At 48.7% G+C, this 68,802-nt stretch overlaps 2 protein-coding genes across 2 annotated transcripts; one reads left to right on the plus strand and one right to left on the minus strand.

Annotated features, from left to right (window-relative positions):
- Window positions 1-1,299: 1,299 nt before the first annotated feature.
- LOC136542138 (probable protein S-acyltransferase 7) lies at window positions 1,300-17,247 on the minus strand. The gene is made up of 5 exons (XM_066534440.1): window positions 16,759-17,247; window positions 14,437-14,619; window positions 2,746-3,045; window positions 2,260-2,493; window positions 1,300-2,136 (listed from the first exon to the last, which is right to left on the minus strand). The coding sequence occupies exons 1-5, from the start codon at window positions 16,843-16,845 to the stop codon at window positions 1,609-1,611; spliced, it is 1,332 nt and encodes a 443-aa protein (XP_066390537.1). The 5' UTR covers window positions 16,846-17,247; the 3' UTR covers window positions 1,300-1,608.
- Window positions 17,248-28,155: 10,908 nt separating this feature from the next.
- LOC136544248 (uncharacterized) lies at window positions 28,156-29,401 on the plus strand. The gene is made up of 2 exons (XM_066536473.1): window positions 28,156-28,516; window positions 29,277-29,401. Exons 1-2 carry the CDS (start codon window positions 28,156-28,158, stop codon window positions 29,399-29,401), a joined length of 486 nt encoding a protein of 161 aa, XP_066392570.1.
- The last annotated feature ends 39,401 nt before the right edge of the window (window positions 29,402-68,802 follow it).

Consider the following 68,802-nt stretch of genomic DNA (forward strand, 5'->3'; position numbering starts at 1 on the left):
TTTTCACTTCATTCACGCATGTGTGAATTGTTATCCACCGCACATGCACGTGTGCCGATGTGTATGCATGCATGGTTTGGTCGAACATTTCATACGCACTTCGCAGTGCGAAGCGATATGCATTTTTCTTTGCCAAAGTTACGGCCAGCCTCTGTCGATCGACCGGTTAGTTTTACGTCAGCATCGTGGATTCCTAGGCCTGCCTCGGACCCCTACAGCTGCATCCCATATTGGCATCGCTCGCAGAGTCGCAGCCGGTAAGAATGCACGCGGCACGCGGGATCAGCGAGGGCATTGAGCGCAGCTCGGCGACGGAAACGGAGGAGGATGCTTTCCTGCGCGGAGGTGACAAAGCGGAAATGCCTTCCCTGCGGGCCTGCTAGTGCCCGGTTAACTGGCGCCTACTGTACCCTACTGAGCTCCGGGCGTCCAGCTGCTAGCTGCCGCTGGTGAACAATAATGCAGCGCTGCCGAACCGCGCCTCTCGCCGAGAACGGAAAATAAAGTCGGCGAGGATAGGATGCGCGAGGACGAACAAGTGCCTTGCCGCTCGTGCTACGCGGGGCCGAACGACTGGGAGGGAATCTTTGCCGGCCGGCCAGCACCGAGCATGCATTTCCTCGAAGGCTCGAACGGGAGAGAAGGCAAAGTGTCCATAGAGTGTGCAAGGATCAGAACAGCTAGTTGTTGCAGGATCGATCTGGGCTTGCTTGGTGCATGCTCTGTTGCGTGCTTCTCCTCGTACCGTCTGACTCAGACTCGACCGACCATCTGTATCTCAGTATCTGTATCTTCTTTCGTTGCTCACTGCACTTCGTACTCGGGACGTTTGGAATCGCTTGGTATTATTGCTTGCGCGTGTGCTATGTAGGGAGTCTAGGACGTGCTCACATGAAAGTATCCACCATGTATATGTGTAGCATCTGTCTACTAGTAGCGTACCTCAAGTGCTGTGTGCTGCTTGAGCGGTGGAGCCTACCTCAGTGCTGCTCGAGCTGGAGGCCATTAGCCAGGGCACTACGTACGTACGCTCCTGTGGCCTACTTGTGTCCCGACAGGAGAACAGAGATTCCATCGTTTCTGAACATTCGCACTGACCATTTGGGTGTTAACGCACCCAAGGGATGACTGACCATTTAGGTGTAAGCAAAGGGATGATTGCATTTGCGCTCAACTTCCCGCTAATAAACTCGGCCTGTCACCAGCTGACATGCTCACAAAGTCACAAAAGTGAATAGAAAGCTCATGCGATTCCATTCCAACAGGGTGCAAATTTAAAGGGCGTGAAGAAACTAAGGATGCGCGAAAGCCAAACTCTACAGGCAATTCCAATTTGCAATAACATACATATCTATATACAGTGGATAATCCAAACAACTAAGGAGTTAAGGAGCTCTTCTGTTTTTTTTTTCTTAGAACACCAAACGGGAAGCACATCAGAAGAACTGATGCGCTCCCAGGACGCTGAGTAAGAAAGCACTGCAGACGTATATCCTAGATGGAGTGAAGGCACAGGCGCACAGAGAACAGATAACACACAAAGGTTGCTTCTTCGTTGTTGGTATCAGGCAGGTTTCACAAAAAGAACCGTCAAGACGTGGTGGCTTGCTAGTGAGCTCCACTGGTTGTGCCATGGACACTGCTAATGGAGCCCCAGTGAGAATCTCCGGTTCCCATCTGCACAGCAACGCTGTCCATGGACTCCGAGGTCCCGCTTCTGTGACCCCAACTTGATCGCCTCGAATGCACACCAGCCCTCCCTTCCACAAGCTCAGGAAGGGTTTCTCTGCTCAGATCCGGGGATGCATGGGATACTCTGCCTTCCTTCTCGTCCAATAGACCGCCTAGACCAACCTCCAAGTCTCTGATATCAGCTGCTGACCGAGGTTCATCCCATGATATTGGCTTCCTACCCAATTCAAGTTCCCCAACAGGTTTACCCATGTTTGGGCTCATGAAACCCCTTGCTGGCGCACGTGATTGCTGTAAACCTTGCTCTACTGGGACCCTAGCTCGGAAATTGTTCTTGGAAGGAGGGACTGCGGTGCAGAATATCTCCATTAAGTTGTTCACGATCCCTCTGTTGTACGGATTGGCACGCCGATCATAGCGATATCTGAAGTTCTCATATGTTGTCTGCAAATGATAGGAAAGGTGATTAGAAATTCCTAGCAATATGCTTACGAGTAAAACAACCAATTCCTAGCAATATGCTTACAGGTAAAACCAACTATATTAAAACGTTGACAGGGTACCAACCTGGTTAGTGCTCATGAGATAGAAATGGAAGACAGACAGCCCACCCACAAACCACACACAGATGAAGCAGTATATGATCAGAACAATTGATGCTGGTGTCTTCAACATTGCTTTCCAGATCGACGACTGTTCTGCGTCTCTAATCTTCACAATGTACACCCAGCAAAAGCCAAATACATAGAGGCACAGTAATGTTGCAGAGAATACAAACATATAGAAGAACCGATAATTGCGCTGCAGCAGATAAACATGCAGTTAGCACCAAATAACAAAAGCTGCTGTTAATTACAAAGAAATCCAGTGAGCAATGTGCAGATAACAAAACTGGATGCAATATCAAAATGCTGAGATATATCTTCAGATAACAATACTGGATGAATATTGAACTGCTGAGCAGTCTTCTGATAACACTACTGGATACAAGATTAAACTGCAACGCATATTGCAACAATGATGTTAAGCTATTCAAGGCATTCCCAAACTTACCAATCCTATGCATTGCCCAACCCAAGGGCAGTGGTGATCAAAGCGCTCCACGCAGTTATTACAGATAGAACAGTGTGAGCATCGAGGTGGTCTGTACAGCATGCAGGTGTCACAGTACTTGACCTTCACAATGACCCCATTTACGATAACATCCTTTGTCCGTGGCAACAGCAATTGTTGTGGTGTCTGACCATTTCCAGCATCATTGATCATATCAATAGCTTCAGGTTCAGGAGGATGGGTGTTACGTGGCACTATACCAGGATCTCTACCAGAGGTAAGAAGCAGCAGTGTCAAATCCTGGAAAACAAAAGAAATAAGGTTCAGTTGAAGAAAGGAGTACAGCAAACCACAGTGCCTCACATTGCTGATGGATTAATTTACTCACTAAAGCTTATTATTACCTTCAATGATAATCCTAAAAAGAGCATACCTAGTGCAGAGAGCTCCCGCTCTGTGCGGGGTCTAGGGAAGGGTGTCGGTGGTAAGTCTTACCCTCACCTGTGCAATGCGAGGAAACCGCGACCCGAACCCGGGACCTTCCGGTCACAGACGGTAAGACTCTACCGTTTGCACCAGGCCCGGCCTTCTTCAATGATAATCCTAAAGCATAAAAAAATCGTATTTGCTTTGAGGTTTTCGATGGTCAACTAAGTAGTATACCCTTTATCTTTTGCACATGACATGTAAATGCTATCAGCCAACAACAGTAATATCTCCATAACCGCAACCCAATGTGTTTCTCATGGCTTTCAGTAAAACCTCTATAGATTTTGACTCGTTCGTTTGTTGCTTAAACTGGGAGAATTGTTCCACATTGCTGATATTTAACAATCAATTACAGTAAAGTGGAAATGAGTCCAAAGAACCATCATTCATGTAGGACAGACCAACCACAGAGCTACTCACACCACTCCATTAGATTGGGATGCAAAACAACCATCATTGCAATGGTGGCTATAGTTACAGCTTCGTCTTTGTCCACAATCTTTAAATTAGTTGTATAAGAAAAGAAACTAGTTGAAAGTGCATTTGCCCCCTATGTGGGTTTTGGTGTATTGATGACATCCAAATTAGAGACTAATGTGATCTTGATGAGATATGTTGCAGCTATTAGTCCCATGAAAGATTCAAAGAGTTAATAAAGATGAAATGGTATCTCTCAATTCTTGAAGTTGTAAAAGCAGACGAACTCAAAGCGCTCTCCAAGGGATTTATATTTTGTTCTAAGTTTAGGATCCGACGCACTATAAAGAGGGATGCAAATTTAGTTGGTCTGAGAAAGATAGAGTGCTCAAGCACAAAAATAAAATATAAAGAGAGACACTCTAACACTTCACGAGCACGTAGAATAGTTTTTGGTGACTTTTGGTGTCGGAAGTCACGACTCACTCCGGAAGTCCTAACGCCCAGTCACTTAGCCTGCGCGGTGACCGTGGCCGTCGGAAGTCCCGACACCTGGACTTGAGCTGGCCGGCTGACTGCGCCCGTCGGAAGTTCCGACGTAAGTCAAGAGTTCCGACGTTGACTGGCTCGTGCAGACTTTGACCTAGCATGAACAGTGTTTTCTTTATAGGTCGAAAGTCCCGAGATCTGCATCGGAACTTCCGACGTAGATCTGAACGGTTAGATTTCTACTATGAGTATAAATAGCTCTCTCCTCTCTTCTAACCGTTACCCACTCATTCACTGCCACCAACCTTCGTCCAAAACACCTCCCAGGCATTCAAGGCTCCCTTCTACTCTCCCCTTTGCTCCTAACTTCGATTCTCCCAAGGATTTGAGTGATAGAAGAGTGGATTGAGTGAGAAAATCACTTTGGCAAGCTTGAGCACTTGATTTCTTCGCCAAACCGGTTGGATTTGCGCCTATTACTCTTGGGGCTTTGCCCCTAGCCGGCTAGGCGTTGTCCAAGAGCTTCCATCTTGTGGAAGAGTCTTGAAAAGTTTGTATTACCCTCGATTTCTTAGTGAAAACCTCGAGTGACCTTTGTGGTTGCTTTGAAAGATGCAAGGAGGTGAAAGAGACTCCGACCTTTGTGGTCACCTCAACAACGAGGAAGAGGAGCTCCTCTGTGGGGTTGCCGAACCTCGGAATAAATCCTTGTGTCCCATGTGCTTGTTGTTGTTGAGACTTGTGCTATCACTTTTGTTCTTGTGTCTCTTCCTCCATAAAGAATTTCTTAGGGTTTGGACTCGATCTACGGAGTGGTGACCTTTCGGCGTCAAAGGAGCAACCCCAACACGTTACCTTACCACCTAGGAAGTGGGGTTAAGTTATCAAAGTCACAAAGTTCATTTTAGCACTTGTAGTACATTTCCAGTAGGCGTCGGGACTTCTGACAGTTTGCACCGAAACTTCTGGCGACGTCGGGAGTTTCGACCCGAACTGTCGGGGCTTCCGATAGTTGCTGACAAGTGACTTTGAGTTTTGTGTAGAATTTTTTAGATACGGCTATTCACCCCCCCCCCCCCTCCCCCCTCTAGACATTGTTTAGATCCTTTCAATTGGTATCAGAACAAGGTCTTCATTAAGCGCTTACCGCGTGAGAAGAAACAATATCGAACACCGACAAGATCGGCAATATCGGCAACCGAAGACTCTAATGTCTTCATTAGTAATGGTTGTAAAATATGCTATAAAATTGATGTAAATGCATATGCAACTAACCTTGTTGAGCTAGAGAAAAAAGACAAGGAGATACAAAGGTTGAAGATGATCTTAAAGAATGGATGCAAATGTCAAGAGCAATCCAACGAGACCATATACAAGTCATCAAGGCACCCATCAATCAAGGAAGGCATTGGCTACAATAGGTATGATGGGATGACCAATGAAAGGAGCATGATCAATGGTGTGCCTTGTGTAAAGTTCAACAAGGGTGTTGCCCTTGATGAGCTCATATGCAAGGCAAACAACAAGGTCTACATTCCCAAGATTGCACCTACAAGTGACACGACAAACAAGACGAAGTAGGTGAAGGCTCCCAAGCCACAAGCACCACTCCCACGATGATATGCTAGTGATTACATGTGTTGTTGGGGGCAAGGATGGCAAAATCGTAGTGAAGTATGTTGATGCCCAAAAGAGGAAGGAGATCATGAGGAGTGTTTGGGTGCCGCGTTTTATGTGACTAACCCCCTAGGACCCAAATCTTTTTGGGTACCTAAAACAAAAGCTTAATTTGTCTTTGAAGGAATACTCCTCCGGTGGAACAAGTTGGGTGTTGGATAGTAGATACACCAATCATATGAACGGAGAAAAGGACATGTTCACAGCATTCCAACCTAGTCAAGACCAAAGTGAAAACATTGTATTTGGTGACAATGGCAAAGGAGAAGTTCTCGGTTTGGTTAAAATTGCTATCTCAAATGACAATTCAATTTCCAATGTTTTACTTGTGAATTCGTTGAGATACATTTTGTTGTCCGTTTCATAACTTTGTGAGATGGATTACAATTGTCTCTTTACGGATACGGATAAGGGTGTGGAAGTCTATAGAAGGGCGGATTCCTCTATTGCATTCACGGGTCATCTAAAAGGAAAAATCTATCTAGTTGATTTCACATCAAATAGAGTAAATCCCAAGACCTGTTTAATGGCAAAATCTAGCATGGGTTAGTAATGGCATCGCCGACTTGCCCACGTTGGAACGAGGAACTTAGCCAAACTTCAAAAAGGCGAACACATCATTGGACTAACGAATGTTTCTTTTGAGAAAGATTGAATTTGTAGTGCATGTCAAGCCGGAAAACAAGTTGGAGCCAAACATCCCGTCAAGAATGTTGTGACAACCGAAAGGCCATTGGAATTGCTTCACATGGACATATTTAGACCCGTCGCTTATATAAGCATTGGTGGTAACAAATATGATTTTGTAATTGTTGATGATTATTCTCGTTTTACTTAGGTGTTCTTTTTGCGTGATAAGAGTGAAGTACAAGTCATCTTCAAAAAGTTTGTAAGAAGAGCCCAAAATGAGTTTGATGTCAAGATCAAGAGAGTTAGAAGTTAACAATGGGACGGAGTTCAAGAATACTAACATTGAAGAGTTTCTTGATGATAAAGGAATCAAGCATAAGTTTTCAATTCCATATACTTCACAACAAAATGGTGTTGTGGAGAGTAATAACCGAACGCTCATAGAAGCCGCAAGAGCAATGTTGGATGAGTACAAGACTCCCACTAACTATTGAGCGGAAGCGGTCAACACGGCATGTCATGCCATCAACCGCTTATATCTTCACAAGAAAAGAGAAAAAACCGTCTACGAACTTCTAACCGGTAAAAAGCCTAAGGTGCACTACTTTAGAGTTTTTGGATCTAAGTGTTTCATACTTAACAAGAAATCCAAAAGCTCGAAGTTTACACCAAAGGTTGATGAAGGTTTTATGCTTAGTTATGGTACTAACGAACATGGATATCGTGTTTTCCATAAAACAACCGGTTTGATTGAAATCGCGGTTGAAGTGACTTTTGATGAAACCGACGGCTCTTGAAAGGAGCAAGTCAATGTTGAAATTGTAGGTAATGAAGAAGCTACACACAAAGCAATCAAGAAGCTTGCCATTGGTGAAGTAAAGCCCGTTGAAGACGAAGATGAAGACCATGTTGTGATCCAAACATTCATCATGTTTCATCCAATGAACATGGTGAAGCTTCCGCAACAAGAAATAATCGAGATGGGAGATCAAATGAAGCACAAGGTCATTCTCATGAAGGTGGTGTCAACAATGAACAAGCTCAAGCTCAACTCAACAATGAAGAAAGAAGTGAAGTCAACCCTCCACAAGATCATGGTTGTGATCCTCCAATGGATGGCCCCATCCAAAGATCAACTCAAATGCCACATCCTAGAGTGCATCAATCCATTCAATGGGATCATCCCATTGATAACATATGGGGGAGCATTCGACAAGGGGTAACTACACGTTCCCGTTTAGCAAATTTTTATGAACATTACTCGTTTGTTTCTCCTTTAGAACCTCGTAGGGTGGAAGAGGCACTTGATGTTCCGGATTGGATGATAGCCATGCAAGAGGAGTTGAACAACTTCACTCGGAGTGAAGTCTGGTCCTTGGTGGAAAGGCCCAAGCAAAATGTGATTGGAACCAAATGGGTCTTCCGCAACAAGCAAGATGAGCATGGCGTGATGACAAGAAACAAGACAAGATTGGTGGCTCAAGGATTCACTCAAATTGAAGGCTTGGATTTTGGGGAGACCTATGCACCAGTGGCTAGACTAGAATCAATTCGTATTCTACTTGCCTATGCCGCTCATCATGATTTCAAGCTATATAAAATGGACGTGAAGAATGTGTTTCTCAATGGCCCCCTATCCAAGTTGGTGTATGTAGAGGAATCACCAGGTTTGAAGACCCCAAGTATCTCAACTACGTCTACAAGCTCGACAAGGCGCTCTATGGGCTCAAACAAGTCCCTAGAGCTTGGTATGATTGCTTGAAGGATTTTCTACTCAAACAAGGGCTTGAGATAGGAAAGGCCGATGCTACTCTATTTAGTCGCAAAGTCAATAATGATATCTTTGTTTGCCAAATATATGTCGATGACATAATATTTGGTAGTACTAATGTGGCTTTTTGTGATGAATTTAGTAGGATTATGACGAATAGGTTCGAGATGTCCATGATGGGAGAATTGAAGTTCTTTCTTGGATTTCAAATCAAGCAACTCAAGGATGGCACGTTCATAAGTCAAACTAAGTACACCAATGACTTGTTGAAGAAGTTTGACATGGACAAGGCCAAGCTCATCAAAGCACCTATGCCAACCAATGGACATCTTAACCTTAATCAAGGAGGAAAGGACATCGATCAAAAGGTATATCGCTCCATGATTGGATCCCTCCTTTACCTTTCTACATCTAGGCCCGAAATTACGCTTAGTGTGTGCATATGTGCAAGATTTCAAGCTAATCCGAAAGAATATCATTTGATGGCTATTAAGAGAATTTTTCGGTATTGAGTGCACACTCCTAATCTTGACTTGTGGTATCCTAAAGGCTCCACTTTCGAGTTACTTGGCTATTCCAATTCGGATTATGCCGGTTGCAAAGTAAATCGAAAGAGTACCACCGGGACTTGTCAATTTATTGGTAGGTCATTGGTGTCATGGAACTCTAAGAAGCAAAACTCCGTTGCTTTGTCCATCGCCGAAGCCGAGTATGTGGCGGCCGATGCATGTTGTGCCCAACTACTTTGGATGAAGTAAACCCTCAAAGACTTCGGTTGTGAGCTAACCAAGATTTCTTTTTTGTGTGACAACGAGAGTGAAATTAAGATGGCAAACAACCCTGTAAACCACTCTCAAACAAAGCACATAGACATCCGGCATCAATTTTTGAGAGACCACGAAGCCAAAAGAGATATCGCAATTTATCATGTGAGCACCGAAAAGCAACTAGCCGATATCTTCACAAAGCCTCTAGATGAGTCAAGATTTTGTGCTTTGAGGAGTGAGCTAAATATCATTGACTCTCGTAACATGGCTTGATGTTTTGCACACACTTTGTTTGATCTAGTTAGGAGAAAAGAATTGAGAAAATATTGTTTGACACTTTCAAAATCTATTTTATAATTTTCATGAGTGACTATTGCTTTGTGATGGTTGAATGAAATCTAGTCACTTGTGAAAATGTTAAGTGTCCATCATATTTTTGCCCCACATGGTGTAGTGAGTTCAAGTTTGGGAGTTTTTCAGTTCCTTGCGTCGGAAGTCCCGACGTAGGTCAAAACTCCCGACGGCCGGAAGTCACGACTCGCGTCGGGACTACCGACCGCTGCCGACGCAGATCTAAGTCAACCGTTTTTACCATTCGTTTTGACCACGCCGTGTCTTTTGACCAAGGGTTAGAAACCCATTTTCACCCGGCCCGGCCTGTTTTACCACAGTCATTTCTCCCTCCGTCCCTCCCCACACTCTAGTCGCCCCGCAGCCGCCCCCTCGCGCCGCCCTCGCTCCTCCTCGTGCCGCCGCATCGCGCCCCGCCGGGAGATCCAGCCCGCCCTTTGGCCGCCGGGAACTCCGGCCCCTTCCCTTCCGGCTGCGCCGCCGGGGGTCCTGTCAGCACTCCCGGCGTCTCCGCCCCCTCTCCACCGCCCGTGCTCTGCTCTTCTTCCTCGGCTCGGTGGTGGGGATTCCGTTCGTGGATGTGCTAGTGCTCGACGATTTGTTCGTCGCCTGCGGATTTCGTTTTCCTCCGTCTCCTTCCCTTGTTCAAGCCATGGACGGTGACAGTCCCTCCCGCCGCCAAGAGAAGAGGTCCAAGAAGAATCAAGACTGTGTCGCTATCCCCAGGACGTCTGGCTGCACCAAAGCGGCATGTCCCCGTGCTGGTGCTGGTGGTTCCCATGCTGCCTGTCGCCGTGACGGTCAAGGATCATCTGCCGCCGCTCCTCCTCCTGCTCATGCCTTTGTTGGGGATGATCCTATTGTTGATGAAGAAGAAGAAGCCCTCGAGCGAGCCGGCCGCACCATCACCGTTCTAGTTCAACAGTGACCATATCATGGTCCTCAGTTTGTCAGTGAGCTAGTCCGTTTTGATGGTCCTTCACCTTCTGTGCGGGAGCCCCAGCTTGCTCATGATCCTGTTGACGGTTGGGCCCCTCCCCGATCAGTTGACTACCGTCACCATGTCCAAGAAATCAGGACCATGAGAGGTAGAAATTTGTATGCTGAGGACGAGAAGGATCTCAGGCTTGAGTACCGCTTCTGGCACCCCTTTCATTTTGATTACTATGAGACCATTCTATACAGCAAGTTTATCAAGAAGCGGAAGCCTCCGGTCATACCGATGAAGTGCATTAATGCTTATTCACTTAGTTTGTTCGAGGAGCCTGAGCTGCAGCAGTTGGTTAAGGATTTGCGCTCCATGGGGCTCACCTACTTGATGGAGTTTAGGAAGCATTAGAACAATGAGATCATCCTTCAGTTTTATGCTTTCTATCACCATGAGAAAGACGCTACTGGTGTCATTGACATCATCCATTGGACTACAGAAGGCAAGCACTACAAGGTGGATTTCATCACTTTCTCTCGTCTTCTTGGTTTGAGTGGCACCGACCGCCATGCCCCTGAGCTTACTGAGTATGAGGATGTTGCTTTGGAGGAGTATCAGCACATGTACCTTGATGGATACCCTGCAGATGGTCAGACAGTGTATCTGAAGCCCTATTTCTATGTTCTAAACAACATCCTGCGGCAGATCTTGTATCCGAAGCGAGGTGACTCCACCTTTCTTCATGATGACTCTCAGAAGGTACTCCAGCGCTTTGGTGATGATTTTCAGCAGTTTTCCATTAGTCGCTACATTTGGAACAAGATTCATGATACCACTGAGGATCCTGTGCGGCACCTTCCCTATGCCCCTACATCATGCATGTGATTGAGCAAGTGTCAGGCATCCGGTTCCCCACAGATTCCCAGCACAAGCTTATCAAGATTTCCAACAAGATATCCATCTCAGCTGCAAGGGACTTGAAGAAGAAAGCTGCAGAAGTCAAAGGCAAAGGCAAAGGTGCTTCGGGTTCTCGCTCTCGCCGTGGTGCTTCACCTCCTGCTGCTTCTCGCTCCTCTAGTGTCGAGCCACTCTCTTCTTCCTCCTCTGATAAGAAGCCCAGCAAGTTCAAGTTCCTCATGACCTATATGTTTGGACAGTGCTGTGCTAGTGCTCAACGCGAGCATGACATGCAAGAGAAGCTCTATCGTTTGGAGCAGCAGGCCGTTATTGTGTCTTCACCTCCGCTGCCGTTTGTGCCTCCCAGTGACTCTGGCGCTTTATGATGAGGCTTGTGAGGCCTACGAGGATGATGCTGCTTCTCGCCCTCATGGCAAGAGCAAGGCCACTGCAGAAGACGAGGACTACATCGAGGAAGATGATGATGACGGCGACGATGATGATGGTGGTGGTGACCAAGATGACAAAGGGGGAGTGTTAGGCTTTGATCTATCATATAATAAGTTAGTTGGTCACTTAGTTTCGAGACTTTAAAACCTTTAGCTTGTATGAACTACGTCGTGTGGTGGCACTATGTGATGGACATGTATATATGTGTGTGATGGATGGTTGCAGGACAAGTCTATGATTATCTAGTTATCTTATTATCTATTGTACTTGTCTCTACTTGTGATGGTGATTGTAGTTTTTGTATGGCCATGTGTTGTCAAGTTTCCTTTATTTGATCTTGTCATACATTCTTTTATATGTTTGTGAATATAACATGTCATATTACATTTCTTTTCACGGATACATATTTGTTCACACACAATTGTTGCACCCCACGGATTGCAAAATTTAGGGGGGCCTTTTGTCTTGATGTATGCAAATCATGTATAGATGATTCTAATTGAAATTCAAATTCATGCATACATCAAGGGGAGCTCTTCATAAATTTTAGGGTTCAAAAATTTTAAATTCTTTAATTCTTATAAAAGCCTAAGTTGGTTGTCATCAATTACCAAAAAGGGGGAGATTGAAAGTGCATTTGCCCCCTATGTGGGTTTTGTTGTATTGATGACATCCAAATTAGGGACTAATGTGATCTTAATGAGATATGTTGCAGCTATTAGTCCCATGAAAGATTCAAACAGTTGATAAAGATGAAATGGTATCCCTCAATTCTTAAAGTTGTAAAGGCGAACGAACTCAAAGCGTTCTCCGAGGGTTTTATATTTTGTTTTGAGTTTAGGATCCGTCGCACTATAAAGAGGGATGCAAACTTAGTTGGTCTGAGGATGATAGAGTGTTCAAGCATAAAAATAAAATCTAAAGAGAGACACTCTACCACTTCACGAGCACGTAGAATAGTTTTCGGTGACTTTTGGTGTCTGAAGTAACGACGTAAGTCGGAACTCCCGACCGTTGGAAGTCACGACTCACGCCGAAAGTCCTGACGCCCAGTCACTTAGCCTGCGCGATGACCGTGGCCGTCAGAAGTCCCGACCCAAGTCGGGAGTCCCGACACCTGGACTTTAGTTGGTCGGCTGACTGCGCCCGTCGGAAGTCCCGACGTACGTCGGGAGTCCGTCGGGACTTCCGACGTTGACTGGCTCATGCGGACTTTGACCTTGCGTGAACAGTGTTTTCTTTATGGGTCGGAAGTCCCGAGATCTACGTCGGAACTTCCGACGTAGATCTAAACGGTTAGATTTCTACTCCTCTCTTCTAACCGTTACCCACTCATTCACTGCCACCAACCTTCGTCCAAAACACCTCCCGAGCATTCAAGGCTTCCTTCTCTCCCCTTTGCTCCTAACTTCGATTCTCCCAAGGATGGATTTGAGTGATAGGAGAGTGGATTGAGTGAGAAAATAACTTTGGCAAGCTTGAGCACTTGATTTCTTCGTCAAGCCGGTTGGATTTGTGTCTATTACTCTTGGGGCTTTGCCCCTAGCCAGCTAGGCTTTGCCCAAGAGCTTCCATCTTGTGGAAGAGCCTTGGGAAGTTTGTATTACCCTCGATTTCTTAGTGGAAACCTCGAGTGACCTTTGTGGTTGCTTTGAGAGAGGCAAGGAGGTGAAAGAGACTCCAACCTTTGTGGTCACCTCAACAACAGGACGTAGGAGCTCCTCTGTGGGGTTGCCAAACCTCGGGATAAATCCTTGTCCCGTGTGCTTGTTATTGTTGAGACTTGTGCTATCACTTTTGTTCTTGTGTGGCTCTTCCTCCCCAAAGAATTTCTTAGGGTTTGGACTCGATCTACGGAGTGGTGACCTTTCGGCGTCAAAAGAGCAACCCAACGCGTTACCTTACCACTAGAAAGTGGGGATGTAAGTTATCAAAGTCACAAAGTTCATTTTAGCACTTGTAGTACATTTCCCGTAGGTGTCGGGACTTCTGACAGTTTGCGCCGGAGCTTCTGATGACATCGGGAGTTCCAACCCAAACTGTCGGGACTTCTGACAGTTGCTGACAAGTGACTTGAGTTTTGTGTAGAATTTTTTAGATACACCTATTCAACCCCCCCCCCCCCCCCCCCCCCCCCCCGCCTCTAGGCATTGTTTAGATCCTTTCACTAGTTATACTACAGAAATGGTTGTCTGTTTTAATGGTGCATCACCTAGTATGAGCATCATCTCGAAGGATATTAAAGATGAGGCCAAGCTATTGTGCATGGCAGAAGTCAAAGGGCTTAGCAGTTTGCAGCCATGATGCCCATGTTAAGGTCACTAGTTGTTGTTACATTTTTTTATGAATCATCTTGGACTCCTTTCTTCTTAATATAAGCAACTAGTTATAGTAGGAGATGAAAGGGTGATTCTTCTAACATTTACAGATGTCATAATCAAGACACATCTCCAGGTATTAGCAACTTGTATAACTGCATCCATTTAGCACGAACAACCTAACAGCACTATTTGGGATCTAAAAGCTCACTATCACAAGGGGTTCAACTGCTACAACTCTGAAAAAAATTGGAATTCAAACATCAAAAAATGAGGATTAAATAAGATCTGTGGTAAGACAACAGAATTACAGCAGTGAACTAACATAAAAAAATTGGACCACCCCATGTATTAACAATTTGCTTGCTGTACACTGCCATGTATTTATCCAGAACATCCAATTATCAAGCAAGAGAACATGGTTATAACTGCCATATGAAATAACTAACTGCAGACAAGCTTCCACAAAATTCCTTGAAAAAGTTTGGAAAGCACAACAGCACTTACGTATATTGTGAAGACAATCACTATGACCATAACTGAAACTCCCCAATGATCAGGAAAGTCATTGATAAGATGTCTGGCCACAAATATACAGAAGACCACCACTGGTGCAAGGATGAGGAATATGGTGAGAAACAAGGATCTCACATCAGGTCCAAATATGAACCGGCCTTGCAAGAAAAACTCCTGAAAAGAATATCAGCAAACTCAATTGCGAAACATATGTATAAAAAAAAGCATCATGTAACATATGACGGCGTTGAGTTAGAACATTTCATCCATCAGATACCAAACAACAAAAATATCCCCTCAACACTTCAGCTGTAAAATTTGCCATTGGAAAATGAACATATAATACAAGAAAGATACTAGAAGGATATTGTATAAAGTAAAGAATTATAATGAACTAAAGAAGCATCAGAACATGTCATAGTGTAAATTAGAATTCTGTTCACAGGGAGGAAGTGCTGGGCAGGCTGACAGCCCCCATACAATGCTTTCTGGAACTTAGCCAGGTAACTTCTCTAATTAATTGTAAACTTGAAGCCGATTTGCTATCCAAAAGCCAAGGGATACTGACCACTGGCAGGGAAGAAGGTGTGCCTAACTACCAGAAAGAAATTCAAATTGCAGTTGCTTCACAAGAATTGCATGAGTAAACACATGGCCAGTGAGCAGCTGACAATCAATGTTAAGTCTCAGACAATGAAACACAATACTGCCTGCCTGGGAACGTACTCGTAGACCACCCCAAAAGAAGCCTCAATAGCTCGTAAACAGAATCCACAGGCTATAATCTGAGAAAGAGGACTGGTGCATATCATTGATTGAGGATGTCAGCTTGCACCCAATTGGACAATCTAGAGTGGCAGAATGGGTGGGGAAACAGGAAAGAAAAGGGATGGACGAAAGGAGGTTCTGCCCGATAAAAGAAGTTTCCCCATCACAGCTTATTCAACAGATGGTGAGCTCAGGTACATACGTCAGGTTATAACTCGGCCTGCTGAAATTATGCTCATGGGCCAGTAAAGCTGATTCCATCTAGTAAGTTAAGTTTCAAATAGTGAACAGATGGTGATTCCACCATAGGTGAATAAAAAGTATCCCTCAATGAACAGGTGGTGATTCCCCACAGATGAATAAAAAGTATCCCAGTTCCCCTAAATGGACAAAAGGGTTTTTTGAGTGAAAAGTATCCCTACTCTCCGTAAACAGCTAAAAGGGCATTTCTATAAATTAGACCAACATCATCAGTGCCCCAATGATTTTCCCCAAAATGGTAGGTATGCACATCACCAACCTAAGTATTTTGTTATTCTGCTCAATGCCTCGAAGCCATATTTTCCCACCAAACACCAAAACCAGATCGACATGCCACAAAGAGATAAACCATCTGTACCTGATAAACTAAGTGTAGTGTCCAATGAAAAGGAAGCCTTTGCTCCACCTAGTTTCAATCCATGTTTTATAATTCATTCCATAACTGTTCAGAAGTTACATCAATTAAAAGTAATCTTTCATCACAAGAGTTAGTATGTCCTGCCCAGACTGATCAGTACACTACAAGTATGAAAGGCAGCTGTTGTACTGGATGTCGTCAGCGTAATGTTCAAATTAAATAAAGCATGTGCTTTTCCTAGTTTCGAGCCACATTTCATGATTCATTCCAGATCAGTGTAAAAACCGGTGAATTTTGCCATTATGCAATCTACTATGGCCACACAATTTGATCAACAGAAGAAAATACAAAATCATGTTCTTATGCATATTCCCATTATGATACCCAATAATACAAATGAAGTAAAAACCGTTTCTTGTCTTCTATGATGCCCGAGATAACAAAAGCATGCCCAAGCTTGAAGCGAAGCTACAAGGAAAAGGAGACAGATGGATAGGTCTTGGTGTCTATGAAAGCAAACAGGACTCCCGTAAGAGAGAAATAGAAACTAGATTCCAAGCTGGCACAACAACTAAGGCACAGAAAGTTGAAGCATCTCCATGCTTGGTACTATCCAGTGACATTTTCACATTTAGGTAAACACTAAGACATAAGTGGCATCAACATACTCAACAATCCAAAATTCCATGACTAAACCCCTACATTTCAAGCACAGGATCACACAGACCACAGGCACCTGAACCTAACGCACAACCGCAGCATCTAAATTTCCCACCACTCGTGCAGAATCGCATCAGGGACCCTACCGTCTTCTCACAAAACCCTTGCTAATCACCGTACGCCCAGATCCAGATGCACTGTTCACAAGCCCACAAAATCCAAAACCAGGAGTTAGAGAAACAGAGAGAGAGAGAGCGAGAGCTTACGTTGCTTCCTCGCCAAACTTGGTAAACCCTAGGCTGCTCTCCGGCAGCGCCGGCTCCCCCACCGCCTCGGGACGGCGGCCCGTACATCTCCAGCTCCCTCCTGCCGCTGCACCTCCACTGAGCCCGAACCCCGAACCCTTAGCTCAGCACAGCTTGCACAGCCTCCTCCTCCTCCTCCGGCGCCCCTTTTCGACCGCGCAAGCAGCAAACTCCGAGATCTCCCGAACCGAGCGCACCACCTGCAGCCTCGGAGCCGCACCTCCGGCGCCCACGGCCGCCGTCGAGTCGTACCGGGGTAGAACGAGAAGAGGGAGCGCGGACGATGCGATGGCGCGGCGGAACGGCGAGGTAAAACGGCGGATGTGCGCGAAAACGGAGAAGGCAAGTCCCCTCGCTCCAGCACTCGCGAGAGAAATGCTCCTGGGGGAGTGGGCAGCACGCACGGCCTGACCTGGGGGTACACAGCGGCGTGCGCGTAGCAGCGGGCGGTGTGCCACCATGTCAGCAAGTAGTGGGACCGGGAAGTTTAAAGTTTACGGGTGGGATCCACTTGGCAGCGGGACAGTGCGCATGTTCTGCGCTCGCCTTCCATAAATCCAGTGGGTCTCTTGAGTCTCTTCTATGAAAAATGAAGAAGAGAGGAAAAAAAAACAGAGAGAAATCGTGAGAGGGTGATGGGACTGCGAGGAGCCTTTCTTGACTTTTTCAGTTCCGCGAGCAGTTGGTGAACGGCTGAGCGTCCGGAAAGGCGTTCTAACGTTTGACCGGGTTTAAGCATGGTTGAATGGAGATTTTTGACAATGACACAGGGAAATATTTGATAATGTAGACGCTTTGCGGCGTGGTGTTTTCTTGCCACTTGCAGGATGCAGCTAGGATTTGTCAACTTTTCGTTATGTTTTTCTTTTGTTGAAACTTTAGTTCATCAGATGTCGATGATGAATGAATGGCCGACGCGGCGTAGTAATAATCAATAAACAGCACTTTTTAGGTATACACATAGATATGGATAGATTGACAATCATAAAACATGTTTTTATGTACGAGTGAAGTTCATGTCTGATCCTCGAACTTGTGTGGATGTCATTTTGGTCTCCAAACTTAAAAGGTGCATTATTTCAATCATTAAACTTTATTTTGGTCTCATATTTATTCAAACCGCTATGATAGTACTTTTTTAAACAAAGCCATCACGAATTCACGATGTTACCTTCGCACGTAGAGCAATATCTTTATCAATGCCCATGTTTTCTTGAAACATCAAATATTACATTACGCTATGTATATGCTCTACGTGTTTGGTCAAGTGGAGCTCACTATTACTAAACCTATAGTTATCCTGTCCAATTTTATTGCTAAATGACTAAGTCATGCACTCATGTGTTGACCAATAATAAGGTCAGTTTGAATAAGAGTTTATTGTATTAAATAAGTTAACATGATAGGCACGTATCTCATTAAGAAAAAGTAGAGAGACATTACAAGCTACCCTGTAATGGTAAGCACCCGGCTTACCAAAAAGGAGGAGGACCAAAGAACACAAAGGAAAGAAGAAAACAAAAAAAAAAAAAGCTACAGTGAGAAGAGGCGATCACAACTGCCGAAACCTGCCAACACCCAGACAAGGGCCAACCGGGCTACGACCCTCCGAGCCAGCCGACAACGCGCTCGGCCATTGAGGCCGCGCAATATCGCGGCTAAGGCCCCGTTTAGTTGCCAAAAAATTTTGCATAGTAACTGTCACATCGAATCTTGCGGCACATGCATGGAGTACTAAATGTAGACGAAAAAAAACTAATTACACAGTTGGTCGAGAAATCGCGAGACGAAACTTTTGAACCTAATTAGTCCATAATTAGATACTAATTACCAAATACAAACGAAATGCTACAGTGAGCCAAAATCCAAAATTTTTTGGATCTAAACGCACCCTAAGCCAGGAGCGTGTCAACCTCCAGGGCAAAATCGTCTTGAAACAGGACAAAGTTGACATGATATATAATAGATAAAGAGAGATAGTAAAATTTTCATTAGACAAAATGAGTTTATGCAGATAAAACTATATTGTTTGCGACAAGTTGAGTATTAGAAACTGGAACGTAAATAAAATCATCCACTAAGAAGGATCTAATTGACTCAACCACGATTCACGCCGTAGCATTTTCACTATATACGCGTGAACAAGTGTAAGCACGATTCACGCTGTAGCATTTTCACTACACGCATGAACAACAAGTGATCCCACTGACAAGTCACACATCAGCATCAAGTCAGAAAGGAGAAGTCCGTGGACTGAGCCGTGACAGCATCTCCAAGGTCACTGGCATGCTCATTTCGTTTGGTCTGGTCCAGGCGGCATGCCCCGTTGATATGGTTGATCTCGACCGTTGATCAGCAGTGAAGTGATGGATCAGGCGGCCGGCAGGCAGGTACCCAGGCGAGTTCATGAGAGGTTACGTGTTTTTTTCTTTTGAAACAAACCTCCTCAGATTTTATTATTCAATAACAGAAGGTTCAGCAGAGTTGCGAACCACTAAGTCGATTACAAAGCTGAGGAGGGGATCCACCTAAACATGGGGTTGATCCGGGTCCCAACCAAAACATAACCGAGCTAATTCATGAGCACAAATATTACACGATCAGGGACATGACAAACTTGTATCGAATCGAAACAAAATATAATCAAATCCCTCGCTTCCCTGTAAAGGACAGAGGCGGAGCTTAAATCCAGCTCGGTTGACTGCAGGGCCTTCACTGTGATACTTGAGTCAGTCTCCAAAATTATTCTAGAAATACCTTGATTCGATGCCACTTGAAGAGCAGCTACACATGCTTGGGCTTCTGTACAATCGACATCATCGACGGCTGAAAGGGATCCTAAACCCGACATGAGAGGGATCCTAAACCCGACATGAGAGCTTTTCCTTGATGATCTCTAAAAATGAAACCCCATCCTCCTCTCTTAGTCTCCTAGAAGGAGCCATCACAATTGACCTTTATAAATCCCGCTGGTGGACGAGCCCATCTCTGTGACTGTGGTGTGCTGCTCCTATCCTTTGTCTTTGTCGGCTTAGACTGCGACGCCAAAGTGGCAGCCCGCTTGATGACTTAGCTCGGCTGTTGCACTCCTTCCCCTGCATTTGCTTTGTTTCTAGTCTCCCACCAGGCATACATCAGCGTCACTGCCCTGAGACAAGTTTCATCATCCAAGGATAGCACGGTTGTCGCAACTTCATAGGACGGTTGGCTGATTTGATATGAGAGAAAAATATTGTTTGTTGGCTGATAATTATAAGTCATAGCTTATAAGCCAGATACGAGCAAACGAACAAGCTGCTTATCACACGGTGTTTTAGTAAGGTCGAAACAAGACATAGCATCTGATGGGATAGCTTGAGCCACTCCCTTTATTAAAATTTTCTTCCATGCTTTAGGGCCTCTTTGGCACGGTTTATGCTGGCTTCAACTTCATCTATTTTACGCAAGTCGAGGCACTGTAGCGTGAAGCCGTTTTGTAAGCCGGGGTTAAAATGAATTAGAAGCCGGGAAAAGCCAGTTTTTCTGACTTCACCGGCTTTGGCTTCACCGGTGAAGCCGTTTTGGATGAGCCGTGCCAAAGGAGACTTTAGAGATGAGTTTTTTTTCCTTCCAACCTTGTATTCGTTTCCACACCCAATCTTTTAAATATGCAAAAGTTTTTTATTTCGACGCCTATGTAGTAATGTTCAGAGTGGACAGCACGTCACACCTATCCCTCTCAGCTGTGTTCCTACTAAACATTATTGAGGGCCTGTTTGGAATGAAGGAATCCAAAACGTAGGAATAGGAAAAAAACGCAGGAATGAGGTATGATGAAAAGTGAAAACTATAGGATTTTAAACACATAGGAACAGAAAATTTAGGCTGTTTAGAACGCAGGAATTCGTAACATAGGAATCATAAGATTCAGGCAAATATGAGTACCGACTACAACTCGTTTTTTTCCTCTTCTCACACGCGCTGCCTCTCAGCCTTCCGCGAAAGAAAAGAAAACCTTGGATGCGAGTGGAATTTTTTATTCCTGTAAAATCGCTAGCAAGCTACAACATTCCATAGGAAAGGGATTGCGTGAATCCTCCGTTCCAAACACTCACTTCTACTTCCTTTCCTCTGTTTTCCGGTTCCTACGAATTTCCTTTGAAAATCCTCCAATCCAAACGACCCCTGAGGATTTGTCTTTGTTTGTTGTTTGCCCCGAGCAAATCTCATACAAGTCAAGAATATTTTGTAAAGAGTGAAATACACTAGCGACCCTTTAACTTGTCGGCCTGTGCCAGTCCGATCCACGAACTTGCAAACGTGGAAAATAGATCCCTGAACTTGTCAAGTTATTCATCGTAGGTCCATTTACCATCCGGCGTGGCCTCCAGGCGACGTGGCAGTGCCAGCGTGGCGGCCAAAGCACGTGAGCCGCACGTTTCAACGGGCCTGCCACGCTCGCTTGCCGGTAGTACGCAGTCCGCTTGCTCACCGACGACCGTTTTCGCCACCCTCGCGCGTGCTGACGCGCAGCTGCTTCGGTGGCGTTCGCAAGTAGGAGCTGGAGTACCTGGAAGACTAGAAGCCACGTCCCCGCTGTTAAAGCGTGAAGCCACCGGCCGTCTCCCTCTTTCTCCTTCCTCTGCTCACCGTCGAGCTCCTCAGTTCGCCGAGCAATTCGTCGCCACCAAACAATCATCATCTAATTCCTCTTGCTAGTCGAATCGCCTGCTCCTTGCGCACCCATCTGACCCGCTCACGCTGCCCTCGCTGCCGGAATTGGCCCGCGTGCTGTTCCTGCAGCGGCGGCTCGCCATAGCCGCCGTGGACAGCTCCACCGTTGCCAGCCTCCTTTAGAACTCCTCTCGCCTTACCGTTGGTTGTTTTAGCTCCTCTTTGATGCCTCCATGCTAATCGGCTCTCTGTTTGTCCTTTTCATCATTAGGTCACGCCGGAACGCCGGTTGCCGTCGCAACCGTCCGCCATGACCGCAAGCAGAAGCTCTGCCACCGCTGCATCCTACCACTCCACCCCTTCACGACCTAAGAAAAGAACATCAACGCCCTCTCAGTCACTTGCAGTACGTGTCGATCTAAAAGCTTCAGTTTGGTTTTGGTGAATTGATGAAACCCTAAATGCTAACCTAGTTTATCAAGTGATCATGAGATAGGTAGCACACTTCAAGTGGAGAAGCTAATGAAGATCATAACATGACAATGGTGATGGCATGGCGATGATCAAGGGCTTAAACTTAAAAAGAAGAAAGAGAAAAACAAAAAGCTCAAGGCAAAGGTATAATTCGTAGGAGCTATTTTGTTTTGGTGATCAAGACACTTAGAGAGTGTGATCACATTTAGGTTTGATAGCTGTACTATGAAGAGAGAAAAAACTCGTATCGGAATGCGGTTATCAAAGTGCCACTAGATGCTCTAACTCATTGCATATGCATTTAGGATCTAGTGGAGTGCTAACACCCTTGAAAATGTTTGTGAAAATACGCTAACACATGTGCACAAGGTGATATACTTGGTGGTTGGCACATTGGAGCAAGGGTGAAGAAGTTAGAAGTGAAAACGAGTTGGTTGCAAAGACGCTGGCGTCGGTCAACTGACCGGACGCTGGGTTGAAAAGCACCGGACGCTGGTAGCTTGCGTCCGGTCGAACTGGTCAGTTGGCATAGTACCTAGGGTATTGCATCGGATGCTGGTCTATGTCTGGTCAAGGTGGACCAGATGCGTCCGGTCAAAGAAATACGCCTCGGGGAGTGTCGGTGTTTCGAACCGGGGGGTCCTCAACCAACCAGTGAATTAGAACTGCGTGCCCCTAATCCCGGATGGTGATGCAAAGAGACACAAGGTTTATACTGGTTCAGGCAATCGATGTCCTATGTCCAGTCTGAGAGATCGATCTTGCATTCCTTACACCGAAGTGCTCGTAGTAGGGGGTTACAAGCTAGGGGAGAGAGGGAGCTAGTCCCACGTCTCGGCAAGGTGCCGTGTGGGCTGTCTGAGACGTTGCTCTCAGGCGGTAGGGATGTGTGCGTGTGTGTGTGTGTGTGTTATAAGGTGTCCTTATCCGTCTGTCCCCCTCTAAGTGTCCTAAGTCCTCTCCTTTTATAGCTGAAGGGATGACAAGGACAGTACATGTGTTAACTATGCGGCGTCATGCCAACAAGGGTGGCATGTCTGAGCCCTGTGGCCTGTGTCCTGTGGCGGCATGGCTGTCAGAGTGGTTCGTCCTTGGAGCACTAGGGCGGCGTGCCAGTCCCATCTGATGCTGTGTGTCGTGAGAGCCCTGGGACTGCCTCGGAGTGGGTGCGGCGGTGGACATGCGAACCACTGTGGACGGACTGTGCGTGAGGCTGAGGCTTGATCGGCGCCGAGGCCACACCGCAGTGGGGGGTCTCGGCAGGCACAAACCCCAAGATAGCCGAGACCTTGGTGTACAGTGCCGAGGCCTCGAGTGGGCGGCTGATCTGATGCGTCGGCTTGGAGGCGGTGATGACCTGGGCCAAGTTGTCCGTGCAATGTTGTTTTCAAGGCGGGGATCACGGTACATAGTGTAGTGTGGGCGCTGATCATGGGCACAGCGTTAGGACACAGTGGCCGGTAATTCCCGCTGTGCCCTGTCCCAGCTGGTATGGCGCTGATGCGACCTCGGGTCCCGTCGGCCATACTGTGGCGTCAAGCCATCGTCCGGCTGAGATTGCGGGAGTGGTTGAAGTATTAAAGAGACATGACGCGCTGTCGGGAGGGTCGGCCGAGGCGGGGGGCGATGGGCCACAGACGAACCGGCCTTGAGCGACATGGAGAATGAGGCCTCGCACGAGACGGAGGTTGGACTCCTTGCCGAGGCCTTCCATGAGAGGCCTCACGCGACATGGAGAATGTACCCCCTGCCGAGGCCTTCTGTGGGGAGCCTCGCGCGAGGCGAAGACGGCGTTCCCTACCAAGGCGTTCCGTGGAGAGCCTCGCGCGAGGCGAAGATCGCGTTAGGACACCGAGACTTCCTGTGCAAGGCTCGAGGCGAGGCGGAGGGCTTAGTGGGCTCGGTCATGGCAGGTGAGGGGTCCACGGCTTACCTTCTAGCTTTATTTTTTGATGGGACTTTAGCGACCCCTTTGATGTTCGCTCGGGGTACACCGTTCTAAGGTACCCGATAGTAGCCCCCGACCCTCAGGGGGAGTGCGTGCACTCTCCCTGAGGGTTTTGCCGAGGCTTTGGTTTATGCCCGCTTCGTAGGAATTGGGTTTTGTTTTTTAAGGTTCCGATGGGTGCGCGTGAGCGCACCTACCGGGTGTAGCCCCCGAGCCCCTAGAGGAGTGAAGTTACTCCTCTAGGGGCTTTTTCATTTTTGCGTTTGAGCGAGTAGTTCTTATAGCATTTGCCGAGCCCATAAGCGCAAGTTCGGGTTGCGGGGATCTCGGCGAGGCTGCAGGAAGAGCCCTCTAGCCTCCGCACGGAGCGAGAGGTTCGTCAGGGGTCCCCCTGACTTTGGGTATGACCCTCATGCTTCCTTTTTGCTCAGAAGGAGGGGTGGAATGTGCCAGGCTACCCTCGATGGGCACGAGCGTGGACACTTTCGGCGAGCTGTTATCGAGTGAGTCCGAGTGGAGGCCCGTACCCCATTCGCTAGGGGATGGCTAGTGGTCCGGAGACGCACTCCAAGAGTACCAGAGGGCTTCTCTAGTGGGTGCCAAGGCCGTTCACTAGGCCTCGATGGCTCGGTGCCTCCCTACGGTGGGATCCCATTCAGAGAATTCCCTACCGGTCTCGGACACGACTTAGGATGCCCCGAGCGACTGTTCGCTCGGGCCTCGGCCATTCGTAGGCTCGCCCCGAAGCCATCCCTAACTCTGTTGCCCTAGGGCAGCTGTCGAAACCTCTTGGAGGCCCAACCTTCAAACCCTTGGACCATAATAGGCTCGGTGCCCTTTTATCATGTTTTGTAATGAAACCTCTAGCGTGGGCATGGACCGTTTGTCTTGGTCTTGGGTGCAAGAGGAGCCCCCGAGCCTCCGCCTAGAGCAAGAGAGCGGTCGGGGGTCCCCTGACTTTTTCATCCGACCCTCACACATCCTTTTCATTCGGACGGAGGGTTTGTTTGCCGAGCCCATTCTGGTCTTGGTGAGGTTGCAGGAAGAGCCCCTAGCCTCTGCGCGGAGCGAGAGGGCCATCGGGAGTTCCCCTGGCTTTTTATACGCCCCTCGCGCGTGAAAGTTTGTTTGCCGAGGCCCCTTTTGGGCGCGAGCCTGGGTTGTGGGGCCTCGGTGTATTTGCAGGAAGAGCCCCCTAGCCTCTGCACAGGGTGAGAGGGCCGTCAGGAGCTCCCTGTCTTTTTGTATGACCCTCATGCTTCTTTTTCACTCAAAAGGAGGGTTTGTTTTGCCGAGCCCCTTTGAGTGCGAGCCATGGTCGCTGGGTCTCGGCAAGGTTGCAGGAAGAGCCCCTTAGCCTCTACATAGAGCGAGAAGGCTATCGGGGGTTCCCCTGACTTTTTGTGCGACCCTCACGCTTCCTTTTCGCTCAGAAGGAGGGGTGGAATGTGCCTCACTACCCTCGATGGGCACGAGCGGTGTCACTTCCAGTGAGCTGTTATCGGGTAGTCCAAGTGGAGGCCCAAACCCCGTTCACTAGGGGATGGCTAGCGGTCTAGAGACACACTCTAAGAGTACTAGAGGATTTCTCTAGTGGGTGCCGAGGCCGTTCGTTGGGCCTTGGTGGCTCGGTGCCTCCCTACGGTGGGATCCCATTCAGAGACTTTCCTACCGGTCTCGGACATGACTTTAGGCGTCCCAAGTGTTTCGCTTGCTTGGGCCTCAGCCTCATATAGGCTCGCCCACGGTCGTCCCTAACTCTGTTATCCTAGGGCAGCTGTCGAAACCCTTTGAGGCCCAGCCTTCGAACCCCTGGATCATAATAGGCTCAGAGCCTGGTTCCTTCATACAAAAGGAATAGGCCGCGGGGAATATCTTCCCTATTGACTCGGCAACAGGGGGCGCGCCTTTTGAGGCAGTTTCATGGGGAGGCAAAACGACGCCTACTGCCGTAGTGGTCGAGCGTGACGTGGTGGATGGGACATAACTGTCCTCGCATTTAATGTAGGAGACGTGGGCACGTGGGCCGGTGAAATCGGCTCGTGGTTAACTGCGCTGGACAGGGGAAAACCTTCCTGATTTCATCGCCCATTCGTTTCCCCTCCTCCCTGCATAAATACCCGTAGAGTCTCACCCCTCCTCGTCTTACCTTGCCTGCATTAGCACCGCCTCCGTCGAGCCGTCGCTAGAGCAGCGGGTGCCGGGAAGAAGAGGAGGAAAAAGCGAGCCTAGGGAGAAAGTGAGAAAAAAGCGAGAGCATGGGAGGGAGAGAAAAAACTCACCGCCGCACCCGATTCCTCTATCGCACCCATGGCCGATGACATCATCGTTGTCGGGGTGGACTCCTAGGATCCATCGGACGTCACCGAGGAGATGCTTCAGTCGCTTATCAATGGTGGACACCTTCACCCAGTGACAGACCCCACCAGGCTGGAGTGGATTGCTCCATACGGTGAGCCAGAGCCGAGGCCTCGTGACGGCTACGTCGTGAGCTTCGTCTCCTTTCATGAGCGCGGCCTCGGTGTCCTGGCAGACCGGTTCATGCGGGTGCTCCCACACTACTACGGCGTGGAGCTCCATAACTTCAATCCTAACTCCATCGCTCAAGCGGCTATCTTTGTTGCCGTCTGCGAGGGGTATTTAGGGATTGCTCCCCATTGGGAGTTGTGGCTCCACCTATTTCGGGCGGGGCATACTACCAAGCCGATGGGCACGTCGGGTAAGAGGAAGGCAACGAGAGCCGGTGGCTGCACTCTCCAAGTGTGTTAGGGGCGCCTGCACCTCTATATCCTGGCCCAACTCGCGTCCTCCAATCGCCGGTGGTACACAAGTTGGTTCTACCTCTGCAACGATGACGGAGGACTCCCCCCTACACTAGGCGGATTGTGGAGAGTTGTCCAGAGAGATGGAAGTATGGCGTCCCGAAGGATGACTAGCCCAAGCTGCAACCGCTTTTGGAGGGGCTAGCGAGGCTATGGGGCCACGGTCTCACCGTGGCCGTGGTCGTGGCCACCTTCCACTACCGGAGGGTGCTGCTGCTTATGGCTCGGTGGCGGCGGCTGTTCGAGATGAAGCCGGGTGAGCCTATTGAGGGCACCCAGACGTCCTCCTCTTCCCTTTCTAACGAGGAAATTCTTTGTCGGGTGGGGGAGACGGTAGAGGCGAAGCTGAGGGGTGGCAATTTGACCCCTATCGCGATGCGACCGTCGTGGGGGTTCCTCTCGCTGGTAAGTCGTGTGCCGCTGTAGCCTCCGAGCCTCCTCAATCTCCCCTTACCCCTTGTTTCCTTATGTGCGTCCGTCGTTCCTATAGGGTATGAGGGACGTGCACTCCTCTCCACCGCCCGTCCCCGAGGACGCGAGGCGGTGGGCGATCAACCACGCGCATGCCGATGCACAGAAAAAGTGAAAAGATGCCAAGGCGGCGAAGCGCACGAAGCAAATCCTCGCGCGCGAGGAGCTGGATAAGCGCCGCCGCCAACAACAGAAGGATGGTCTCCCGTTGGAGGAATCCCCATCGACGTCGCTGTCGATAGAGGCCTCAGACGGGGATGACGGGGGCGAGATGGGGCGAGGTCCCCTGGACCACCTTCCTGACGTAGTGGAGGTGGCACCCGGGGCGTTGGCAAGCAGCCCGGCACTCCCGGGAGGAGGAGGAGGAGAAGCGGACCCGTGGCCAGTGATCGCCCACTCCGGGGCCGAGGCCGACACGCCCGAGGCATGGGCGTTGGGCAAACGCGCCGTCAGCTCGGTGGGCTCGGCGGCCGTGGTGGAGCGAGTGGTGGTGGAGATGACGCCACCGCCCCCGCAGAGGACCAAAGGGGCACCGGGGTCCATTGAGGACCGACCGGTGCCAATGGATACGGAGGCGACGCCTTTGCCGCCGCCTCCGCCGTTGTGAACGAGGTTTGCCATGGCAAAGCGGTTGCCACCTCGTTCAAGGTAAGTGTATTTTTGGCAGGGTCATAGTGCATTCCGCTTGCCTTTTTGGTCTCACGCTGACCTTGTAGGTTATTTTTCCTTAGTCGGAAGTGGCCTACGGACGAGCTCCCCTTGGCGCCCCTTAAGGCGCTTAAGGCGAGCCTCGGCTCCTCCGCCCACTGGGTGGCGGAGGCACAAGCTGCTATCCAACGCGGCGCGGCGTCGGCGAGGGTTGACCCGAAGGAGCCGGCCGCCCAAGGAGGGGCTACCGAGGTGGCCCCTACACAGACGAGGGAGGGAGCGCTTCCATCCCATGGGGGTGAGGCTCACGAGTTAGATGGGGCCAGCGTGCCCTTGGTTGCCATGGCCCCTGGGGTCTCTGAGGCTGAGGCGATGGTGGACAGGGCGCCCAAGACCGCTGAGACTGCAGTGGCCGTGGCCAGTGTTTCTGCGTCCTCCGAGGCCACGATGGCGGAGGCTGGAGCCCCTGAGGCCGTCGAGGCCATAATTGCAGAGGCTAGAGCCCCCGAGATCACCAAGGCCGTCGCAATGGCGGTGGGGCCATCCATTCAGGAGGCGGAGATGAAGGCGGCAGAGGCCTCGGTGTTGCCCTTGGTTCAGGGGTCACCGTTGTTGCAAGAGAGCGCCCGGGAGGCAGAGGTCTATCCGATCTCCTTCGATGATACTTCTCGGGCACGGGAGGTGGACGACGCCAAGGATGCCGGTGTCGTGGAACAGCTGGCACCGGTCTTGGACGAGGGAAACTCGGCCCTTGTGCAAGCGTGACCCGAGCCTCATGGGTGGGATCACCTACGGGTACTATGGCGAAGCCGGGACGACCCTGAGGGGGAGCCTCTGTTCACCCTCGAGGATGCAGCCGAGGGCGGGCGCTAGGGCACCTTCGAGCAATACCGCTAGCTGGCGGAGCGGTCGCTGTGGACGGCGCTGTCTATGGTGGCCGACGAACTGCCCGGAGTCGCCCAGGAGCTCGAGACCCGGTCCCTTGGGAAGTTGGTCTTTCTCCAGCGGGAGAGGGGTATCTAGGACCAGCTTCAGCGGCAGAAGGGCCTTCTTGCCGACGCTAACGAGCTCCTGTCGATGCGAAGCGCAGAGGTGGAGGACCTCCACCTTCGTTGTGCCGACACAAAGGTCGAGGTGGCCATGGCCTAGACGTAGTTCGCCCCTCTAGCGGCGCGGGTCAAGGAGTTGGAGGAGGAGCTTACCAACGCTGTCAGCGATCGAGATGCTTTCAGGTCTTGGGCTGAAGAAGCGATGGCCTCAGGCAAGGCTCTCGCCGGGCAGCTGGGGGCAGAGGAGAGTGCACACTAGCTGACAAAGGGCGCTCTAAATGAGGCCCTTGCTGCAGTTGAGGCCTCCCAAATCGAGGCTGTGGTTTGGAAGGGGATGGTCGAGGGTGAGTTTTAGTCCCCTTGTTTTGTTTCCTTTTCCTTATGTTTGCTCCCTAACTTCCTTGTATGATGCAGAGCTAGGGAGTGAAGCTTCCAGGGCGGCCAAGGCTTCTCGGGTCGAGGCCCAGCGGTTGAAGGAGAAGGTCGAGGCCTCCCAGGGCGAGGCCCTGCGCTGGAAGGAGAAAGCTGAGGCCTATTAGGTCGAGACCCGACGCTGGGAGCAGAAGGCCAAGGGTGAGTTCCATGGGCTTCCGTCCCTAACTTAGGTTGTTTTTTCCCTCGCTCGGCCTCATTCCATTTTCCGCGGTGCAGAGTCAAAGGCGGAGATCACTCGGGCCGCTGAGGCTTCCAGTGCGGTGCAGACGGTGCTTGAGACCGAGATCGGGGAGCACAAGGCGCTGAAACGTGCTGCCCTTTCTGCCTACGAGGCCTTGGAGGTTGAAGGGGTTCAGTCAGGCAGCTCCGTGGGGAGCCATCTGATTGCGCTGAGCAACCAGATGCGTGAGCGGCTCTGAGGAGTGCTGCACACGGGTGTCAAGCGCGCGCTGGCCATCATCTCTTCTCACTACGTCGGTGTCGACCTCCCAGCCATCAGTGATGGGTATGTCCTGCCTAATGATGAGGAGGAGGCGGATGCGGTGGTCACGAACCTGATGGAGGCGGCGAAGGGCCCTGGCACGGCGCTGGCGACGCTCTTCGAAGAGGAGGTGGTTCCTCCCCTACCATCTACTGGTGCTGAAGGCCCTGAGCCTTGATCTGGGCCCCAGGGGCTATGTAAAAATAGAGTAGGGGTTATTTTTGTATCGTAACGCTTGTGGCCGTCGAGGCCTTTATTTTTGAAGTATTTGTGTTTCTTAGTTGTTTTTCTTATGTTTTTGAGCCTCTGCCCTTTGTTGCTCCTGATCAGATTTCGTTTGCAAAACACCCCCTTGGGGCTTAAGCCGCCCCTTGAGCGAGAGGTAGTGAGGGAGTGCCGTAGCCCGGAGGTGTAGGCAGTCTCGTGACTCTACCGACCTCTTACTTTAGAAAACAGACCTTGGTCCGAGGAGTTTTTACAACTGATTCGTCAGAGCCTGCTAGAGTCTTGGCGTAGGAATTTTTGTGAAAAACAACTGAAGAATGGTGCGTGGCACCTAGGGGGGAGTCCCCCATCTAGCCCCCGAGGGAGGCTTGGTTCTGCCGAGGCAGAGCGGAGTCTCCCTTGTCGTGTTACTGTACTGCCGAGACCTATGATGGGCTCGGGGGGTTTCTCAAAAAATTAGACCAACTAAAGAACACTTTTTAATTGTATTTCGAGAAACGACATATACAATGCTTGGAAATTTAGGGTTAAAAGTGACGTAGCTGTTCTATGTTCCAAGCGTTGGTGAAGACTTCGCCCTTCTCGTTGGCCAGCTTGTAGGTCTCGGGCTTCAGTACTTGGGCGATGATGTACGGTCTTTCCCATGACGGGGTTAGCTTGTGGCGACCCTTGTTGCTCTATGGTAGCCTCAACACCAGGTCACCTACCTTCAAGTCTCGGCCTCAGACGCGTCGGGCCTGATAGCGCCGTAGGCTCTGCTGGTATTTGGCCGAGTGTAGTAGCACGATGTCTCAGGCTTCCTCTAGTTGATCAAGGGCATCCTCTCGGGTGGTGCGGTTACTTTGTTCATTATAGGCTTGTAGCCTCAGGGAACCATATTCCAAATTGGTGGGGAGGATGGCCTCGGCCCCATAGACCAAGAAGAAAGGCGTGAACCCCATGGCTCAGCTTGGAGTGTTCCTTAGGCTCCAGATGACCGACGGGAGTTCAGTGAGCCATTTCTTGCCAAACTTTTTCAACCGGTTGTGAATCCTCGGCTTGAGGCCTTGTAGGATCATGCCATTGGCATGCTCTACTTGGCCATTGGTCCTTGGGTGTCCTACGGCCGACCAGGCCACACGGATGTGGTGGTTGTTGCAAAATGCTAGGAACTTTTTGCCGGTGAACCGCGTCCCGTTGTCGGTGATGATGGTGTTGGGGACCCCAAACCTGTGGATAATGTCAGTGAAGAACAGCACCGCCTGCTCGGATTTGATTTGATTGATTGGACAAGCCTCGATCCATTTGGAGAACTTGTCGATTGATACCAGTAGATGGGTGTAGCCCCCGGGGGCCTTTTGCAGAGGCCCGACCATGTCGAGCCCCCACACGGTGAATGGCCATGTGATGGGGATGGTTTGTAGGGCTAGGGCCGGGAGATGTGTTTGCCGAGCATAGTACTGGCATCCTTCGCAGGAGCGTACTAGCTTGGTAGCGTCGGCAACCGCCATCGGCCAGTAGAACCCTTGGTGGAAAGCGTTCCCTACGAGCATCCGAGGCGCCGCATGGTGCCCGCAGGCGCCTGCGTGTAAGTCCCAAAGCAGGGCTTAGCCCACCTTGGCAGTGATACATCATTGGAGGACACCTGAGGGACTTCGCCTATATAACTCATCATTGTAGAGGGCGTAGGTCTTGGCTCAACGCATAAGCCATCGTGCTTCGGTTCTATCGCTAGGAAGGTCCCCCTGATCGAGCCAATAGAGGAACGGGATTCGCCAATCTGTGTCCTGATCAGTCTGTGGAGGCTCGGTGTTGACTTCCATGACGTCGGGCTTGGTTGAGGGGGTCTCGACAGCAGAGGGGGCATTGAGCTTCGCCATGGGTTCCACAGGTGGGCCCTCCTCTGTTGTGTAGCCAATGGAAGGTTTGTGGAGATCTCTAGCAAAGACGTTCGAGGGAACCGGGGCCCGTACCGAGGCCATCTTTGCTAGCTCATCAGCGGCCTCGTTGTACTTCCATGCGACGTGATTTAGTTCAAGACCATCGAACTTGTCTTCTAGGCGTCGTACCAACTTGCAGTAAGCCTCCATTTTGGGGTCGAGGCAATTTGACTCCTTCATCACTTGATCTATGACGAGCCACGAGTCGCCTCACACGTCGAGGCACCGTGCCCCAAGTTCGATGGCGACTTGTAAGCCATTGATGAGGGCCTCGTACTCTGCCATGTTGTTGGAGGCAGTGAAGTGGAGCCGCACCATGTAGCGCATGTGTACTCCGAGAGGCGAGATGAACAGCAGACCCGCGCCTGCCCCAGTTTTCATTAGGGATCCGTCGAAGTACAGGGTCCAACACTCTGTCTGAGTTTGAGCCGGTGGCAATTGGGTGTCTATCCATTTAGCCACGAAATCGGCTAAAACCTAAGACTTGATCGCTTTTTGAGGTGCAAAGGTCAAGGTTTCCCCCATAACCTCGATGGCTCACTTGGTTATCCTGCCCGAGGCCTCCCAGTTATGAACTATCTCACCCAGGGGGAAAGATGATACCATAGTTACTGGGTGCGACTCGAAGTAGTGACGCAATTTGCGCTGGGCCAAGACCACGGCATAGATCAGCTTCTGGATGTGAGGGTAGTGTGCTTTAGTCTCGGAGAGCACCTCACTGATGAAATAAACAGGACGTTGGGTGGGTAGAGCATGCCCCTCTTCCTGCCTCTCGACCACTACGGCAGCGCTGACTACTTAGGTCACTGCGGTGACGTAGAGTAAGAGGGCCTCATCCTTGGCCGGGGGTACTAGGATGGGAGGATTTGTGAGCAGCCTCTTGAGTCTATCGAGGGCCTCTTCGGCCTCGAGGGTCCAAGAAAAATGCTCAGATTTTCTTAAGAGTCGGTATAGAGGCAAACCTTTTTTCGCTGAGGCGCGAGATGAAGCGGCTCAGGGCCGCAAGGCATCCCATGACCCTCTGTACTCCCTTGAGGTCTTTGATTGGTCCCATGCCGGTTATGGCTGAGACCTTCTCCGGGTTGGCTTCGATGCCGCGTTTCGAGACTATGAACCCCAAGAGCATGCCTCGGGGGACCCCGAACACACACTTCTCGGGATTGAGCTTGATGCCCTTCTCTCTAAGGCATTTGAAGGTTATCCTCAAGTCGTCGATGAGATCCTTGGCCTTTCTGGTCTTGACCACGATGTCGTCCACATAGGCCTCGATGGTCCGCCCAATGTTGTCGCCAAAGACCTATGTCATGCACCGCTGGTACATGGCACCTGTATTTCTAAGGCCGAAGGGCATCGTCACATAGCAGTACATGCCGAATGGTGTGATGAAAGAAGTCACGAGCTAGTCGGACTCTTTCATCTTGATTTGATGGTAGCCAGAATACGAATCAAGGAAAGACAGGGTCTCGCACTGTCGACGAAATATGGTCAGCAGTCTACCTAGGGGTATTCCCAAGGTAGTAGATTATCGGCAGACAGATACGCAAGCCCCAAACAAGATGGTGACGCAAGACAGACACGAGGTTTTATCCAGGTTCGGCCGCCAAGAAGGCATAATACCTACGTCCTGCGTCTGATTTGTATTGCTGTATGTCAATGAGAGATGTTTTTTAGAGGGGTCCCCTGCCCGCCTTATATAGTCTGGGGGGCAGGGTTACAGATCTGGAAACTAATCCTAGTCAGTTACAATTGCCATATGTGGCCGGATAAGGATTCCTATTCTAACCGACTAGGATCCTGCTTGGTCACCAAATCCGTCTTGATTCCTTGTGCGGGACTCCGATCAGGTTAACTGGGCCGCACGTCGTCTTTCGGGTGGACCGAACCCATCAATCCGGGCCAGCCCAAGCTTAGCCATAAGGGTATAGGGGTTAATACCCCCACAGCTAGTCCCCGAGCATCATGTATTATGCTGCGACACGCCATTTTATCCTTCTCCGACAAGTGAGGCTTGAATCCTTGACGCCTCTGATGATCGTCATCACCAGAGAAATAGGTTGTCCGAAGAATGTATGGTGCTCTTAAGAAAAAAGAAAAAGATTTCTGTCCCTGAGAAGTGTGCCCACTTTTATTTCTGAAAAGAAATGTAAGTGGTCTTGAAGCGTAGGGGTCAAAAAACAAACACATTCACCGCAAGGTGAAGTGTGCCCACTTAGTCCCCGAGCCTGGTAGTAGGTGACGTAGGCACATGGTGCCAGGGTCTAAAAAGAGTTCATAGTTTAGTCAAAAACCAAATTGCCGTATAGGCAAAACGTGATGCACCGGCAAGGTGCATCGTACCGACGTAGTCCCCGAGCTTGCTGGAATGCGAAGTATGAGCCTTGTAGCAAGGTCTAAAGAAGTATCTCTTAACTGTATGTGAGTACAAATCACATGTAGCCAAGGAGAACCATTATTCAAGCAATGGTCAGGGCAGTCCCCGAGCATATTAATAATCCTTACAATCATTCAAAGCACAAGGGTCGATCTAAACAAACACATTCACCGCAAGGTGAAGTGTGCCCACTTAGTCCCTGAGCCTGGTAGTAGGTGACGTAGTCATGTGGTGCCAGGGTCTAGAAAGGGATTCCGCTGAAGTTAAGAATCCAATTGCTGTACAGTTAAAACAAGATACACCGGCAGGTGCATCGTTCCGACGTAGTCCCCGAGCTTGCTGGAAGGCGAAGTATGAGCCTTGTAGCAAGGTCCAAATAAATGTCTCTCAACTGTATGTGAGTACAAATCACATGTAGCCGAGGAGAGCAAAACTCCAAGAAGTGGTCGGGAGAGTCCCCGAGCACAGCGGTGGTCATAGCAGTTCCTGAGTATGGCAATGGTCAGAGCAGTCCCCGAGCACGGCCATGGCCATGGTCTCGGCAGTCACCGTGGTCGGAGTTGTTCCCGAGCACGAGAGTGGCCTGGACAATCCCCGAGCACAATAGTGGTCAGGGCAAATCCACGATCACGTGCGCTGCTTGTACTATTATTTGGTGTATTTATTTTTCTCTATTCTCTGCCAAGTCCAATCTGACACATCTGGTCAAAAAAGCAAATAGGTATAGTACGTCATTCTGTCTTCTTATTTTTTGTTTTTTTCCTGGCAAACAGTCGGTTGACACCTGTATTGAGGTGTGTCGTGTGGGCCCTCTGACTTTATCAGCGAAGAGGCGTGTACACTATAAACGAAGGGGCGTGTTTATTGGCATAGATCTCGAGGTGGTGTGAACAACCATCCGCTACGCGTGCGCACGTCTCCCAAGAAACTCAGGCGGACGAAACGACGGAACTCTTCGCTATTTATAATCTAGATCTGGCAAGCTACTGTCACCGTTCCCCATTGTCATTCGCCCCCGCCACCTTCGTCTTCCTCTTGCCAAACCCTATTCCTCCGATAAACATCGCCAAATCCCCTTGCCACCACATCCACCCCCCTAGAAAGGACAGAGTAATGGCGAGGAGAGACGCCCAGAAGAAAGGCGGAATCATGGCGAAGGAGTGGTGGAAGTCACGGAGCAACGAACAGACCATCGAAGACCTCATCGCCATGGGGGTGCTCCACAACAAGGCACTCGCTGGGTGGCGTGCACCGGAAGGAGAAAGCTTCCCCGATCCACAACCAGGTGAGATTGTGGTTTTCGAAGATTTCTTCAAACGGGGTTTTGGGATTCCAGTGCACCCTTTCCTTCAGGGTCTCTGCTTGTACTACGAGATTAGGATTTGCAATCTGCATCCCAACTCGATTCTTCTCGTCTCCACCTTCATCCATCTCTATGAGGCGTATGGTGGCTTCCAGCCCCATTTCGACCTCTTTCGCCACCTGTTCTGTCTTCGGAAAAAAGGGAGCGGTGGCTCGATGATCACCGGAGGCGTCTACCTGAACCTGCGTGACGGCATGAAGGCCCAATACCTGCACTGCCCTTGGAACACCTCATTGGACGAGTGGTACAAGAAGTGGTTCTACATCCGTGAAGAGCCGAACACCATCACTCTGTGCGACGTGGGGCTAATTCCAGAGAAGAAAAATAGCTGGTCGGAGAAGCCCGAGAACTTGGAGCAGATCACCGAACTGCTCGGGATGATCCCGTGGGGAAGGCTTGATGGCCCGAGCGTGGTCGGCAACTTCATCAGCCGATGAATTCAGCCGTGCTAGAAAAGGATTCATCCTGGCTTCGAGTACCAAGGAGGCGCGGATCCAACAAGGACCAGGAAAGAGCCGCTCGACAAGACGAAGATCAAGGCCAGGATTGGAGAGCTGTTCAACCTGGCCGATCCCAATTATGTCGTGCTGAACGCCATCGAACACGCCTTCAAGCTGGCTCGACCTCCCCCAAGGGTAAATGACGCATCCTTTTAACTGTATAGTCATGTTGTAGCAAGAAAATAACTGTTTGCCCCCATTTTGTGTCTCAGTGTAATGGTCGTGACCGGGCAGAAGTGTTCGTGTCGCCTCCCCCCGGTGTAGAATGGCCGCAAGCTACCGGCCCAACCGCCCAGACCAGCGCCAGGACCGACGACTTTCACTGGGCGGTACTCGAGACTGTAGAGGACGCCTCGACCAGAGCCACTGGCAAGTGTCCAGCTGCCAGCAAATGACATCAAGCCATCTTCCCCCTGTCAGACGACGAAGCAGAGGATGCGGACATCTTCCGGCTCGTCCCCTGAAAGAGGAGAAGGCAGGTGGGACCGATGGAGCAAGGTGGCTCCTCTGGGCCAGCAGTGGTCACAGCACCGACCACTGCAACACAGAGGACAGACGAAGGAAACATGCCGCATCATACTCCGACGCCTGTACCGGAGGTTGAAAGAGTCCTGGTGGAAACTGCCGAGCAAGCAGAGCAGGGGCGGTCGAGAAGACGTTCCTTCGCCACATCATTCTGCAAGTCGAAGCTATAAGTCTCTATATTTTTGATGTAAGCTTGCATTTTGCATTGGATACTATTATCTTCTGAATTTGTCTCTGATGCATTAGATCGGCATCCACCGAAAGCCTCGACCAGCTTGCTGGGTGCGGCACGTCTTCACCAACAACGGCGGGACAAACTGCCCAGCAGCCAGCCGTGGAGGTGCCCATGGCAGGGACTCCACCTGGGCCTCAGCAGGCAGACGACTAGACGCCAGTCCCCGAGCAGCTGGCCAAGAAGACAACCGAGCAGAATACAAGTGCTCCAAGCACGAACCCTGCTGAGGCGGATACCATGGCGCCAAGGGAGCTGGATCTAGCCAAGGAGCAGCAACCAGAAGTGGCCCAGAACATGTTTGCCGACGTGATGGCTCGTGGAAAAGCCCTGGTGGTCGTGGAGTCTGCAAACTCCAGACCAGTGCCGCCTCCCGAACAGGAGGCTGAAGAGGAAGAAGTGGAAGAAGTCCTAGGCCATCCCCAAGATAGGCGACAACATGTATATGTGTCGCGCTATCGGAACGACGAATGGGTCATGCACGAGGAAATCCCAGAGGTCGAAGAGACCTTAAGAGTCGAACGGGCGGCCAAGCGTCTAGTGACAGAAGTCCAGGTATATTTGGCTTGAGTCCTTGACCCTTTTGTGTAGTTGAACTGTCTGATGTAGCTTGTCTGTATGCAGGACTTGATGAAAACTGCAAGATACCGAAAAAGGTGCTTCGACCAGATAGAAGGAATCACGACGACCAATAAGGAGCTGATGGCTGAAGTGGAACGCTTACGGCGCCAACTTGAAGCCGCCGACCAAGAGATGACAGAGCGTGAAGCACAGAACCAAAACCTAGTCGGCCAGCTCAATAACAAAGAGCGGGAGAGAACAAGTAAGTTTTCACTGTATCATAGCAAGTGCAAGACTTGTGCTATTGTGTTCTCGGCCGTAACAGCTGTAATGCAGGTTTAGAAGCTGAAATGACCCACCTCCAGGGGAAAATAGCCATGTGACCGCAGAATGTGGTCGCCTGAAAGAGGACAACGAGAAACTGGCACACAGCCAGTCTGAACTCCAAGACCACACTACCAGAATGAAGGAGGACCTGAAAAGTAAGCATTCCAGATCACCTCTCTCATTCTATTGCCCACCTTGTCGTGTCATGTCATCACGTTTGATGTCTTGTACTGCGTTCAGTTTTGAAAGTCAATGCCAAGAGGCACCTAGAGGCCGTGATCAAGGAGCGTGACGACTGGAAGGCATGATGCCTCAAGGCCACCGAGGAGCGGGACATGTGGAACAAGCGGTGCCAAGAAATGGCAACTGGTATTGTGCCCATCCTCGACCTTATCGATCCGGGGCTCACAGAGGAAGAGCTAAGGATGCCCTAGCTCGGACTAGTCGAGAGATGCAGACAAGCGTGGGGATGGTTCCAAGAATTCGTGAAGGAGGCGGGTGAGTACACGGGTGCCCATGTGCTAAGCATGGTGCGTGCTCACTAGCCCCTGATCGATCTCAAACGCCTAGAGGCTGGGTACCCGAAGGAGATAGACCCAGACAAGGTAGAAGAGCTTCGGATGGCCCAGCTGGACTTGTCATCAAAGATAATTAGTGATATTAACCTGTGTGGAGGTGGGACAGCACCTGTACAGGGTATGCCATCGACAAGCCAGCTGGAAATGCCATCATCTACAAGCCATCCAACGAAGCCTGCGGTCTCGACCAGCCAGGCACCGGCGGGGCCATCCCCTTCAGCTCGACCAGCTCAAGAGTCCCTAAGACTCGAGTAGGGTATCAAAGGCGGCGATCAGCAAATGCCATGCGCCTCGACCAGCCAATGTAATAGGCTTAGAGCTGTAGAAGGAGGACATAGTTGTGTTATTGTAAACTGGAGCCTCTTTAGGCAAGCTTGTAATAACGTAACTGTATATCATTATAAGCTCGTTTGCTTTATACAAAGCGTATTTAAGCTTGAAAATTTTATTGTTGGTGTAACTAAGTGGGAACGTGTTAACGTTCTGTTTAGTTGTACCGTTTTACTCGACACGTCATCCCGAAAAGTTTGTGCGGCCCTAGTTTGGCATGTGGTCGGAGTGTGAGGTACTATGACCTGTGCACACGTGGACGCAGACAAGTCAAACCAGGGGGGACCTGCCGATCACCCGCAATGTAGAGAGCGGATCCCATGCACGTGTTGGGAGGAACCAGACACAGGGCCTGCTCTGAAAACCGTAGAAGGAGTAGTGGTCGGCTTGTACTGGCTAAGCTAGAATAGCCATAAAATTCAGAATGACACATTAGAGTGGTCGGAGAAATCATAATTGCTTTATTAAAGTAAATCGAAAATACAAGTAGAGTACATATCGCAGTAGTTAAGCATAGAAATGTCTAAGCTTGTCGATGTGCCACGAGTTTGGTATGTCCGTGCCATCCAGGTGAGCTAACCTGTAAGACATTGGACGTGTGACCTCCTTGATCATGAAGGGTCCCTCCCATGGGGTTGCGAGTTTGTGGACACCAGCCTGGTTCATCTTCCACTTCAGGACTAAGTCCCCGACCACGAAGAAACACTCTTTAACGTTCTTGTTGTAGTACCTGCGCAAAACAGCAAGGTATTTGGCCGTGCGTACGCAAGAATCAAGCCTTTTCTCCTCTGCGCTGTTGACTTCTAGCTCCCATACTTCATTGACCTTGCCTTCATTGAAGTTCTCTACCCATGCTGATCTGAAAGCTATATCTGGTGAGAGGACTGCCTCAGCGCCGTAAACCATAAAGTATGGTGAGACGTCGGTGTTACGACTGGGCTGAGTTCGGAGGCCCCAGACCACGGCTGGTAACTCCTTGAGCCATCTTCAGGAGCTTTGTCGTTTTCTCTATATATCCTTTTCTTTAGTGCGTCCAAGATCATGCCATTTGCCCGCTCGACTTGTCCATTAGCCCTAGGATGTGCCACCGAGACGTATTTTACTACTATGCTCCTCTCATCGCAGAAGTCCCAAAAGGCGTTCCCGGTGAACTGAGTACCCAGATCAGTAATGATGCTATTTGGTACACCGAAACGGTGGATGACCTGGTCGAGGAACGTAACAGCCTTCTCTGAGGATGCTTGTACCAGAGGCATGTATTCTATCCACTTAGAGAATTTGTCAATTAGCACGAAGACGCATGTGAACTTCCTAGGAGCCAGTTTGAAAGGCCCGATCATGTCCAGTCCCCAGCACGCGAAGGGCCAAGAGGCTAGAATCGTCTGGATCTCATGTGCTGGTACATGGATTCTCTTGGTGAAGAACTGACAACCCTCATAACGGCGGACTAGCTTCTCTGCGTCGGCTACTGCTGACGGCCAATAGAACCCTGCTCGGAAAACCTTACCGACCAGTGTTCTTGAGGCTGCGTGGTTGCCACAGGAGCCAGAGTGGATTTGGTCTAGGAGATGCTCACCTTCCTCCTGGGTTATACACTTCATCAAGATTTCCTCCTTTGCGTTTTTGCGCCATAACTTGCCATCGATGAGCAGATACTGCTTACTGCGACGCATCAGTCATTCGTTTTCTGTTCGATCAGTGTAACCGCTACCATCTGTTAAGTACTTGATGAAAGGTGTCCTCTAGTCTGGCTCATGGGTGGTTGGAAGCGGCTCAGTTATGCTTGTTGCCAGAACCGTAGCCACTAATTGCTGGTCTGAAGCTTTGTCGTTCATTGAATCTTTGTCTGCAATGGAAGGCGTGAGCAGGTCTTGGACGAACACGCCATGTGGGATTTTAGCTCAGGATGATCCTAACTTTGACAATGCATCCGCTGCCTGGTTCTTGTCCTGGACCACGTGTATGTACTCGATGCCATAGAACCTGCCTTCTAGCTTTCTTATCGATTTGCAGTATGCGTCCATCTTTTCACTGGTCGTGTCCCAGTCCTTGTTGAGTTGGTTGATGACCAGAGCCGAATCTCCATAGACATAGAGACGTTTAACACCAAGCTCAACCGCAATGCGTAGACCATGCAGGCATGCTTCATACTCGGCGGCGTTATTAGATGCTGGGAAATGAATCCTGAGGACGTACCGTAGCTGCTCCTTGGATGGTGACACGAAAAGAACTCCTGCTCCCGCACCATCAATGTTGAGAGAACCGTCGAAGTACATCGTCCAATATTCGTCGGACCCCAAAGAAGCAGGCGTGCTTAAGTCTGTCCACTCGACGATGAAATCGACGAGTGCCTGAGACTTGATTGTAGTACGGCTTGCAAATTCCAAGGAAAAGGGGCATAGCTCCATTGCCCATTTGACGATGCGTCCATTCGCATCCTTATTGCGAATGATGTCCCCCAAAGGATACTCGGTCATGACCACCACGTGATATCCGTCGAAGTAATGTCTCAACTTTTGGGATGTTATCAGTATGGCGTAGATCAGTTTTTGAATCTGTGGGTACCTGGTCTTGGATTCATTGAGTACCTCACTAACGAAATAAATTGGCCGATGTACCTTGTAGGAGAGTTTCGTCTTCTCTGGGAGCAGTAAGTACCGAGGGTGATGTGAGGTATTCTTTTAGCTGCGTGAAAGCAGCGTCTGCTTCCTCCGACCACTCAAACTTCTCAGATGCTTTTAGCAGTTTGAAGAATGGTAGCCCTTTTTCTCCTAATCTTGATATGAAACGGCTTAGAGCGGCCATGCATCCGGTAAGCTTCTGGACATCTTTCACCTTTTTTGGGGGCTTCATGTCTAAGATAGCTTTGACTTTCTCTGGGTTGGGGCGTATGCCGTCGTAACTGATGACGTTGCCGAGCAGTATGCCAGAAGGAACGCCAAAGATACACTTCTTTGGGTTTAATTTCCATTGGAACGTATTGAGGGCTGCAAAGGTGCGTTCCAGGTTGTCAACAAGGGTACGTGCTTCCTTGGTTTTGACAACTACATCGTCCACATAAGCCTCGACGAGGTCATCTTTTATCTCGTCGTTGAGGCAAGCCTATATAGCTCGTTGGTAGGTAGCCTCGGCGTTTTTGAGCCCGAACGACATAGTCGTGTAGCAGTAGGCGCCAAAAGGCGTGATGAAAGATGTCTTGATCTGGTCATCCTTTTTGAGAGCGATCTGGTGATAACCAGAGTAGCAATCGAGAAAGGACAGTAGCTCGCAACTGGCAGTTGAATCTACGACCTTGTCTATGCGAGGTAAGCCGAAGGGGTCCTTAGGGCAGTGTTTGTTGAGATCAGTGTAATCAACGCACATTCTCCATTCATTATTCTTTTTGCGTACAAGAACCGGGTTGGCTAACCATTCCGGATGATACACTTCTTTGATAAATCCAGCTGCCAAAAGCCGTGTAACTTCTACCCTAATCGCCTCCTTTTTGTCGCGAGCGAACTATCGTAGCTTCTGCTTGATTGGTTTGGCCTTGCTGTTGACATTTAAGGAGTGCTCAATCAAGTTCCGAGGTACGCCGGGCATGTCGAAAGGTTTCCATGCAAACACATGCACGTTGCCCCTCAAGAACCTAACGAGCGCGTCTTCCTATTTGGGATCCAGGTTGGCCCCGATGAGGGCCGTTTTGCTGGGATCGCCATCGACCAGCTGGATCGTCTTGTGCTCCTTGGACCTGATGTTCTTGCGCGAAGCCTCGAGCTCTGGGATCGCCAGGTGGTTGGCCGAGGTCTTCTTAGCATCGAGCATGGTCTCGGCCATGCGAATGGAGAGGTCGTGGGCCTCTGCTATTTTGAAGTTGTTGTCCTCGCAGGTATAAGCTGCGTATACGTTGCCCCTAAGGGTTAAAACTCCTTTCTCAGTAGGCATCTTGAGCACCATATACCTGTAATGAGGTATGGCCATGAACTTGGTGAGCGACGGTCGACCAAGAATAGCATGGTAGGTGCCGTCGAAGTCAGCGACCACGAAGTTGACGTAGTCAGTGCAGAAGTGGTCCGGAGTCCCAAATTGCATAGGTAGCGTGATCTGCTCGAGAGGTGTGGAGCTCTGTCCGAGGAGAACGCCCCAGAACTGTGCCTCGTACGGCTTCAGGTCCGCCTAGGCTATTTTCAGAGCGGGCAGGCTGTTCTTGAACAGTATGTCAATGGAGCTGCCGCCGTCGATCAGTACCCTATCGAACTGAACCTTGTTGATACAAGGATCGAGGACCAGGGGAAAACGCCCTGGCTCGGGTATGGCGGCCCATTGGTCCTTCCTGCTGAAGTAGATTTCACGGTGAGACCACGGAGGGAGTCGCGGATCGGTGAGAAGGTTGTCGGTGTTTGCCACGTTCAAGCAAGCGCGGGCGAGCAGCTTGCGTTCTCGTTTGGTCTCAATGGACACCTTGCCGCCGATGATGGTGTGCATGCGATCAGTCGGCTTGACGTATTTATGACGAGGGTCTGCATCGCCGTCGTCATTGTCCTCGTTGCGCCGTTCCCCCACGTCGTTAGGCTTGTCGGACGTATCCGGAGCCTATTGACATGTGTAGATAGTCTTGAGGACACGGTAATTCTCCATGGTGTGGTTCGACTTAGGATGGAGCTGGCAGGGCCCCTTCAATGCTTTGGCGTAGTCGTCCTCGTAGTTACGACGTCCGCCGCCCTTTTTCATGGTATTGACCTCGCCGTCGTCTTCCCGAGTACGCTTGCTCCTGTAATCGTCATGGCGGTTGCGCCGCTGATTATGTTGGTCACAGTGGTCGCGGGAGTCGTTGCGCTGGTTGCGGCGGTCAAAATTGTTGTTCCGACCACGATTGCCGCGGTAATCATCACGGTTTGGAGGGTGGTCGGAGCGTGGAACCCTTGCTGCTTCTTCAACGATTATCTTTTTAGCATTGTCAGCGTCCGTGTATTTCTTAGCGGTGGCCAAAAGCGCTGTGACTGATTCAGGTCTCTTTCGGAGGAGCTTGTCTCTTAGGGCATCGTGGAAGCGGAGGCTGGTGATGAAAGCCTCGATTGCTTCGTTGTCGGAGATTAACGGGACCTTGATGCGCATCTCCGAGAAACGCCGAACGTACTCACGCAGTGGTTCATCTTTCTGATCTTGGATCCGTTGCAGGTCGTACTTGTTGCCGGGTTGTTCACAAGTAGCAATGAAATTGTTGATAAAGGCCTGCTTGAGCTCCTGCCAAGAGTCAAAATAGTTTGGCGGCAAGTTAACCAGCCATTGGTGACCTGCATGACCAACAACAACTGGGAAGTAGTTAGACATGACGTGCTCATCGGCCATGGCTGATCGGCATGCAGTATCGTAGAGCATGACCCATAATTCGGGGTTTTCCTTGCCGTCGTACTTCTGAAGTTTCTCGAGCTTAAAATTCTTGGGCCATATGACTTGGCGAAGGTGTGGAGTGAACTGCTTCAGACCCGGTGGACCGTGGGCGGTGTCATACTCCATACGGCGATAGCTTTCATGGGATGCACGATCGTTGGCTCTCTGGTTGATGCGAGCACGCAGATCACGTCCACCGAGGTAATGGCAGAGATCGTTATTGCCATCGTGGCGATCTCGATTGCCATCTGGATTAGCCCTATGACCGTGGTTATCATGGCGATCGTCGTGGTTATCTCGGCGGTTGTCACCTCGAACGTCGTGGTGGTTATCCTCTCGGCGGTGGTTTTCGTCCCGACCGCCATCATGACCACCGTTTCTGCCTTGACGGTTGTCCGATGGGTCGTTGTTGTGCGAGCCACGTCGGTTGAGCGGCTGTGAGCGACTTGAGTATTGGCGGCTATGGCTTGATTCAACTGAAACGGATGGAGCCCGGGCTTGATTCATCTCTGTGGTCTGAGCCATAGTAGCCGTCAGATAAGCTTGTATGTCATCACGGACTGCTTGGGTCTCGGGAGTGTTGGGCAGCCGTTGCATTATCGCCATGGCGATGGCTACGTTGGCGCTTAGGGTCTTGAAGACTTGTTTGTCCCCCACCCTGTCGAAAGCATTGTTGAGGTCACGTGGTTGGACCCTTATGCGTTGTGCCTCCTGGTCTGCTTCAGCTTCGATTTGCCGGCGATTAAACCGGTCAATATTGCGTGCTTCGCGTGCAGTCTTTTCTTGTTCTGTTTCACCGACTGCTGGCGGCTCGTCATTGCTGACAACATGGATCAAATCCCCCCGGCTTGGCGGGAAAGACGGAAATTGGGGGAAACCCAGGGCGTGGTCTGGTAGGTCCAGATCGTATTTGACGCCTTCATCTTCGTGACGCTGAAGCTCGGTGTGGACTGATGCGTTGGATGCGATGCCGGATGAGGAGCTGGAGTCGCCCTCTCGGACTGTGTGGACGGATCCTTCTTGATAATCTTCAATCCGGACCATATTGACGATGTGGCATGGCTTCGGCTGAGATCGGTGTACAGGACACAGATCCGAGCGGTGTCGTAGATTATACGCGTAGTTGGAGGCAGCGTTTTGCAGGCCGTAGGGCTAGACCTGGTGGTTCTCCGTCGGGACTTCGTACTCGTAGAGTTGAAGATTCGTCGCGAAGGCTGGCCGGCGACGAGCGAAGCGGCCCTCAGGAGTAGATATGACCACGAGATCTGTTCCAAGTCGCGTAGGACGACTGGTTCGAGCTGGTCAGATAGATCTGTTGTGGGGAGTTGTTTCCTGCTTATTAGGTTGGCTTTGAACCATACTTACCAGAGCTAGGGTTTCAATGAGTTTGATGCCAACCCGATCGATGGAGTCGAGCAGGTCGGTGTTGTCGATCTGCTTTCCTCTATAGCAGGGAAGCAGATGACGGGTTGTCGGCGTGGCTGTAGGCGTGGTCGGAGCCAGATGTTCCATCTTATTTGCCTAGAGAGCAGTACGCACACCCCCTACCTGGCGCGCCATTGTCGATGAAATATGGTCGGCAGTCTACCTAGGGGTATGCCTAAGGTAGTAGATTATCGGCAGACAGATATGCAAGCCCCAAACAAGACGGTGACGCAAGACAGACACGAGGTTTTATCCAGGTTCGGCCACCAAGAAGGCGTAATACCTATGTCCTGCGTCTGATTTGTATTACTGTATGTCAATGAGAGATGTTTTTTAGAGGGGTCCCCTGCCCGCCTTATATAGTCTGGGGGGTAGGGTTACAGATATGAAAACTGATCCTAGTCAGTTACAATTGCCATATGTGGCCAGATAAGGATTCCTATTCTAACCGACCAGGATCCTGCTTGGTCGCCAAATCCGTCTTGATTCCTTGTGCGGGACTCCGATCAGGTTAACTGGGCCGCACGTCGTCTTTCGGGTGGACCGAACCCATCGATCTGGGCCAGCCCAAGCTTAGCCATAAGGGTATAGGGGTTAATACCCCCACACGCACCCTGTAGTGGAATCAACGATTTGATCGATTCAAGGTAATGGGAAGGGGACCTTTGGACAGGCTTTGTTCAAACCGGTGTAGTCTACACACATCCTCCATTTCCCATTTTTCTTCTTGACTAACACGAGGTTAGCCAACCACTCTAGGTGGGACACTTCCTTGATGAACCTGGCTGCCAAGAGTTTCTGTACCTCCTCTCCAATGGTCCTACACTTCTCCTCGTCGAAGCGGCACAGGCGTTGCCTCGCCGGTCTAGACCCGGCCCAGATGTCCAGGGCGTGCTCGGCGACCTCCCTCGGTATGCCCGGCATGTCCGAGGGACTCCATGTGAATATGTCAGCATTCACATGGAGGAAGTCAACGAGCACGGCTTCCTATTTGATGTCGAGGGTGGCGCTGATCCTCAGCGCTTGGTCGTCGGGGCAGGCAGGGTCGACCGGGACAAGTTTGATGGCCTCCACGGGCTCAAACGCCCCTGTGCGACGCTTGGAGTCAGGCACCTCGCCACTGAGTTGGTCGAGGTGGGCTATGAGGGTCTTGGCCTCCGCAAGAGCCTCGGCGTACTTGATGCACTCGACGTCGCAGTCGTATGCATGTTCGTACGTGGACTCAATTGTGATGATACCGCTGGGGCCTGGCATCTTGAGCTTGAGGTAGGTATAGTTGGGGACTGCCATGAACTTGGCGTAGCATGGCCGCCCTAGAATGGCGTGGTAGGCTCCCCCGAACCCGACTACCTCGAAGGTAAGGACTTCCTTGCGGTAGTTGGAGGGAGTGCCAAAACAGACGGGAAGGTCGATGCATTCGATGGGTCACGTGCGCTTCCCTGGCACGATGCCGTGGAAGGGGGCGACATCGCCTTGGAGCCTTGACCGATTGATCTCCAAGAGCTCTAGGGTATTGACATAGAGGATGTTGAGGCCGCTGCCTCCGTCCATCAACACCTTGGAGAGTCAGGTGTTGTCGATGATCAGGTCGACAACCAGTGGGTACTGCCTAGGATTCGGTACATGGTCAGGGTGGTCATCTCGATCGAAGGTGATCACCTCCCAAGACCAGTCGAGGTACTGGGGGTGGCCACCTTGATCGAGAAGACTTCTCGGCGCTCCCTCTTGTGCTGCCGCACCGTAAGGCACGCCGAGGGTCCACCGAAGATCATGAAGGTGTTGCGTACCTCAGGGAAACCATCGTCCTTGTCCTCGTCCTGATCGCCGACGCCCTTGTGCTTGGCGTCGTCATCGGGGAGCCCAAGCCTAGCGTAGTAACGCCGTAGCATGGAGCAATCCTCGAGAGTGTGCTTGACCAGGCCCTGGTGGTAAGGGCAGGGTTTCTTGAGCTTATCGTCGAAAGGCCTAGGGCCTTTGAAGCCTCGGGGGTTCTTACGTTCTACGACCATGACCAGATCAGCCTCCAGGACCTCCTGCTTCCCCAGGCGCCCCTTTTTCTTTCTCTTGGGGAGGTGGGAGGCTGAGGCCTCGGGGGCCTCGTCCCTCCGCTTACCCTTGGTGTCGTTGTCGGGGAAGATGGCTCCAACAGTGTCTTTACCCGAGGCGAAGCTGGTGGCGATGTCGAGGAGCGCGGCAGTAGAGTGTGGTACGTTCCGCCCTAACTCTCGAACCAGGTCTCGGTAGGTAGTGCTAGAGAGGAAAGCCTGGACGATCTCTGAGTCGCCAATGCTGGGCAACTCAGTGCACTGTTTGGAGAAGCACCGGATGACGTCTCAGAGAGACTCGTCCATCTTCTGGCGATAGCTCTTAAGATCCCAGGAGTTCCCAAGGCATACGTATGTGCCCTGGAAGTTCCCAATGAAGATCCTAACCAAGTTGCGCCAGTCGTGGATTTGTGAGGGAGAGAGGTGCTCGAGCCAGGCTCGCGCTGAGTCCGACAAGAGCAAAGGGAGGTTGCGGATGATGAGCAGGTCATCATTCGCGCCACCTAGCTAGCAAGCCAGGCAGTAATCGGCAAGCTAGAGTTTAGGGTTGGTCTCACCACTGTACTTCGCGAGATTGGCTGGTTGCCGAAACCGGGCGGGGAAAAGAGCAGCGTGGATGGCCCTGCTGAAGACCCGAGGGCCTGGTGGTTCAGGGGAAGGACTATGGTCCTCCCTGCTGTCGTAGCGACTGCCTCGGTGTGGGTGGTAGCCCTGAGTGGGCCCCTTGTTGTCGTGGCGTCATCGCCTGCTGACCACCTCATGGTCTCCCTGTACCTCACGTCGATTGCCGAGGTGGTCCAGAAGCATGGGGACCCTATGGGCTATTGGCGCTCGGTCGGGCTCGGGACGAGCCGGGGCTTCCTAGTCCTGCCGAGGTGGTGCCGTGGGCAGGTTTGAGGCACCCCGTGCCATCGAGAGGCAGAACTCTTGGCCTGCTAAACCACAGCGGTCTCTAGGAGATCCCAGAGCTCATCGCGGACCTGCCACCCCTCCGTGGTAGAAGGCTCGGGCATTGCGCGAACCAGCATTGCCGTAGCTACGATGTTCTAGCTAGCACAATTGAAGACTGGGGGTTGCTCACTCCCTTCGTCGTCATGGATGCGGTGATGCACATCGCGGGCCCTCCGTCAGGCTCCCCTGCCTTCGCTGCAACCTTGCTGTTCCTGTTCGAGAGAGTCTCGAAGCTGCTGTAGAAGGAGTTGGTCTTGTTCGACCTTGGCCTGGAGCTCATAGAGCTGTTCTAGGTCTGGGCGCTGAGGTCGCGCAAGAGCGACATTCTCATTTTATGTGGCTGGTAGGACAATGCGTGGAGGTGTGGCGGCGCCCGCACCTGGGCGAAGCGGGGAATGGCTACCTGCCCCCTCATCCTCCTCGCCCGCCCTCGCCATCCCAAGCCCGACATGGAAACACTTGCGAGTGGGGTCGTAAGCACCTTCATTGTTGGAGTCAGAGTAGCCAAAGCAGTAGTCGCCTGCGGTCAAGAAGTGGCACATGGTTTCAGGGTCATGGAGTCCAGAGAAATCCACCCCAGTCCATGCCTCATCCTCGTCCAAAGAATTGGCATAGGCATGGGTCGACTCGGTGGTGTCAAAGTCGAGGGCAAAGCGCTGGCGGCGTTCCGAGGGATCCTCGTGAGCGGTAGTGTAAGCATAGGCATGAGAGGCAGCGGCATTTCTCAACCCAAAGGGGTATGGGGATGGTGCCGTTGCCCGACTCTGCTCCACCGGGATCGGCTCCTCAGGGAGTGGTGGAGCGGATCTTGACGACTGGGCATCACCGCATGCCACCGGTGATTTTCCTTTGTCCAAGCTTAGACTAGACAGGTCCCCAGCTAGGGACCCTGTGCCAATAGCTAGTCGTAGGATATCGGTGGGGAGCGGCATGCCGCCTCGGATTCACGTAGCGTCGGGATGGTCTTGCTCGCACCGTGCCTAGCGAACGTGGCAAGAGCGGCCGCCCGAGCGCCACCTACGCCTAGGCTGATGGTGCATGACTTCATCGTCAGTTGGTGGGGCTCCAGGAGTGAGGAGTACCATGTCGTACTCATGCCCTAGGGACATGAACTCTAGGCTCCCAAACCAAACCACCATGTCAAGACGCAATGGTCGTACAGGGTCTACCATCCGGGACCTACTGGGATGATGAAACTAACATGCAGAGGCCCCTACCTGGCACGCCAACTGTCGGTGTTTCGGACCGGGGGGTCCTCAACCAACCAGTGAATTAGAACTACGTGCCCCTAATCCCGAATGGTGATGCAAAGAGACACAAGGTTTATACTGGTCCAGGCAATTGACGCCCTACGTCCAGTCTGAGAGATCGATCTTGCATTCCTTGCACTGAAGTGCTCATAGTAGGGGGTTACAAGCTAGGGGAGAGAAGGAGCTAGTCCTAGGTCTCAGCAAGGTGCCGTGTGGGCCGTCTGAGACATTACTCTCAGGCGGCAGGGATGTGTGCGTGTGTGTGTTACAAGGTGTCCTTCTCCGTCTGTCCCCCTCTAAGTGGCCCAAGTCCTCTCCTTTTATAGCTGAAGAGAGGACAAGGATAGTACATGTGTTAACTATGCAGCGTCGTGCCAACAGGGGCGGCATGTCCGAGCCCTGTGGCCTGTTCCTATGGTGGCGTGGCCGTCGGAGTGGTCCATCCTTGGAGCACTAGGGCAGCATGCCAGTCCCATCCAATCCTGTGCGTCGTGAGAGCCCTAGGACTGCCTCGGAGTGGGTGCGGTGGTGGACGTGCAAACCATTGTGGATGGACTGTGCGCGAGGCCGAGGCTTGATCGGCGCTGAGGTCGCACCGCAGTGGGGGGGTCTTGGTAGGCATGAACCCCAAGATAGCCGAGACCTTGGTGTATAGTGCCGAGGCCTCGAGTGGGTGGCTGATCTAATGTGTCAGCTTGGAGGCGGTGATGACCTAGGCCAAGTTGTCCATGCGATGTTGTTTTCGAGGCGGGGATCGCGGTACACAGTGTAGTGTTGGCGCTGATCGTGGGCACAGTGTTAGGACACAGTGGTCGGTAATTCCCGCTGTGCCCTGTCCCAGCCGGTATGGCGCTGATGCGACCTCGGGTCCCGTTGGCCATACTATGGCATCGGGCCATCGTCCGGCTGAGATTGTGGGAGTGGTTGAAGTATTAATGAGACATGACGTGCTGTCGGGAGGGTTGGCTGAGGCGGGGGGCAACAGGCCGTGGACGAACCGGCCTCGAGCGACACAGAGAATGAGGCCTCGCACGAGATAGAGGTTGGACTCCTTGCCGAGGCCTTCCGCGAGAGGCCTCGCGCGACACGAAGAATGTACCCCCTGCCGAGGCCTTCCGTGGGGAGCCTCGTGCGAGGCGGAGACGGTGTTCCCTGCCGAGGCTTTCCGTGGAGAGCCTCGCGCGAGGCGGAGATCACATCAGGACACCAAGACTTCCTGCGCGAGGCTCGAGGCGAGGCGGAGGGCTTGGTGGGCTCGGTCGTGGCGGGTGAGCGATCCACGGCTTACCTTCTAGCTTTATTTTTTGATGGGACTTTAGCGACCCCTTTGATGTTCGCTCGGGGTACCCCGTTCTAAGGTACCCGACAGGTAGCTTACTGGAAACAACCGGGCGCTGGGGTTTCAGCGTCCGGTCAGTTTTGCCAGAGCGTCCGGTCAGCTTCATAGCCATTGACATCTGACTAACAATGTTTGAAGCTGATGACGCATGGCATCCATTAGGCGATCGGACGCTGAGGGCTGACGTCCAGTCAGTTCGACCGGAGCGTCCGGTCGGCCCATGTTATGCCCAGTGAAGGGGTATAATGGCTCTATTTCGTGGGGGGCTTCTATTTAAGCCCCATGGCCGGCTATGGCTCACATCTTTGGCCATTTTCATTGACATAGCAATCTTGTGAGCTAAGACAAAGTCCTCCCACTTATCTCCATTATTGATTCATCATCATAGTGAGATTGGGAGTGAATCCAAGTGCATTGCTTGAGTGATTGCATCTAGAGGCACTTGGTGTTCGTGTTTCGCTACGGATTTCGCTTGTTACTCTTGGTGGTTGCTGCCACCTAGACGGCTCGAAGCAGCGAGGATCGTTGAGTGGAGGGTGGTGATTGTCTCTGGCTCTAATCATGGTGATTGTGAGGGGTTCTTGACCTTTCCCCGGTGGAGCGCCAAAAGGTACTCTAGTGAATTACTCGTGGCTTGTGTGATCCTCATCTTGTGTTGGTTGTGCGGCACCCTATTGAGGGTTTGGCGTGTGAAGCCAATTAGCGCGTGAACCTCCAAGTGAGTGAATCGCCACAACGAGGAGTAACTTGCCGACAAGCAAGTGAACCTCGGTAAAAATCATTGTGTTCATCCTTTGATTTCAAGGTGATTGGTCTTCGTTGTTATGATTGATTGGTTTACTCCTCTACATGGCGGTATAACTATCTTGATCGCTCTCTTTACATTATTGCAAACTAGTTGACAAGCTCTTTAGTGTAACTAGTTGTGAGAGCTTGCTTGCTTGGTTGGTGTGGCTCTTTAGTTAGCCTTTGAGAGCACACTAACATAGGGTAGTGTCATACCTCTTGTATGAATCAATACTATCTAAACTAGAATTGTGGTAGGTGGCTTGCATTTTGAGTAGGCTAGCGCAATACTTGCTTTGTCTCATAATTGTCTAACCATTTTGTTAAGTGTTGTTGTAGTAGTTTTTATTAGGCTATTCACCCCCCCTCTAGCCATTAGGACCTTTCAAGTGGTATCCGAGCCGAGGTCACCGTTATTTGAGGCTTAACAACCTTCGGTGTAAAAAATGGATCAAATCAACAACACCAAAAAGCCACCCCAATTTGATGGTACAAATTATCCTTATTGGAAGTCAAAGATGACCACACACATCAAGTCAATCAATAGAAAAGTGTGGAAGGTGGTAGAACCCAAAATTGAGATTGGTGATCTGGAGAATCCCACCGCCACTGAAGAAGTGCTTCTCCAAAACAATGACATTGCTCTAAGTGCTATTCATGATGCAATTGATGAGAGAACATTTGAGCAAATCTAGAATATTAACATGGCTCATGAGGCATGGAAGAAGTTGGAAGAATCATTTGAGGGCACTTAAGCCGTGAAGGGTGCAAAGGCATACATTCTCAAAGAGAAGTTTGCAAGCTTCAAGATGAAGGATGATGAGAGTGTGCCAGAGATATTCCATAGGCTTCAAGTGCTTATCAATGATCTCAAAGCACTTGGAAAAGAGGTGAAGGACAAGGACTTCTCCCACAAGTTCTTAAGATGCTTACCTTCAAGATTTGGTACATTGGTCATCATTCTAGTGAGAAGCGGTTTGGACACTATGACACCAAACCAAGTATTGGGAGATATAATGACCGATGATACCTATAGAGATAATGATGAGATGGAAGAAAAGAAGGAGAAGAAAGATGAGAAGAAGGATGGGAAGAAGAAGAGCGTGGCATTCAAAGCCACATCATTCAAGGGCAAAGCTAAGCAAGAAACATCAAGTGAAGAAGATGAATCATGGGATGATGATGATGATGAGAAGATGGCTCTATTTGTAAAGAGATTTGGTAAGTTCATGGTGAAGAAAGGCTACCGTGCTAGAAGAAAGAAGTCTTCATCCAAGAACAAAGAAGAGTCAAGAAGGTGCTTCAAGTGTGGAAGCAAAGATCATCTTGTTGCTCAATGCCCATACAATAGTGACAATGGTAATGACAACAAGAAGAATAAGAAGATGGACAAGAAGAAAAAGAAAGAGAAGAAGGACAAGATGGCCTTCAAGAAGAAGAAGGGTGGTTCCTATATAGTCACTTGGGATAGTGATGCTTCCTCAAGTGATGATGATGATGATAGTTGTAACACCTCTAGTGTTTTGACCTAACACTAAAACTTGCCATGTCATCATGAGCATTGCAAAGCATTCATAAAGTAGAAAATTTTGAATGCATTCACTAAATAAGCCTTATTTCATAATGTTGTTATTTTATGTGAAGTGATTCAAAACCCTAAATAAAGATCATAACCCTAAATAAAGATCATGACCACAAGGGTCAAATTTCATGTGATCATGTGAGGCCATGTGTCATTTGACTCAAATAACCCTAATGGGCCATGTTACTGGTCAAAAATCAAAGTTAAAGTAAAAAAGGTAAACAAATCAAATTTGAATTTGAATTCAAATCATAAAGGTCCTTTTTGCCCCTTTTGTCTAATTCAAAATCCATGTGGAATTTGGGGTTGTGATAAAAAGCAAAGTTGAAGATTATTTTATGTGGATCAACTTTGGTATTCAAAGTTTTTCAAGTTTACATATAAAATTTGGAGCAATTTTGAAATGATTCAAATACTCAAATGCACCCCAAATTCAAATTTCAAAAGGAAGGCAGAATTTGAAAATGTTCCTAGAAGCAAAGTTGTAGAGTTTGAAAAATTGAGCAACTTTCATTTTTGGAGATTTTCAACTTTAGAAAAATTTGGAGTAATTTGCAAAATTAATGCAGTGGCAATTCTGTAAATACTTCAAAATTTGAAAAGCAGCCGGGCCACCTCTCTGCTTGCCGTCGGCGCCACGCGGTTGTCACCGCCGATCAGATTGCGCCGCTTCCTCATGCTTTGACACGCAGCTGGTGCTGTGGCGGGTCCGTGCGTGCGTTGTCGACGCCAGGCAACCCCTTCCCGGCTATAAATAGCAGCAGTCGTCGTCGTCGTCCCCGTTTTCCCCTTCTGCTCTACTCTGCCGCCAGCTAGCTCCGCCGCTCGCCGTAGCCATCGTCGAGCAGCCTCCATCATGCCTAGCTATGCCAACATGATCGCCTCAGTCTTGCGCTTCTCTACGGCTTGCTCACGTCGCCTGGGTTGGCCAGAATCGCCCGGCACAACGTCTTCTTCCCCGAGATCGGCCAGAGCTCCGCCACCATTGCCTCGACATGGCTAGGCTGTTCCAGACCATCTCCGTCTTCACCAACCGCACCGGCGTGATCGTGGTGAGATACTGAACGCGATACTCACTTTGTTTTAGACTCTACTACGCCATTGCTGGGGTTACGCCGTGAGCCGTTGTGCTCAAGCCTCCATGGCCAGCGTGGAGTCTTCTTCGGTGCACCTTCTGCCATTCAAAGGGCGGGGATGAGTTCGTAGGAGTGTGTAGATCATTTGGGTGTGGTCTGCCTCGCCGGAGCATCACCGTCGGCGCATTTTGGGTTGGCCAGTGATGGCAGTGCTGCCATGACCTATATGAGTCACTGACGAGTGGGGTTGGGCTGTCAGTGAGAAGAAAGAAGAAGAACAGTGATGTTTTATTATTTTCTGATTTTAAATAGTGTTGAATCTTTGGAAATTTGAAGAAAAATAATCATAGCTCCAAAAATTCTGAAATTTTGTGTGTAGTCTCTGTACATGCTCTAGTATGGTTCAAAAATTTGAAACTTGAAATTTGAATATATTTTTAATGTTCAAATATTCAGTCCATTAATTAATAAATGTAATTTCCATGATTTTTGTAGGCCACTGTATAACTCCAAAAATTATGAAATTTGTTTTGGTACACTAATTTATCATGAGGAAGCTTACATAAAATTTTGAGGTCATTTGGAACAAGTTCATTTTTGGGCTTATTTCCAAATTAATTCAAAAATAAATAAAAGTAAACCCTAAGTGTTAGATTAGTGCTTGATCTTGTTTTGGTCATGTTTTGTGACCAGTAGGGTTTCAAGATTAGTGTGGTCGGAGAGTTCACCATAGTGGTCGGAGAGTTCACTGTAGTGGTCGGAGAGTTCACTGTAGTGGTCAAAGAGTTCACCGTAGTGGTCTGAGAGTTCACCGTAGTGGTCGGAGAGTTCACCGTAGTGGTTGGAGAGTTCACCATAGTGATCGGAGAGTTCGCCGTAGTGGTTGGAGAGTTCACCGAAGTGGTCGGAGAGCTCGCCGAAGTGGTCGGTGCTGGAGTTGTCACATCCGTTACGAATATGGTTTGGTTAGTTTGGCTTGTAACTGTACTATGAAGGAAAGTTGTATTCAAGGTGTTGTTATATTTCATGCACCATGAAAGCATCATGTTTACATTATCATCATGTTGAAGCATATGCTATTATTTCGTGTAGAACCCGAGAGTGAAACAATTCTAGTTGAGCAAGTTCTGGAAGAATCCCCGGTTATCACGGGATTCGATAATTGTGGTACTGATCCGAAACCTAAGATCGTCAATGAAGGCAAGCCCTGGTTTATGCATTAAACCATTACCTTGTTACTTTGAAAAGTTTATCACCTATGTTACTTATTGCATTAAGTTGATTGAATTCAAATGTTACCTACTTGATGCATTGCCTACCTTGTTAATTGTTTACCATCCTTGAAGATGTTTTCTTTTACAAAGGCGTAGAATGCTTAGTATGCTTTATGATAGGCTTTCAAAATAAAAGTTTCAATACGATCAAAGATGGCATACTGGCCAAAGAAAGAAAGAAGGTAGAATGAACTAGAGACTAGTCGGACGACTTATCTTGAATGTTGGGTAATGTTGCTGACTACGTCGCTCAAAGGCCACTCATTGTGGATCTTCTGAACGAGACACTTTGTAGTACTGGTCACATACTCTGGTAAGCCTACTTCGGCTAATCCGATACTAAGACGAATGCCCATGCACTGGGAGTGGAGAGATGGTGGGAGTAGCATATACCCTCGTGGCTAGAATGTGGCCGGATTTGAGGTGTGCTGTGCTCTCAGGTGGCGTGGAGACGGCTTAGTGTAGGAGGATCCGGTAGCGAGGTTGATATATGCAAGATTAAGTTCTACATATGTCGTGTGATAAGGAATCCCTAGCTGGGACTTGAATCAATTCGAATTGTCGGTGCTCTACGGATATGGAGACTCGATTCATTACAGAAGCAATGCAGGACTGGTGAATTACTAAAATATGAGAAAAGAATGGAATGAGAAGGAATGGAATATGGGAAATGTACATTTAGTTTGAGATAATGAACTAAAAGGACTTAGGGGTAAAACTTGAAAATAGGATAAGAATAGTAAGCTTTTGGCAAAGTACTTTGAATTTTGCTACATCCTTACCTTGTCCCAAACCCTGCATCTCTAAAAGTCTTACACCCCTTTCGTCAGGTTAGTCTTGTTGAGTACTTTTGTACTCAGGGTTTGTTAACCCTTGTCACAGGTGAGTCGCATGTGCAGGCTTGTTTTGGTCCCTGTTGCATGTCTGTGTTTGAAGTCAATGACGATGAGGAGTGATGAATGGCCTTTGGACAAGGCACTAGTTTGTATGATAAATAAAGTTAATGTAATATTATCCCGCTACTATGGTTGTATGACACTTATGGTATTGTAAGTTTGAAAACAACTGGTTTGTAACTATGTTATCTTAAGACTTCCACTATCTTTTACTCTGGTGTATATATTTGAATAAACTATTGTAATCTGCAATGACTGTGATTGGGATCTTGTTTGAAAAGAGAATCGTGGATGATTCGGGTTTCCCAAGGACACCCGATAGACCTGTTGAGTTGTTGGGAACCTATGAACGCTATCCGAGGTCTGTCAAGACAACGATAGGTGCACGTGGGCCCAATTCCTTAGGAGGTTCTGCCATAGCCGGTATCAGAGCAGTTCCTAGCTAAGATCATTGTAGGTTACTTTGGAAAAACCTTTAAATTGATTTGGATCAAAGAAAGTAAACTTGATATTTTAAAGTTCAAATTTATTTCTTCTTACCTATGATCTAGCCTCAATCTTGTCTTATTTGAAAGTTTGTGGCGGATAATATGCTTAGGTTTGTCCTATGTATTAAAAATTTAGTACTTATGATTATATAAATCTTTTGTACTTAGATTCGTAAGATCGATTCATGCATCATGCTTGAACACCTTGCATAATAATTCCCCTTAAGAAGTGGTTGGGTAAGTAATGTCAATCCCATTCTTGCTAACCTCCTTTATCCTCAAGCTATTCTTATAGTCCTACCCTAAATTCTACAGGCTATGGCAAAGACCAAGAAAATCGCACGCAAGTCCACAGGACCTCATGGAGTCCCTCGTCACTAGTTGGCACCGCGAAACCATGAGCTTGGTGAAGGAAGTGCCAAGAACCTAGGAGATGAAGGATCTTCAAGCAATCCTGCCAACATCGAGAACCTTACCAAGGAGCTCAACACTCTCCGTCGAGCTCATGTCAAAGATCAAGAGAAGCTGGCGGAAATGCAAAGGGGCATCACCATGACCATGGAGCTGCGGAATGAAGCCTGGACACGAGAAGATGTGGCCAATGAATGCGTCCATGAGTTGGAGTTCTACGTAGAAGATCTAGAGATGGACAATGCCAATCTTCTTGAGAATGTCCACATGTTGTTCGCTCAACTTCATCCTCCTCATGGGGATGGTGAAGTTATAGATGAAGAAATGATTGTAGATCCAGGAGAAGTCGAGAATGAAGAAGAGGAGGAGGATCCTAAGGAGTTAGTGCACTTCTCAGATGAAGATGAGGTTTCTTCCAATATGGGCACGGATGCCGAAGACTAAGAGCTCGGAGTAGTAATAGTTCTTTTGCTGCTTTCCTAGTAAACCAGGGTTGTCTTGTGGGATACAAGACATGTAATTTAAATAAGTAACCCTTTGTAGCAAGAAACCGTTTAAATGCTTTCAATAAAGAATAATGTAAGTAAACGTGTTTCTCTAATAGATGCCTCGTCCTATCACCCGAACTGGTGCTAGTGGCTTGCATGATGATGATGAGTGCCCAAATCCTCCACCAATGTCTTTGACTATGGTAGATGCCATAGCTGCACTCGTCAACGCAACGGTAGAGAATGCTAGGCTGTTAAGGGAATTGGCGTAGAACTAGCACGCACCATACCCTAATCGTGGCCGTCGTAATAATGGAAATGACGAGTCAACCTATGTTGATTTTACTGACACACGTCCACTGGTGTTCTCTAAGGTAGAAGAACCTTTAGAAGTAGACGATTGGCTTAGGACAATAGAGCAAAAGTTTGAGCTGATTCACTGTACCGAGGTTCAGAAACCTAGGTTTGCGGCACAGCAACTCCGAGGAGCTACTGGTGCCTGGTGGGCAAATTTGGTAGTAGTACAGCCCGCTGGTCACCAAATCAACTAGAGGGAGTTCAAGGATGCCTTTAGGGCACACTATATTCCGGACGGTGTGATGACCATGAAGTTAGAAGAGTTCTTGGCTCTTAAGCAAGGAGAGCACCCGGTGATGCATTATGTTGGGTGTTTCAATCACCTGTCGCAGTATGCTATAGAGTATGTGAATACTGACAGGAAGAAGAAGAATCATTTTCTTAGAGGCCTGAACACTAAACTTCAAACCATGATGGCAACTTGTGGTAACGCAACTTACCATGAGACAATCAATATTGCTATCGCTTCAGAGGAGAATTACCGCCGACACAAGGAGGTGAAGAAAAAGAAAATATCTGCTTTCAGATCATCAAGTGGCAAGCATCAGAAGATAGTATACCATCCTTAGAATCATGGCCGTACACCATTCCACCCACAACAAGGCCAAAGCAGGCAGCAAATCTTCATTCGCCCTGCAACTAATACGCCTTATACTCATCAAGCACCGCAGTAGCAAAATAATACAAATAATGCAAACCGCAATGCTACTCCCCAGAATCACAATTTTCCTTGCTATAATTGTGGTAAACCTGGACACTTTTCCGAAGAATGTCCGTATCCTAGGAAAAACAATCCTGATGCACCCAAAGCCCCTATTACTCAAGCTCAGAATCAGTACAAGGGCAATGCTTAGAACAATTAGAAGGGTCAGGCTGAGAAAAAAACTAGAAGGGTCTTTTATACTCAAGTGGAATCTATTCTAGAAGGAGAACCAGTAATGATGGGTATGTTTCCCATTGCTAAGCATCCTACAATTACCTTATTTGATTCTGGTGCATCCCATACATTCATCAATCATATATTTGTTGTGAAGCATGGGATAGCTATTGGGGAAATAAAAGAGCCCTATCATATACAGTCGCCCGGGGGACAAATCTATACAAGGGAGGTAGTTCAGCATGTACCTATTGATTTGGGAGGTTATAAGTTCCCTACCAATATGCTGATATTAAAGGATCAAGATATAGATGTGATCCTTGGTATGAACTAGTTAACTCAACACGGGGCTATCATAGATGTCCTGCATAGAACCATAAGGGTAAATGCACCTGGCAGCAAAACCCAACATCTCATCCAACTTCCCTTTCCTAAGAGTACAGTGAAAACAGTCTGTGCAACTATTGTTGAAGGAGCCAAGAAAATTTCAGTGGTATGTGAATTTATGGATGTCTTTCCTAATGATCTGCCTGGTTTGCCACCAGACCGAGACGTAGAGTTCAGAATTGATCTGAAACTAAGGACAGCACCAGTGTCTAGAAGAGCATATAGGATGCCACCCAAAGAACAAGCAGAATTAAAAATACAACTATAAGAGTTGTTAGACAAGGGTTTCATTCAACCCAGTTCATCACCTTGGGGATGCCCTACTATCTTCGTGAAGAAGAAGGACCAAACCTTAAGGTTATGTGTTGACTATCGGCCATTAAATGAAGTCACCATAAAGAACAAATACCCCTTACCCCGAGTTGATTTGCTTTTTGATCAACTTGCAGGAGCTAAGGTATTCTCGAAGATAGACTTAAGATCAGGCTACCACTAGATTAAGATCAAACGTGAAGATGTGCCAAAGACAGCGTTTACTACCTGATATGGTCTATATGAGTATCTAGTCATGTCTTTTGGGCTGACTAATGCCCTAGCTCATTTCATGTACCTGATGAACTCAGTTTTTATGCCCAAGTTGGATAAGTTTGTCATAGTGTTTATTGATGGCATTCTTATCTACTCTAAGAGCAAAGAGGAACATGCGGAACATCTCCGTATTATTCTATAAAGATTAAGAGATCACCAACTATATGTCAAATTTAGCAAATGTGCATTTTGGTTGGAGGAAGTACAATTTCTGAGTCATGTGCTATCTGCTGAAGGTATAGCTGTTGATCCGAGCAAGGTAGAAGAAGTCCTTAACTAGAAAGCACCTACAACTGTTCATCAAGTTTGTAGTTTCCTAGGGTTGGTAGGGTATTACCGTCGGTTTATCCCTGACTTCTCCAGAATTGCGAAGCCAATTACTAGATTGCTGAAAAATCAAACTAAGTTTGTATGGTCAACAGAATGTGAAGAGGCCTTTTAGACTTTGAAGAAGTTGCTGACAACTGCACCAGTATTAGCACAACCTGATATCGAGAGGCCATTTGATATCTATTGTGATGCATCTGGAATTGGTATTGGTTGTGTTCTGATGCAAGAAGGCAGAGTCATAGCATACGCCTCCAGACAACTCAAGAAGCATGAAGAACATTATCCCACCCATGATCTTGAATTAGCTGCTGTTGTTCATTCACTCAAGATTTGGCGACATTATTTATTGGGCAATATATGTCATATCTATATGGATCACAAAAGTTTGAAATACATCTTCACCCAGTCAGAATTGAATATGAGGCAAAGAAGATGGTTGGAACTTATTAAAGATTATGATTTAGAAGTGCACTATCATCCAGGCAAGGTTAATGTGGTTGCTGATGCCCTGAGTCGCAAGAGTCATTGTCATTGCCTAATGGTAGAACCTATGCAGCGAACATTGTGTCAAGAGATGGAGCATCTGGATTTACAAATCATAAAACAAGGTTCCCTGTCCAATATTGTAGTTGAGTCCACTATCAAAGATTAGATCATTGCTGCTCAACAGAAAAGTAAGGGCATAGCCCATATTAAGGATAAAGTCAGATCTGGGAGATCAACATGTTTTAAGATTGATGAATCAGATGTCGTATGGTTCAAGGATAGATTGGTAGTACCCAAAAATCTGGAGCTATGAAAGTAGATTCTTGATGAAGCTCATTCTACAAGATATTCCATTCATCCGAGTAGCAACAAAATGTATCATGATCTAAGAAAGAGATATTGGTGGACCAAAATGAAAATAGAAATAGCTCAATATGTAGCCAAGTGTGATATTTGTCAGAGAGTCAAAGCGATTCATATGAAGACTGCAGGTCTATTACATTTGTTGCCAGTTCCATCTTGGAAGTGGGAAGATATTTGTATGGACTTCATTATGGGATTGCCTAGGACATCTGTAGGCTACAATTCAATATGGGTTATTATTGATCGTCTAATCAAGATAGCTTATTTCCTACTAGTCAGAGATAAATATCGAGCGGGGCAGTATGCAAAGCTTTATCTTGATAGAATCTTCAGTCTGCATGGGGCACCCAAGACCATTATCTCTGACAGAGGGTCATTGTTCATATCCAAGTTTTGGAAAAGTCTACATGAGTCTTTAGGAACTAAACTTATCCGTAGTTCTGTTTATCATCCACAAACAGATGGACAGACTGAAAGGGTAAATCAAATTCTTGAAGATATGTTGAGAGCATGTGTCCTTTCCTTTGGTGCTAAATGGGATGAATGCCTTCCCTTAGCCGAATTCTCATATAACAATAGCCATCAAGAGAGCATTAAAATGGCACCATTCGAAGCACTGTATGGCCGTAGATGCCAAACACCTTTAAATTGGTCAGAAGCTGGAGAACGTTGGTTCTTTGGACCGGATGTGGTCAAGGAAGCTGAAGAGAAAGTTAAACTCATACAAGCCAATATGAAGGTAGCTCAATCCTGATAGAAAAGCTATGCTGATAAGAGGAGACGACCACTAGAATTCAAAGTGGGAGATTATGTCTACCTCAAGGTATCACCAATGAAAGGAGTTCGTTTTGGGATTCGAGAAAAGTTGGCACCCCATTATGTAGGTCCTTTTCAAATCCAACAACGATGTGGTCCAGTCGCCTATCGCGTTAAGCTACCAGATCACATGTCAGCTATGCATGATATCTTTCATGTATCTCAGTTAAAGAAGTGTCTTCAAGTACCTGACCAAGAGATTGACTTTGGTGATGTAGAACTAGAACCTAATTTGACTTATGCCGAGTACCCCATTAGAGTCTTAGATCAGAAAGATCGAGTCACTCGAAGACGTACGATCAAGTTCTATAAAGTATAATGGAATCAACACACTGAAGATGAAGCTACTTGGGAGTCCAAGGATTACTTAGAAGAGAACTTTCCTGACTTCTTCGCTTCTATCTAGTTGCAATACCTTGCCTATGCTGTAACTTGTCTCATTTGATTACAGAATGGAAAACCCCCTCACTAGCCTTTTTAATAAAGTTCTGATGTGTTAGCTTGACACATTTCCATTTCCATTACTTAGCCTTAAGTTTTAAATCTCGGGACAAGATTTATTTAAGGGGGAAGGGTTGTAACACCTCTGGTGTTTTGACCTAACACTAAAACTTGCCATGTCATCATGAGCATTGCAAAGCATTCATAAAGTAGAAAATTTCGAATGCATTCACTAAATAAGCCTTATTTCATAATGTTGTTATTTTATGTGAAGTGATTCAAAACCCTAAATAAAGATCATGACCACAAGGGTCAAATTTCATGTGATCATGTGAGGCCATGTGTCATTTGACTCAAATAACCCTAATGGGCCATGTTACTGGTCAAAAATCAAAGTTAAAGTAAAAAGGTAAACAAATCAAATTTGAATTCGAATTCAAATCATAAAGGTTCTTTTTGCCCCTTTTGTCTAATTCAAAATCCATGTGGAATTTGGGGTTGTGATAAAAATCAAAGTTGAAGATTATTTTATGTGGATCAACTTTGGTATTCAAAGTTTTTCAAGTTTACATATAAAATTTGGAGCAATTTTGAAATGATTCAAATACTCAAATGCACCCCAAATTCAAATATCAAAATGGAGGCAAAATTTGAAAATGTTCCTAGAAGCAAAGTTGTAGAGTTTGAAAAATTGAGCAACTTTCATTTTTGGAGATTTTCAACTTCTTTAGAAAAATTTGGAGTAATTTGCAAAATTAACGCAGTGGCAATTCTGTAAATACTTCAAAATTTGAAAAGCAGCCGGCGCCACCTCTCTGCTTGCCGTCGGCGCCATGCGGTTGTCGCCGCCGATCAGATTGCGCCGCTTCCTCATGCTTCGACACGTAGCTGGTGCCGTGGCGGGTCCGTGCGTGCGCTGTCGACGCCAGGCAAACCCTTCCCGACTATAAATAGCAGCAGTCGCCGCCGTCGTCCCAGTTTTCCCCTTCTGCTCTGCTCCGCCGCCAGCTAGCTTCACCGCTCGCCGTAGCCACCATCGAGCAGCCTCCGTCATGCCTAGCTACGCCAACGCGATCACCTCAGTCTTGCACTTCTCTACGGCTTGCTCACGTCGCCTGGGTTGGCCGGAATCGCCTGGTGCAACGTCTTCTTCCCCGAGACCGGCCAGAGCTCTACCACCATCGCCTCGACGTGGCCAGGCTATTCCAAACCATCTCTGTCTTCACCAACCACACCGGCGTGATCATGGTGAGATACTGAACGTGATACTCACTTTGTTTTAGACTTTACTATGCCGTTACCGGGGTTACACCGTGAGCCGTCGTGCTCGAGCCGCCATGGCCGGCGTGGAGTCTTCTCCGGTGCACCTTCTGCCATTCAAAGGGCAGGGATGAGTTTGTAGGAGTGTGTAGATCATTTGGGTGCGGTCTACCTCGTTGAACCATCACCGTCGGTGCATTTTGGGATAGCCCGACCCCACTCGTCAGTGACTCATACAGGTCACGACGCATATGAGAAAAGAATGGAATGAGAAGGAATGGAATATGGGAAATATACATTTAGTTTGAGATAATGAACTAAAAGGACTTAGGGGTAAAACTTGAAAATAGGATAAGAATAGTAAGCTTTTGGCAAAGTACTTTGAATTTGCTACATCCTTACCTTGTCCCAAACCCTGCATCTCTAAAAGTCTTATGATGAGGACATCGCCAAGATGGAGTTGAGGATGACTCCAATTCGAGAAGGGGAGGATGATGAGGACATTGCCACGTAGGACACACCGACGCCATGGTCTTCCCCAAGTTCCAATTCGTTCCCAACTCAGCTGCCACGTCGCCCTCGGATTCAGCAGACACGTCGTCACTGTTTCGGTCATAACTTCCTCATACGACATCGAAACGGGCTGTTCTTGGATGCGTTGGAAAGGGGACGACGACGCCGTCGTTTTGGATCTGGTCCCAACTCCAGAAGGTCCGTGGATCATTCTGTGTGACCACGGCAAGGTGCTGCGTCACCTATTTGGGCCAACTTGGCCATGTATCGTGTCGGGCCTTAAGCCCAAGTTGTGGGCGCCCAACCCCAGGCCGTCCCCAACCCTAGGTCGAGTCTTAGACTATAAACACAGCCGCCGCCACTGCTACACAATTGGGTTTTGTTTAGAGTTTAGTTTTCCATCGAGGAACTGAATCGTTCATTGTAACTGTGGTGACAAATCCTTTTACAGTGATCCAGGGCCCCCGTTCTTGATCTCCTCCACTGTGTCGATTAGTCCTTTGGAACCGAGTTCTTGAATCCTTTATTGATATTCGCGTCATTCATATTTGCTATTTTAGATTGCGTGTTTTACCTTCTTGCTTGTGCTCTTCGATTCGCTTGCAGGAAAAGCCTTCTTGGCGAGGTCAATCAAGTTGTGCTTGGTTGATAACCAACGGAGCAGTGGTGTAACGGTTGCAGGGTTCGAATCGTGTCTGATTTGAAGCTGGATCGCCAACGTCGAGATCTCCACAAATCGAACTTACCGGCTATCTCTCGGAAGATCGGGCCTGTACTCATCAATTGGTATCAGATATTTCAGGTTTACCGCGAGGTATAATCTCGTTTGCCTTAGATTCATATTTGTTCATTACCTAGAGTCCACAAAAAGCCCAAAAATATTTCAATTTTTGCTGTCCTATCGCCCTTTGTGCCTTTGCAATTTCGTTTCGGATTCATGTTGTTGAGTTTGTGTCCGTGGTCGAGTCTTGTTGCTGGTTTAGGATTGTGTTCGTGGTCGTAGTTCAATCGCCCGTTGCTGTGATTTTGTTTTCCGCCGCTATCCCATCCACCGTTCCCAAACAACAAGTCGAAGCCACCACATTACTCGACTTGCCTCGCTAGTCGCCTTGTGTAACTTCTCGCCGCCGCGCAAACCCTAGATAGGTTGCCAGCCGCTCTTATTTTGCCTGCATCGTAGCCCTCCTTACATCATCAGGCGAATACCTACTGCTGTGATCGGTGTTAGAGTTTAGGGACGCTTTGCCCTAACTGCTGCCGCCGTGTTGTGCCTCCCGGGAAAACATAACTTGAGATACCTTCGGTAAAACAGGCATAACTTTTCGCTCGTTTATCAGAAAAATCTAAAAATTTTTGTGCAGCTTCTTGACACCATTTGGACCCGACCCAAACTTGGCTTCGCCCTATTTGGTTTCATCAGAATTGCCAAAAAAATTCGGGAAAATATAGAAAAAAAATTATCAAAGTTTTTGCACGCTTTTCAGAGAACATGCTGAATTTCTGTAGACCACATCCCACCTCAGTTGTAGGTGCCAATTTTTGTGGTTGCATCTTTTGTGATCCTTGTTCAGAGAAAAGTATAAAAAAAATAGTAAAAAAATTTTGTTTCCTACTAGTGCCTTTTGGAAAAATCCGGGAAAAAATTTAGGAAAAAGGAGAAATCTAGGCTATTTGCTTGTTCTGTGAGTTCTTTCGATCTTTCTTTGTTTTCACCTTGTTGCGCTACGTCTCGACACATCTTAGTCAGCACCTATGATTTGTACTTTGGATCCAGATTGAACAATCGCTACTCTGCACTCGTTAATTGCTAATCCTTGCTGTCATATTGTGTGCCTACCCATAGCTCCACATATTCTTCTATCAGCACAGGTTCATCTTGCAACTGTTACCCATGCTCCACAACAGATTGCTTCGCCACTTTGGTTTTGCTCCTGTTTGGCGTTGGTAAGAATACAGGCAAGACGGTGGTAAGCCGCTTGTGATTTTGCATTCCACTTTCACCACCACTTGTTTCCTTTTAGTTGATAGGGATAATACTTTGGTGTTGTCTTTTTCTATCTTCTAACCATGGCAGGAACTCTGACGGACTTCAATGAGTGCATGTCCAAGGGCGAGCTTGCAACGTTCATGACTGAACAACGCAATCTTATGACTGAGCTGACGCGCAACATGAACAATCTGGTCATCCGCATTGAACAGCTTGAGCAACGCCCTCCACCTTATCGTGCTGATGATGAAGATGCGGTTGCTTTTGGTGATGAAGATGCGTATGCTGACGGTGGTGCCCGTCGCCGCCTCAACTTCAATCGTCGCGGTATGGCAGGTAATAATCATGGTAATAATGATCCTTTTGCTAAAATTAAATTTAGTCTACCTCCTTTTGCTGGTAATGTTGATCCAGAGGCATATTTAGATTGGGAGCTTGTTGTTCAACAAAAATTTGATTCTCATAATGTTCCTGCTGAGCATAGAGTTAGACTTGCTATCAGTGAGTTTACTAATTTTGCTTTGTTCTGGTGGAGTGATCTTTGCAATGCCAATAATGCTGCTGCTATGCCTCAAACTTGGAATGTTTTAAAGCAACGTATGAAATCTCGTTTTGTTCCTCCTTATTACCAACGTGATTTATGTTTGAAACTATAAACTTTAAAACAAGGTGATAAAGGAGTAGAAGCATACTATCAAGAATTGCTTATTGGTTTAGCACGTTGTGGTATAAATGAAGATGATGATGATGCTAGTGCTAGATTTTTTGGTGGTTTAAACCATGATATACAGAACATACTTGATTACAAAGAATGGCACAATTTTTCCCAATTGTATCATCTTGCTATTAAGGCCGAACGAGAAGTACAGGGACGCAAACAACACCAGCCTTTCAGGTCTAACAATGGGAGGAATTTTCAGCAGTGTTCCGAGCCGGAGACGCCCAAGCTTCCTATTGCACCACAGCCATCTATACCTCCATTTTCTTCTGGGGTAAGTAAATTGTCTAATGTGCAGTTTCCATAGCTGAAGAAAGGTGGCACTCCGGGTGCTTCTACTAGCTCCTCCTTGTCTAGCTCTAAAATCATTTGCCACCGATGCAAAGGCATGGGACATGTCATGAAGAAATGCCCCATTCGTCGCGCTTTCATTGCTATCGAGGATGGATATGTAAGTGCTAGTGATGTTGAAGATGATTTAGCCCTTGCTGCTAACATTGATGTAGATCCCACCGAGGGCGATCATGATAAGGAGGCCATCACCATTGACTCCGTGGCTGCTACCGTGGACTACCCTAGCCTTCTTATGCAGCGTGTGTTGAGTACACGTGTGGGTCATGAAGAAGAGATGAAGATCCAACGCCACAATTTGTTCCACATGTATCTCATTGTGCAGGGTTGTCGTGTTCTCACTATCATTGATAGCGGGAGTTGCAACAACTTGGTGAGTTCAGATTTGGTTGACAAGCTTGGCTTGACCACACGACAACATTCGTATCCATATAAACTTCAATGGTTCAATAATAGTGGTAAGACTAAGGTAACTAAATCAGCACGCATTAGCTTTTTCACAGGCTCTTATCATGATACTGCTGATTTTGATGTTGTTCCTATACAAGCTTGTTCCATTTTGTTAGGTCGCCCATGGGAATTTGATAATGATGCTTTACACCATGGTAGAACTAATACATACACTATCATACATAAGGACAAGAAAATTACATTGCTGCCTTTGTCTCCTACGGATATTATTAAATATGCTAATGAGATCAAAAATAAACCTCCAACAGACATTGCTAAAAATAATAGGATTAAGTTAAAAGGAGGTGCTTTTCTTGCTACAACTCCTGCTACTACTGAGTTATGTGATAATCCTGATGCACCATGTTATACTATGTTTTATCAACCTTTTATGTCTGGTGCATTGCCTGCTGTCACTAACCTTTTGCAGGAGTTCGTTGATGATGGGATGGAGTCGAGGACGACTCCAATTCTACAAGGAGGGGATGATGAGGACATCGCCAAGATGGAGTCGAGGACGACTCCAATTTGAGAAGGGGAGGATGATGAGGACATCGCCATGCTAGACACACCGACGCCATGGTCTTCCCCAAGTTCCAATTCGTTCTCAACTCAGCTGCCACGTCGCCCTCGGATTCAGCAGACACGTCGTCACTGTTTCGGTCATAACTTCCTCATACGACATCGAAACGGGCCGTTCTTGGATGCGTTGGAAAGGGGACGACGACGCCGTCGTTTTGGATCTGGTCCCAGCTCTAGAAGGTCCGTGGATCATTCTGTGTGACCAC

The sequence above is a fragment of the Miscanthus floridulus genome, chromosome 3 (genome assembly GCF_019320115.1).
Source record: "Miscanthus floridulus cultivar M001 chromosome 3, ASM1932011v1, whole genome shotgun sequence".
In the NCBI taxonomy this organism is placed as follows: Eukaryota; Viridiplantae; Streptophyta; class Magnoliopsida; order Poales; family Poaceae; genus Miscanthus; species Miscanthus floridulus.

Coding starts and splice junctions, on each gene's coding strand:
- LOC136542138 (XM_066534440.1), bottom strand. CDS start 16,845: ATGTACGGGCCGCCGTCCCGAGGCGGTGGGGGAGCCGGCGCTGCCGGA. Junction 14,620..16,758: donor AAGTTTGGCGAGGAAGCAAC/GTAAGCTCTCGC, acceptor TATTCTTTTCAG/GAGTTTTTCTTGCAAGGCCG. Junction 3,046..14,436: donor TGATTGTCTTCACAATATAC/GTAAGTGCTGTT, acceptor TTTGTTTTCCAG/GATTTGACACTGCTGCTTCT.
- LOC136544248 (XM_066536473.1), top strand. CDS start 28,156: ATGGCCCCTGGGGTCTCTGAGGCTGAGGCGATGGTGGACAGGGCGCCC. Junction 28,517..29,276: donor GGACGACGCCAAGGATGCCG/GTGTCGTGGAAC, acceptor TGTATGATGCAG/AGCTAGGGAGTGAAGCTTCC.